This window comes from Triticum dicoccoides, chromosome 6B (assembly GCF_002162155.2).
Source record: "Triticum dicoccoides isolate Atlit2015 ecotype Zavitan chromosome 6B, WEW_v2.0, whole genome shotgun sequence".
Taxonomy (NCBI): Eukaryota; Viridiplantae; Streptophyta; class Magnoliopsida; order Poales; family Poaceae; genus Triticum; species Triticum dicoccoides.
In genome coordinates, this window is record NC_041391.1 from 579,440,635 (window position 1) to 579,512,475 (window position 71,841).

The 71,841-nt window shown below is 43.4% G+C and overlaps 4 protein-coding genes across 4 annotated transcripts; 2 read left to right on the plus strand and 2 right to left on the minus strand.

Moving 5' to 3' along the window:
- The first annotated feature begins 20,103 nt into the window (after nt 1-20,103).
- Nucleotides 20,104-22,441, plus strand: LOC119322524 (annexin D7-like). Its single transcript, XM_037596007.1, has 4 exons — nt 20,104-20,453; nt 20,560-20,778; nt 21,359-21,571; nt 21,949-22,441. Exons 1-4 carry the CDS (start codon nt 20,232-20,234, stop codon nt 22,240-22,242), a joined length of 948 nt encoding a protein of 315 aa, XP_037451904.1. The 5' UTR covers nt 20,104-20,231; the 3' UTR covers nt 22,243-22,441.
- A 748-nt stretch (nt 22,442-23,189) lies between these two features.
- On the minus strand, nt 23,190-25,993 carry LOC119324294. Its single transcript, XM_037598068.1, has 7 exons — nt 25,851-25,993; nt 25,706-25,750; nt 25,493-25,610; nt 24,838-24,897; nt 24,086-24,203; nt 23,787-24,003; nt 23,190-23,606 (listed from the first exon to the last, which is right to left on the minus strand). The coding sequence occupies exons 1-7, from the start codon at nt 25,893-25,895 to the stop codon at nt 23,436-23,438; spliced, it is 774 nt and encodes a 257-aa protein (XP_037453965.1). The 5' UTR covers nt 25,896-25,993; the 3' UTR covers nt 23,190-23,435.
- Nucleotides 25,994-28,144: 2,151 nt separating this feature from the next.
- On the plus strand, nt 28,145-35,234 carry LOC119323915 (phospholipid--sterol O-acyltransferase-like). Its single transcript, XM_037597629.1, has 17 exons — nt 28,145-28,469; nt 29,022-29,157; nt 30,062-30,206; nt 30,980-31,149; nt 31,229-31,305; nt 31,662-31,872; nt 31,969-32,143; nt 32,450-32,549; nt 32,618-32,712; nt 33,260-33,311; nt 33,412-33,483; nt 33,647-33,815; nt 34,107-34,211; nt 34,282-34,366; nt 34,451-34,533; nt 34,616-34,739; nt 34,849-35,234. Exons 1-15 carry the CDS (start codon nt 28,215-28,217, stop codon nt 34,530-34,532), a joined length of 1,929 nt encoding a protein of 642 aa, XP_037453526.1. The 5' UTR covers nt 28,145-28,214; the 3' UTR covers nt 34,533; nt 34,616-34,739; nt 34,849-35,234.
- Nucleotides 35,235-39,808: 4,574 nt separating this feature from the next.
- On the minus strand, nt 39,809-40,777 carry LOC119325805. The gene has a single exon (XM_037599531.1). It carries the CDS (start codon nt 40,527-40,529, stop codon nt 40,038-40,040), a length of 492 nt encoding a protein of 163 aa, XP_037455428.1. The 5' UTR covers nt 40,530-40,777; the 3' UTR covers nt 39,809-40,037.
- Between the last annotated feature and the right edge of the window lie 31,064 nt (nt 40,778-71,841).

The window sequence follows — 71,841 nt, forward strand, 5'->3', positions numbered from 1 at the left end:
CCCAATACAATGGTAAATTGTATAGGTGCACTAGTTCGGCGAAGAGATGGTGATACAAGTGCAATATGGATGGTAGATAAAGGTTTTTGTAATCTGAAAATATAAAAACAGCAACGTAACAAGTGGTAAAAGTGAGCGTAAACGGTATTGCAATGGTAGGAAACAAGGCATAGGGTTCATACTTTCACTAGTGCAAGTTCTCTCAAAAATAATAACATAATTGGATCATATAACTATCCCTCAACATGCAACAAAGAGTCACTCCAAAGCTACTAGTAGCGGAGAACAAACAAAGAGATTATGGTAGGGTACGAAACCACCTCAAAGTTATCCTTTCTGTTCTATCTATTCAAGAGTCCATAGTAAAATAACATGAAACTATTCTTTCCGTTCGATCTATCATAGAGTTCATAATAGAATAACACCTTAAGACACAAATCAACCAAAACCCTAATGTCACCTAGATACTCCATTGTCACCTCAAGTATCCATGGGCATGATTATACGGGATGCATCACACAGTCTCAGATTCATCTATTCAACCAACACAAAGTACTTCAAAGAGTGCCCCAAAGTTTCTATCGGAGAGTCAAGACAAAAACGTGTGCCAACCCCTATGCATAGGTTCATGGGAGGAACCCGCAAGTTGATCACCAAAACATACATCAAGTCGATCACATGATATCCCATTGTCACCACAGATAAGCACGGCAAGACATACATCAAGTGTTCTCAAATCCTTAAAGACTCAATCCGATAAGATAACTTCAAAGGGAAAACTCAATCCATTACAAGAGAGTAGAGGGGGAGAAATATCATAAGATCCTACTATAATAGCAAAGCTCGCGATACATCAATATCGTGCCATAGAGAGAACACGAGAGAGAGAGAGAGAGAGATCAAACACATAGCTACTGGTATATACCCTCAGCCCCGAGGGTGAACTACTCCCTCCTCGTCATGGAGAGCGCCGGGATGATGAAGACCACTGGTGAGGGATCCCCCCTCCGGCAGGGTGCCGGAACGGGCTTCCGAAAGGTTTTTGGTGGCTACAGAGGCTTGCAGCGGTGGAACTCCCGATCTATCTTCGTATATGATGGTTTTAGGGTATATGGGAATATATAGGCGAAAGAAGTCGGTCGGGGGAGCCTCGAGGGGCCCACGAGACAGGGGGGCGCGCCCAGGGGGTGGGCGCGCCCTCCTATCTCCTGGCCTCCTCGAAGCTTCCCTGGCTTGTACTCCAAGTCTCCCGGATCATGTTCGTTCCAAAAACCACGCTCCTGAAGGTTTCATTCCGTTTGGACTCTGTTTGATATTCCTTTTCTTCGAAATACTGAAACAGGCAATAAAACAACAATATGGGCTGGGCCTTCGGTTAGTAGGTCAGTCCCAAAAGTAATATAAAAGTGTATAATAAAGCCCCTAATCATTCAAAACAAGTAATAAAATAGCATGAATGCTTCATAAATTATAGATACGTTGGAGACGTATCAGCATCCCCAAGATTAATTCCTACTCTCCTCGAGTAGGTAAATGATAAAAGAAAGAATTTATGAAGTGTGAATGCTAGCAGGTGCACAAGTTTGATCAATGATAATTTCAATCACCTTTTCTAGCATGATTATATGTCATAACAGTAGTTCATCTCATAAAACTTCTCACGAACAAGTAACAAGCAATTTACATGTTAAAGCATAGACCATAAACTTTCTTGAAAACTAGTAAACTATGTTCTCAGTCATCAAACAATTGCAATTGCAATTCATCTTATTTTCAGGAAGGGTCTATGTCAAAGCTTTGATTTAGCAAACTCCACATACTCAACTATCATATGGTCTTCTACAATTGCTAACACTCACGCAATACTAATGGTTATGGAGTTTCAATCGGACACTGAGAAAGATAGGGGCTTATAGTGTTGCCTCCCAACGTATTCACCTTTGGGTGATGTCAACAATAATAGTTCATGCTAACTTACGTCCAATTGGATATATATATCAGGATCTTTCCAACACGAGGTGCTTGCCAAAGGATAAAATGAAAAAGGGAAAGGTGAAGATCACCTTGACTCTTGCATAAAGTAAAAGACATAAAGTAAAAGATAGGCCCTTCGCAGAGGGAAGCAGAGGTTGGCATGCACTTTTATGGTTGGATGCACAAAATCTTAATGCGAAAGAACGTCACTTTATATTGCCACTTGTATATGGACCTTTATTATGCAGTCCGTCACTTTTATTGCTTCCATAACAAGACCGTATAAAGCTTATTTTCTTCACACTAATAGATCATACATATTTAGAGGGCAATTTTTATTGCTTGCACCGATGACAACTTACTTGAAGGATCTTACTCAATCCATAGGTAGGTATGGTGGACTCTCATGGCAAAAACTGGGTTTAAGGATATTTGGAAGCACAAGTAGTATCTCTACTTGGTGCAAGGAATTTTGGCTACCAAGAGGGGGGAAGGCAAGCTCAACATGTTTGAATGATCCATGACAATATACTTTAACTGAGATGTGAGAAAACATAACCCATTACGTTGTCTTCCTTGTCCAACATCAACTCTTTAGCATGTCATACTTAATGAGTGCTCACAATTATGAAACATGTCCAAGATAGTATATTTATATGTGAAATCTCTCTTCCTTCAATATTCTTTCATGAATTGTTCAAATGACCAATACAATGCTTGCTAACCTTCAATAAATTTACAACCTCTACTTCTTAGATGTGAAGTAATTACTCCCCATGGGATAAGCAAATGAGACATATATAATTTCATATTTATGACATTCAACTCATTCAACCATTTACTCATAGGATATAAGTGAAGCACACGAGTAAATGACAAACTACTCCAACAAGATATAAGTGAAGATCAATGAGTAGCTACATAATTATGTAACAAAAAATGGTAAACATATGTGACAATAAAAAGTGATGGCGCTCCCACCCGCTACCACAGCGCCGTCCCCCTATCCGGCGATCTCTCTCCTCCTCCACTAATCTGTGGATTCTCTCCGATCAACAACTCCGGCTCTTCTCTGGATCAAGGAAATACCCATCTTCTATGGGTTCTTCTGGTGGATCTACCCTTGGCTTGTACTTCTCCAAGGGTAGGGTTTTTTCTAATGAGGTTTTCAAATCTACTGGGCAATCGGTTCATCCTTTGGGACATAGAAGGCCTTTTATCTTAATTTTTTCATTCAGCCGCCATGCCTTCCGTCTCTCGGTGGATTCTGTGGCTGCGGCTTTGGAAGCTGCAATTGGAGGTTCGGCAATTGATCTCCATGTTGACCACATCAAAGGCAAGGTTTACTCTTTCCATGTTTCTTGCAAGCAAGTTGGTTTTATCATCATGGACCTTCGCTCCTTTTCATGTGATCTGTTCAAGTGTTATTTTCATTTGTGGGGGAATGGTGGCCCTAATTGGATTAGAGAGCTCAGGATCTGGAGGAAAGAATGTGACGCTGAATGGATTTAAGTTAGTCCAACTAAGCGTCGATCATCTTTAGGTCTTTTGGCCATGCATAAACCTCCTGTTAGATCGGCTATCAAGTCTGTTTCTTCTGCTAAGATTTTTTTTTCTTTTGCCATGTTTGAGCGCTATTCTGCTTGCAAGGGATATAGATATCCGGCTACGCAAAAGTGTATTGACACTATTAGGGATGCTGGGTATGATATTCCTGTTCATGAGCGTGTAGTCATACATCAATCTCCTCCCATAGACTTGCTTTGGACGGTGGCTCGTCCACCCATTGTTTTTGGTACAGTCACTCCATTGCCGGAGTTAAGCCGGCCGACTTCATTTGCGCCGGTGTCTAATCCGGTTTCTGAGGAATTACCCTCCGTGCATGCTGGGATTACGCCCGCATGTTTCGCTCAGGCGGGATTGCCTCCGATTCAAATCAATTGTCAGGTTTCCGATCCAGTTGCTTTGGAGGCCTGTCAAGTTTCTAGCCCACCTGAGCCGCCTAGCCCAATTGCCTCTAGGCCTTCCACGCCTCCGGATCGAAGCCCGTTGGACTTGGGTCAAAATATCCCCTCCACTCAAGAGGCTGCGAAGCATTTTGAAGCTATGGTCGATGACATGGTGGACCATGTGATCACATGCACTATTTGCTCCCAGAGGGGCCACTTGTCAGCGGCATGTGGAATGCGAGCGGTCTGCTTGGCTTGCTCTCGCCCAGGTCATTCTAGTCGCGACTGTAATGATTTCGCGTGCTCCAATGGATTGGTTTGGAAGCCATTTTTGGTGCACCAAAAAACGATTTTATCGGAATCTGCTGCCTCTCATGGGAGCAGAGCTGGAGTTATTGGGATAGACTGTCCAGTCCCATCGCCACCGCCCCCATTGCATATTCCCTCTCCCCACACCAAAGAAAAACCACGAAAAGCTTCTGCCTCTTCCATGGCGAACTACGAGCTTGATCCTCAGCGCTTTGTGCTTGTTGGCCACCACATCATCGATGGTGGCGATCGTCGGCTTCCTCGCACCTTCTTCATGCCTGCTGCTCGTTCGACCCGTCTTCATGAGGACTACATGGTCGCAGAAGTGATGCCCGCGCCGGAGGGGCCGCTCGGTCCGGTGCGTGAAGAGGTGGTTCAGTTTCTGCAAGATACAGGTATTATGGTCCAATCTGCTCAGCCGTGGTTCCATGGGGTGGGTGTGTTTCAAGTCAGAGATCCGTCAGTTATATACACCTTGATTCAGCCCGCACCTTTTCCGTTGGGCAACGATCGTTTTGTTAGATTTATGAAGCATGATAAGGGGAAAATTTCAAGGGAACACATGGTTTTCGCAAGGGCTGGTTAATGTTCATTGGGATTCCTCTAGATTACCGCACTACAGAGTATATCTCGCAGGCTGTTGGTACTTTCAAAAAGTTTATTTCTTGGGACAGTGAGGATCCATACCTCGTCCGGACTATGGTTGAGGCTAGCTTTCCAGATACGCTGTTAGTTCCAAGAGATGTTGTTTTTGGTGATTATGCAGAATGGGGAGGTGCTCAAGTGTCCTGGACTGCTGCATGCTATGTTCTTGGTGCGGACTTTGCAGATCAGATGCCAAACGACGAAGACCCAATGCCGCTAGATGGAAACCCCCACCCGTTGCCTGGTAATCTGGTTTCGGATAACTTGTCATTTGTTCTACCACTGTACCCAATGTTGGGATGGAATGATGCTCCTGTCGTTCCTCCCCCTCCACCTGTAAATGATGATGCGCCTGGTTGGGGTAATGCCATGTGGGGAGATGATGCAGAGGATGAGCAGGCCTTACAGCCGGCTGCTCCTGAACAGGATCAAGTTTCTATTGTTATTGACCAACCAGAGGGATCAGTTTCTGTGGACCAACCCGAGCAGGGCATTTAGCATGATTTGCCTCTCCCAGATCTTCAGCAGCATCTTGTCTTCGAGGAGAATCAGCTAGCAATTGTGCCTTACCAACCTCCTGTGATTCAACATCATGGGATATTTATTGGCATGGCGTGCATTGTGGCTGGCCCTCCTCTCCCTCCAGAGATGATTTGGAAGAGGTCTTTCCAGAACCTCATGTTTGATTTTCCAGTTAAGAAGGTGCCAAGGTCTATCTTCTTCAAGCCGATGGGCACAATCATTTACTCCAAAAGGACTTGGTCCATTGCTTTTGATGTGTCCAGGCATATGTCTTGCTTGACTGCTTCTTTACCCATGGTTGCTGATGTCAGAAGATCTGTCATGGTGAAGCGTCATGTGGCCAGAGCTTTATTTGAGAACCTACCGGCGGATTCCCCTTCTGCTTCTGAAGAAGTTGCACCTGCTAATTTTGTTGTTTCTGTTTCTGCTGCATCATCACTTGTACCTGTCTCTGCTGCTTCACCACATGTGGTTTTCTCTGTAGAACAAACTACTATGAGAAAGCGGAGAGAAAAGAAGAAGCCTCTTGTTGTCGATACGTCACTGAGACGTTGCACTCGGAGCGCGGCAAAGTTAGATGGCTTCAAAAACGTGGTTTTTGAGCAGCTCTCGCTTCAGCCATCAAAGAAGCGCCCACGTGCCAAGCCGATGGAGGACAAGGCCCAGCCCACTTCTGCGGATGGCTCTGAAGATGCTCAGTCTGCTGCACCACCACACACACCAATTCATGTTCTTCAGGCGGTGGGAGCGGAGCTGGAGATTGATCCTTCCCTTATATCGGTGGACAAGCTTATGGCTAATCCACAGGAGGATTCTTATGCATCTTCAGCTTAATGATTATGTTAACCTCTTTGCCTTGGCCTCAAGAGCATGTTATGTGTGTTTTCTTTATGGTTGAACTATGTCAGTTTAGGGAAATGGCACTTTGTGACTCTGAATTTTGTTATCTTTTGGGTGGTATGGCATTGTGTGTCATGCTATATTTGTCATTCTACTCCTCGATGATTAATGGATCGTGTCACAACGCGTAGTTGGAAAATTTTATGTTGGAATGTTCGCGGTCTGAATTCAGATTCTAGGCAGCGTTCTGTCAGGGAGAAGGTGACTGAAAGTCAGTGTTCTGTGGTTTGTCTTCAAGAAACTAAGCTATCCTCATGCTCGCGTGCAACTATGAAAACCATCTATCCCCATGGTTTTGATCAATTTGTTGAGTCCCCATCTAGAGGTGCCTATGGGGGTCTTTTAACTGCATGGCGATCTGACGTGTTTCATATCACTCTTCTACAAGTTAAACCCTATGGTATTGTTATGCAGTTTACCTCTATTCATAACAACGAACAGTGGTTCTTGGTAAATGTTTATGGTCCCTGTCAGGGAGAGCTGCGGGATGAGTTTGTTTCATGGATCTACAATTTGGACATCGATCCTGACCAAATGTGGATGTTGATGGGGGATTTCAACTTTATCCGTTACACTGAAAATAGAAATCTTCCCGGTGGTGATATTAATGATATGTTTATCTTCAATGAAATTATTGGCCATTTGGGACTGATGGAACTTCCTTTAAAGGGAAGAAAGTTTACTTGGTCTAACATGTAGGACATGCCTCTTTTGGAACAACTAGACTAGGTTTTTACCTCTGCCGGTTGGATTAACATATATCCCATGATGCAAGTGACTCCTTTGGCAAAGACTACGTCTGATCATGTGCCTTGTCTGGTTACCATCAGTACATCAATTCCAAGGGCGCATATTTTCAGGTTTGAAAATTTTTGGGTACATCAGGCTGGTTTTATGGATTGTGTGCAGGAGGTTTGGACTCGTCCTTCTTGTAAAACACATATTGCAGCAATTATTGTTGATAAATTAAAGGCTTTGCGGTTTGCTTTGAAGAAATGGCAGAAAGGTTTATCACATATTAAAGGGTTAATTGAGAAGTGTAACTGGGTAATTCTTTGGTTGGACAATCTTGAGGACATGAGATCTCTTTCTAGACCTGAGAGCAATTTCAGGAAAATCACCAAACTGCACCATGAGCATCTGCTGCACATGCAATATCTATACTGGAGGAAGAGATGTACCATTAGGTATATCAAAGTGGGAGAGGAAAACTCCAAATTCTTTCAGGCCATGGCAACTGAGAGATACAAAAAGAATTCTATTGCTAGCCTGTTGTTGTCAGATGGCTCTATCACATCAAATCATGAGGAGATGGCCAAAGAGTTCTTGATTTCCTTCAAAAACAGAATGGGGACGGTTCGGCCAATAGCTTTGGATGAGAACATTTTGTCTTTAATACCTAGGGTTCAATGCTTGGAGGTCCTCACCAAACCTTTTAAACTTAAGGAAATTAATCAGGTTATTAAAGAAATGCCTACTGATAAGGCTCCTGGGCCTGATGGCTTTAATGGTCTTTTTCTAAAAAAGTGTTGGCATATAATATCTGCTGATTTTATTTAGCTTGTGCATGAGTTTCATGCTGGCACAGTTCAGCTAGAAAACCTCAATGATGCTTTCATCACACTGATACCAAAGATGCAGACACCTGAGAGTGTGGGAGACTTTAGGCCTATTTCACTCACTAGTGTTGGCCTGAAATTCCTTACAAAACTTGCTGCCAATATATTTCAACAGGAGATCATCAATGTATACATAAAAATCAGTATGGCTTCATAAAATCAAGAACAATCCAGGATTATCTTGCTTGGACCTTTGAATATATTCATCAGTGTAACCAGTCTAAGCAGCCCATCCTTCTGCTTAAGTTGGATTTTGAAAAGGCCTTTGATTCTATGCAACATGAGGCCATAATAAGGATTCTTGTCACAAAAGGTTTTGACAAAAGATGGATACATGGATTAAGCAGTTGTTGTCATCAGGCACTTCCTCTGTCTTACTGAATGGAGTTCCTGGGAATCATTTCAAATGCAAATGTGGAGTTAAGCAAGGAGACCCAATCTCTCCCTTGCTCTTTGTTATTGTTGCTGACCTCTTGCAGACTTTGATCAATAATCTTCTTCAGCGGGGTTTAATAAGCAGGCCTCTGCCAACCCATGATCCTGATTTTCTAGTGGTCCAATATGCTGATGACACACTGCTTTTCCTAAAGGCTGACAAGGTTCAATTGGGGGCACTGAAGTCAGTGTTATATACATTCTCAGAGGCAACTGGTCTTCAGATTAACTTTCATAAATCCTCCATGTATCCCATTAATGTGACTGACCAGGTTGCTAATGATCTTGCTGCCTTTTTTGGTTGTAAGTTAGGCAAAATGCCTTTCACATATCTGGGTCTGCCTGTTGGGACTACCAGGCCTAAGATTGTGGATCTTCTTCCCTTAGTGGATTGCATGGAGAGAAGATTGACAGCAAGTTCTTGGTTCTTGCCTCAAGGGAGCAGGTTACAATTAGTAAACTCTGTCATTTCTTCTTTGCCTATCTTCATCCTTTGTAGCCTGTCAATCCCTCAGGGTATTTTGAAGCAGTTGGAAAGGATTCAGAGGCAGTGTTTATGGAGGAAATATGGTCAGGAGAAGGGCCATTCTCTGGCTGCTTGGCCTCCTGTTTGCAGGCCTAAATCGAAGGGGGGGCTTGGAATCTTAAATCTGGGTTTGCAAAATAAAGCTCTTCTTCTGAAACATCTAAATAAATTTTACAATAAGATGGATGTGCCTTGGGTTCAGTTAATCTAGGATTCTTACTATTTCCAAAGAATTCCACATGATACTATTCTTTGTGGCTCCTTTTGGTGGAGAGACGTCTGCAAGTTGATGGATAATTTCAGAGCAGTTACTGCGGTCGATGTTCATAGTGGAGATACTGTGCTATTCTGGTCTGACTATTGGCACATTGGAAACAGTTATGTCCCTCTTCAGGATCGATTTCCTAGGCTCTATTCCTTTTGTCTTCACAAAAACCTATCAGTCAAGGAAGTCTTTCAGGCTAGTAGCTTGCAAGATCTTTTTTCCTTGCCTCTCTCTGAACAAGCCTTTCAAGATTTACAGCAGCTTTCATCCTTAATGGGGTATTTCCATATTGACACTAGCTGCCATGACTCTCGGGGGTGGAGGCATGGAAAGAAGTCCTCTTATACTGCAAAAAAGTTTTATGATTTTTCCTACCAGCCAATGGTAGCTAACCCCGCCTTGAGGTGGATATGGACGAGCTATTGTACAATGTTGATCAAGATGTTTGCTTGGCTTGTTATAATGGACAGGGTTAATACTAAGGACATGATCCAGAGGAGGCACTGGAAGATTAATGAGGGGCCACAATGTGTACTCTGTCCAACTGGGATTTTGGAGGACAGAAACCACCTTTTTTCCAGTGCAATTTCAGTGCTCGTGTGTGGATTTATCTGCAAATTGTATGGAAAGACAGTGATGACATGGTGGAGATTGCCTACCATGCTAGAAGGGAGTTCAACAAACCTTTCTTTGGGGAGGTGGTTTTTACTGCCTAGTGGAATATTTGGAAGGTCAGGAATGACAGAGCTTTCAGGAACATCAAGCCATCTTTCAGAGCCTGGAGAAATGGATTCATTCATGATCTCACTCTGCTCTTTCATAGAATCAAACAGAAGCATAGAGATGCCTTACTTAAGTGGATTGATTTCCTTCCTCCTTGAGGGGAGTGGTTTCCTTGTATTATTGTATTTATTAGGTATCGTACACTTGTATAGCCTTCCTTAGATCTTTCTTCTTTCTTCCTTCTTTTTTCCTCACCTTGAGGAAATTTTGTAATGCTTCTGTTTCTTTTTTCATTAATAAAATGCTGTGGGGTGCAAGCCCTGCAGTCTTCAAGGTCAAAAAAAAATTATGTAACTATGTGAAGACTCTCTCTCATTTAAGAATTTCAGATCTTGGTATTGTATTCAAACAGCAAGAAAAGCAAAATAAAATGACATTGCAAGGATAGCACAACTCATGTGAAGAAGCAAAAACTTAGGTTCAACCGATACTAACCGATAGTTGTTTAAGAAGAAAGGTGGGATGCCTAACGGGGCATCCCCAAGCTTAGATGCTTGAGACTTCTTGGAATATTTTCTTGGGGTTCCTTGGGCATCCCCAAGCTTGAATTTTTGTGTCTCCTTAATTGCTCTCATATCATGGTTTCTCTTTTTATCAAAAGCTTCATCCACACCAAACTCAACAAGAACTCGTTAGATAGGTTAGTGTAAACCAATGCAAAACCTTATCATTTTCTACTGTAACACATCACTAAAATTATTATTCAACATTTCATAGTAAATGTATCTGCATATTTAATACTCCTATCCTCAAATAGAATCATTAAACAAGCAAACATATGCAAACAATGCAAACATAACATCAATCTGCCAAAATAGTATAGTCTGTAAAGAATGCAAGAGTATCAATACTTATCTAACTCCAAAAATTATGAGGAAAATACTAATCTGTAGAAGATTTATCAGAGCTCATTATGCAAAAAGTTTCAACATTATACCATTCTCTGACTTTTCTAGGGAATTTTTTCAACAGCGGTAAACTTTCTGTTTTCAAACAGCAACATGCATACTAGCAAAATAAGCATGGTAAAGGCTATCCTTGACATTTTTATTGAAAATAAAGATGCAAAACATTAATCTAAATAACAGCAATCAAATACTTACAAAAGAAAATGACGCTCCAAGCAAAACACATATCATGTGGTGAATAAAAATATAGCTCCAAGTAAAGTCACCGATGAACGAAGACGAAAGAGGGGATGCCATCCGGGGCATCCCCAAGCTTAGGCTCTTGGTTGTCCTTGAATATTACCTTGGGGTGCCTTGGTAATCCCCAAGCTTACGCTCTTGCCACTCCTTGTTCTATAGTCATTGAATCTTCACCTCAAACTTGAAAATTTCACAACACAAAACTCAACAGAAAACTCGTAAGGTCCGTTAGTATAAGAAAATAAAACCACCACTTAGGTACTATAGTGAACTCATTCTAAATTCATATTGGTGTAATATATACTGTATTCCAACTTCTCTATGGTTCATACCCTCCGATACTACTCATAGATTCATCAAAATAAGCAAACAACACATAGAAAACAAAATCTGTCAAAAACAGAACAGTCTGTAGTAATCAGTATCAAACGTATACTTCTAGAACTACAAACATTCTACCAAATTAGGAAGTCCTAAGAAATGTGTGTATCAATCCAGAGCAAAAGTAATCAGATCAGAAGCACGTTACTGTGAATTATCAAAACTAATTTACTGGGTGAAAAAGTTTCTGATTTTCAGCAGGATCAACACAACTATTAGCGTAAGCTATCCTAAAGGTCTTACTTGGAATTTTATTGAAACAAAAGCTATAAAACATGATTAATACAGTAGCATAATCATGTGAACACACAAAAACAGTAAAGGTAAATATTGGGTTGTCTCCCAACAAGTGCTTTTCTTTATTGCCTTTCTAGCTAGGCATGATGATGACAACGATGCTCACATAAAAGATAAGGATTGAAACATAATGGGAGCATCATGAAGCATATGACTAGCACATTTAAGTCTAACCCACTTCCTATGCATAGGGATTGTGTGAGCGAACAACTTATGGGAACAATAATTAACTAGCATAGGAAGGCAAAACAAGCATAACTTCAAAACTTTAAGCACATAGAGAGGAAACTTGATATTATTGCAATTCCTACAAGCATATGTTCCTCCCTCATAATAATTTTCAGTAGCATCATGAATGAATTCAACAATATAACCAGCACCTAAAGCATTCTTTTCATGATCTACAAGCATAGGAAATTTACTACTCTCCACATAAGCAAATTTATTCTCATCAATAGTAGTGGGAGCAAACTCAACAAAATAATTATCATGTGAGGCATAATCCAATGAAAACTAAAATCATTATGACAAGTTTCATGGTTATCATTATTCCTAATAGCATATAAGTCATCACAATAATCATCATAGATAGCAACTTTGTTCTCATAATCAATTGGAACCTCTTCCGAAATAGTGGAATCATCACTAAATAAAGTTGACACTCTTCCAAATCCACTTTCATGTCATCACAATAAGATTCAACACCCTACAAAATAGTGGGATCACTACTTCCTAAAGTTGACACTCTTCCAAACACACTTTCATCAATATAATCATCATAAATAGGAGGCATGCTTTCATCATAATAAATTTGCTCATCAAAACTTGTGGGACAAAAAATATCATCTTCATCAAACATAGCATCCCCAAGCTTGTGGCTTTGCATATCATTAGCATCATGGATATTCAAGGAATTCATACTAACAACATTGCAATCATGCTCATCATACAAAGATTCAGTACCAAACATTTTATAGACTTCTTGTTCTAGCACTTGAGCACAATTTTCCTTTTCATCATACTCACGAAAGATATTAAAAAGACGAAGCATATGAGACAAACTCGATTCCATTTTTTTGTAATTTTCTTTTATAAACTAGACTAGTGATAAAACAAGAAACAAAAAGATTCGATTGCAAGATCTAAAGATATACCTTCAAGCACTCACCTCCCCGGTAACGGCGCCAGAAAAGAGCTTGATGTCTACTACACAACCTTCTTCTTGTAGACATTGTTGGGCCTCCAAGTTCAGAGGTTTGTAGGACAGTAGCAAATTTCCCTCAAGTGGATGACCTAAGGTTTATCAATCCATGGGAGGCGTAGGATGAAGATGGTCTCCCTCAAGCAACCCTGCAACCAAATAACAAAGAGTCTCTTGTGTCCCCAACACACCCAATACAATGGTAAATTGTATAGGTGCACTAGTTCGGCGAACAGATGGTGATACAAGTGCAATATGGATGGTAGATAAAGGTTTTTGTAATCTGAAAATATAAAAACAGCAAGGTAACCAGTGGTAAAAGTGAGCGTAAACGGTATTGCAATGGTAGGAAACAAGGCATAGGGTTCATACTTTCACTAGTGCAAGTTCTCTCAACAATAATAACATAATTAGATCATATAACTATCCCTCAACATGCAACAAAGAGTCACTCCAAAGCTACTAATAGCGGAGAACAAACAAAGAGATTATGGTAGGGTACGAAACCACCTCAAAGTTATCCTTTCTGTTCTATCTATTCAAGAGTCCGTAGTAAAATAACATGAAGCTATTCTTTCTGTTCGATCTATCATAGAGTTCATAATAGAATAACACCTTAAGACACAAATCAAGCAAAACCCTAATGTCACCTAGATACTCCATTGTCACCTCAAGTATCCATGGGCATGATTATACGATATGCATCACACAATCTCAGATTCATCTATTCAACCAACACAAAGTACTTCAAAGAGTGCCCCAAAGTTTCTACCAGAGAGTCAAGACGAAAACGTGTGCCAACCCCTATGCATAGGTTCATGGGCGGAACCCGCAAGTTGATCACCAAAACATACATCAAGTGGATCACGTGATATCCCATTGTCACCACAGATAAGCACGGCAAGACATACATCAAGTGTTCTCAAATCCTTAAAGACTCAATCCGATAAGATAACTTCAAAGGGAAAACTCAATCCATTACAAGAGAGTAGAGGGGGAGAAACATCATAAGATCCAACTATAATAGCAAAGCTCGCGATACATCAAGATCATGCCATAGAGAGAACACGAGAGAGAGAGATCAAACACATAGCTACTAGTACATACCCTCAGCCCTGAGGGTGAACTACTCCCTCCTCGTCATGGAGAGCGCCGGGATGATGAAGATGGCCACCGGTGAGGGATCCCCCCTCCGGCAGGGTGCTGAAACAGGCTCCCGAGAGGTTTTTGGTGGCTATAGAGGCTTGCAGCAACGGAACTCCCGATCTATCTTCGTATACGATGGTTTTAGGGTATATGGGAATATATAGGCGAAAGAAGTCGGTCGGGGGAGCCTCGAGGGGCCCACGAGACAGGGGGGCGCGCCCAGGGGGTGGGCGCGCCTTCCTATCTCCTGGCCTCCTCGAAGCTTCCCTGACTTGTACTCCAAGTCTCCCGGATCATGTTCGTTCCAAAAATCACGCTCCTAAAGGTTGCATTCCGTTTGGACTCCGTTTGATATTCCTTTTCTTCGAAATACTGAAACAGGCAATAAAACACCAATATGGGCTGGGCCTCCGGTTAGTAGGTCAGTCCCAAAAGTAATATAAAAGTGTATAATAAAGCATGTAATCATTCAAAACAGATAATAAAATAGCATGAATGCTTCATAAATTATAGATACGTTGGAGACGTATCAAGGGACCTTACCGGAGATTACACTCGCCAGGTTCTTTCTTGCCAGAGCAAAGGTGCTGAGCGTACTAAGGTTGAACACGCATTTAATTAGGAAAGATGAATGGTATGTTGATCAGAGCCGGCAGGTACTGCAGAATGGAAGAGGCTCCAAAAAAGCTAAACTTCGTTTTGGAAGAGCATATGGCAGAGCAATTGGAAGTCATTGTGTCAAACCCATACATGACTTGTCAGCGGCTGATCCCTTTGTAGAAATGTCGATGTTTGCAATGTTTGAATTTGGGCATTGTAATCTTTGAATTTGAACCTTGCAATATATATGGTATTTGTTATATAACGTAATTGGATGTTTAATCTGGTATTGCAATCATGTCATGTTACAAGTATATATATGTTGTTCTTCTGTACACAGAGCATAGATGTTCTGCAGACATAGCATATCACAATACACACGGACCGCAATAGGTAACCCGTCAGTGATGAATTCATCAATTGCAAACAGTTCATCCGAGTGAACCATATGCTCTACATCGCACACGCCTTCGTCTGGCAGCCCGTTTCTTTTGTTTACCCTCATCGCAAACAGTTAATTGAACTGAACCGTATGCCCTGAATCGCACACGCAACAAAAATCTGAACCGTGTTTGATGCATCCGTCATTGCAAACATTTTGCACCTTTTTGACGGTTCTTTTACACCACCGTCTGCGACTAATGCATCGCACATAGTTTCATGAGAGGGTCTCTGATCGTAGTGTCGTGTTAGCAGCATCCTGTAGTAGTGTGATGACGCCACGCGGTTTGGGCATTTTAAGCTTCAGATAAGCATAGTGCAGGACCGCATTAAAACGGGCGAAAGTGGTTCGTCCGAGCAACGCGTGATAGGCACTGCAGAAACGGAAGGTATCAAAGATTAGTTCTTCGCTACGGAAGTTGTCTGGAGAGCCGAATAACACTTCCAGTGTTAATGAGACCGTACAACATGCCTCCACGCTGGGTATCACTCCTTTAAAGGTAGTGTTACTAGGCTTGATTCTTGACGGGTCGATGCCCATTTTACGAACAATGTCTTGATAGATCAAGTTAAGACTGCTGTCGCCGTCCATAAGGACTTTAGTGAGATGGTATCCGTCGATGATTGGATCGAGTACTAGGGCGGCTGAACCCCCATGATAGATACTGGTTGGATGATCCCTACGATCTAAGGTCGTCGGACAGGCCGACCATGGGTTGAATTTTGGGGTGACAGGCTCTACGACTTAGTCGTCCCTTAGTGCGCGCTTGCGCTCCCTTTTGGGTATGTGAGTGACATAGATCATGTTCACTGTTTTCACTTTGGAGGGAAACTGCTTCTGACCCCCGGTGTTCGGCTCACGGGGCTCATCGTCGTCCTCACATGGAGGTCCCTTCCCCTTGTGTTTGGTATTTAATTTATCAACATGTTTGAAAACCCAGCAATTTCTATTGGTGTGGTTGGTAGGCTTATCGGGGTTGCCATGAATCTAACAAGGCCTCTTGAGGATTTTGTCCAAATTGGATGGACCGTCCCTGTTGCCTTTAAAAGGTTTCTTCCGTTGACCGGGTTTAGAACCACTGAATCCGGTGTTGACTGACGTGTCTTCTGTGTCGTGTTGTTGTTCTGGCGCTTGTTTTTATTGCGGTGTGGCCTGCCATTATCGTCCCTAGCCTCAGAGGTGCCGGGGTTGCTGGAACTGCTGCTTCTACGAGCTAGCTAGCTATCTTCGCCCGCGCAGAAGCGGGTCATAAGTGTTGTAAGGGCTGCCATGGTTTTCGACATTTCTTGTCTGAGGTGTCGGGCGATCCATTCGTCATGGACGTTGTGTTTAAAGACCGCTAAGCTTGGCATCTGGACAACCCACAATTTGGTTCTTTTTAACGAGGAACCGATTCCAAAGTTTGTGAGCTGACTCTCCGGGCTGCTGGACTATGTGACTTAGGTCATCGGCGTCCGATGGCCGGACATAAGTGCCCTGAAAGTTGGCCCGGAAAGCATCTTCTAAATCTTCCCAGCTCCCAATGGAGTTCTCTAGGAGGCTATTCAACCAGTGTCGTGTTGGTCCCTTCAAGTTCAGGGGAATATATTTAATGGCGTGGAGGTCATCTCTGCGAGCCATGTGAATGTGGAGAAGAAAATCCTCAATCCAGACGGCAGGGTCTGTCATTCAATCGTATTGCTCGATATTGACGGGTTTAAGCCCTTCCAGAAATTGGTGTTGTATTACTTCATCAGTAAAGCACATAGGGTGTGTGGCACCTCTATACCTGGCCACATCGCAATGGAGTTCGGATGACATCTGTGTTCGGTGCTGACCTCGAACTTGATGATGTTCATCGCGCCAGGTTTGGTGGCCGTCATCTCGTGCCGGAGCCCGTCCTCTGGATCCATAGATCGATCTAGTCTGGCCGGCTTTATTGGCCAGGTCCTGACGTAAGTCATAAGTGTAGTCCGGCGCCATTGTCTCCTTGCCTCTACGACGAGGTGGTGCGGGCTGGTGTTCGGCATGATAGGCCATTTTGTCCTGTCCACGTTGTGGTCGGTCTGGTTGATCAGCATAATTGTATTTTCAAAGAATTGGCTCGAGGGCTTCATCGTCAAATTATGGCAGCAGCCTACGCTTGGGGTAACTCTTTACTGGTCGCTCAAGGCCGTACTCTTCGGCGGCTAGGACCTTGGTCCATCTATCGTTGAGCGTGTCCTGTTCAGCTTGAAGTTGTTGTTGTTTCTTTTTCAGGCTCCGCGCAGTGGCGATGAGTTGTCGCTTGAAGCGTTCTTGTTCAAGGGGTTCCTCTGGACGATGAAATCTTCGTCACCGAGGCTCACATCCTCTTCGGAGGCAGGTAAGTAGTTGCTGTCTTCCGAGTCCTCATGATCAGCGTGTTCAGGGTTGTACTAACCCTCCTTCCTCTCGTCATGTTCGGACGTGGACTTGACGGGATGGTCGCGGTCTTCGGCGTTATCCGGAGTGTCATTATCTCCGGTGCTGGTATGACTATCCTTTGCCCGGTGCGATCGTGAGCGGCGCCGCTAATGCCGACGCTTTGGTGGCCCATCGACAGTCTTGTCCTTACCTGGATCTTGGATGCCATCGTTGTCCTTCTTCTCAGGAGTGTCCACCATGTATACATTTTAGATAGAAGTGGTCGCCCAGTGCCCAGTGATACGCAGGTTTTGGCTTTGTTCGGCTCGATATCATCGCCCATGCCGTCGATGTCTTCGGAGGTGTAGTCTAGCATGTCGGTTAAATCCTCGACAGTGGCTATTAAGTGGGTGGTCGGTGGGGTGTGAAATTACCCGATCTTCGACCCTAGCCTATGCTGGGTTTAGTTTGGACGCAAGGCTTCCGTAATGGCAAGGGATTATATTAAGCCCAGTGCTTCGTCCAAAAGCGAAAGCTGGGTAGGGGTCTGCGGATCTGCCGGGCCGGGCACTTGATCGATCCCGATGGACGCAAACGTCGACAGTTCAGAGTTATCGTCCAGAGGCGAGTCCGACTCTCCAATGACTGGGAGAGTCCCGTTTGACTCCGGGTTTACCAACGGTGCGGTCGCATCTTGGTCTCCGATTGAGAGCTCCAAGATAGGAGAGAGTCCGGCGGGGTCAATCATTTTTTTATATTACATTAACATTTTTAATGCGTGGTTAACTTTATTAAAATTTAGTAAATTAATTTTGTAAATATAATAGAATGTTTCAAAACATAAAAAAATATAAATAACGAAAAAGAATGGAAACAAGTGAACGGGAAGGATATGAACTAAGATAAAATTTTAAATTCTTTTCCCGGAGTAGACAACACTTTAATGGGTCGGCCCAGTAGACATTGGAGTCGACGTCTGGAGGCTCAGGCCTGAAGGCAAGGGCAAATGTGCCCGCCCAATCTGCCGAGCTCACTTGAGCGATGTTTTTTGTCTCAAAAAAAAAACTTGAGCGATGTTTTTATTTTTTTGTCCTTTTTATGATGTTGGATGTTTTTTCCATCGTTTTTTTTACTTTTCTGAAAATGCTCCGACTGTGTTTTAATTTTTCGTGTCTACTAAAAGAAATATTAACCTTACATTGAAATATTAGTCTATATTAAGAAAAATTCACCATATGTTAAAAAAATGTCACCATACATTATAAAAGTTCAGCACATATAGAAAAAGAAGTTGACCATACTGAAGAAATGTACAGTGTATATTAATAAAATCAAAAAATAGAAATAGAAATAAAGAAAGGTGCTGGAAATATTAATAAAATCCAGAAATAAAAATTTATTAATATACACCGAAATCTAGGTGCATCAACTAGGATTCGCCGCTGATCTGTGCAGGACCTGGATCGCAGCCATTGCTTGTTACGGAGTAGGATTTTCGGAGGGGGTGGGGTGGGGAGGCCAGTCCCATTTTCTGTAACTAGGCCTAAATTTTGCCAGTATTGAGGTAAACAGCAAAGTTTTGCTGAATGACGGTAAAACTACAAAATTTGATGCATTGGGCCTTCCCTTGACAGGCCTATCTGGGCCATGCACGGAATTTAGGCCAGTCTACCGTTGAGTGTTTATACTGGTAGCCACGAGGCGGAAGAGGAATGTCGTCGGCGCATCATCAACGAGGTCAAACAGCGTGCAAGTTTGTTGAATTGTAGTTGCAAATTTGAAGATCGTGCATCAAATATAGATGCAGATAGGCTAGCTAAGTTTTCCGATTCGCTTGCTCAAGGAAGACATGTTTGGTTGCTCCATCCCATGATCCTCTTTTATACCACGACATGTGAACTATGATCAATAAAACTTAAGTTTCCCCTAAAAAGGAAGATGAAGGATGTCGTCGGCGTCCGGTACCCCAGTCTTCTTCTGTCTATTAAAGAAAGAAAGAAAAACGTGCCGTCCGGGAGGGATAGCTTTAGCTGATTATTAGCTGTAAAGAAAAGCCACTCTGTCTGTCTAATCTAAAAACAAAGGGAAGCCACTGATATCGCGCCATAGTGGCGAGCACATCCCCGCATTTCTCCCGTTCGCATAATCAATCAAGCAAGCTGATGTTGCCATCCGTCTAGTTAACGATCACCGACCAATCAGCGCCGATTAACCAAGTCCAAGTGCCCGTCCCGGCCGGCCAGACCCAGACACCGCCCCTATAATCAATCCACCACGACGTCGCTTTTTTTTTTCTCCTTCTTTTTTCCTCCAAAGCACGACGTGGCCAGTGGCCACCATCGTGGCACGGACACGCACCGAAGTCGACGACATGAAGATTATTGACAGGGGCAGGTGATCGACCGGCCAGCGGGCCCCCAGCCCAACCCCTCCACTGCACTCTGCATCGGGATCGGAGACTGTCGGCCCGTCCATGTGGCGCTGCCCGCCTGCCCGGACGGACGGACGCGGCATCGCGGTCGCCATCCCCGGCTCTGGCCGTGCCACTCCCCTTCCCCGACCCCCCTCCTCTCCTCCGCACGCGTGCATAAAACCGCCTTCGCACCGCGACTCACGGCGCCTGCTCCCCGCGCGCACCACACGTCGTCGCCCACGCACCAACAAATCCATCCACCTCCCCGAATCGCGCCGAGGCGCACACGCACGCACACCGGACCGGACGAAAATGGCGACGCTCTCCGTCCCCGCCGCCGTCCCGGCCGTCGCCGAGGACTGCGAGCAGCTGCGCAAGGCGTTCGCGGGGTGGGGCACCAACGAGCGCCTCATCGTCTCCATCCTGGCGCACCGCGACGCCGCGCAGCGCCGCGCCATCCGCCGCGCCTACGCCGAGGCCTACGGCGAGGAGCTGCTCCGCGCCATCGGCGACGAGATCCACGGCAAGTTCGAGGTATAAACATCTTATACTCCTATATCCCGATCGATCCGCCCGGCTGGGCCTCTCTCTTCCCCTCGCCTGATCCGATGTCTGGCTGGCCGGCCGTCTTCTCCTGCAGAGGGCGGTGGCCCAGTGGACGCTGGACCCGGCGGAGCGGGACGCAGAGCTGGCCGGCGAGGAGGCCAAGAAGTGGCAGCCGGGGGGCCGCGCGCTCGTGGAGATCGCCTGCGCGCGCACCCCCGCGCAGCTCTTCGCCGCCAGGCAGGCCTACCACGACCGCTTCAAGCGCTCGCTCGAGGAGGACGTCGCCGCGCACGTCACCGGCGAATTCCGCAAGGTGGGTCACGCCTCTCCTCTCTTCGATCCATCGTCTGCGCTCGAGAAAAAGTGGATCTTGATCCGTCCAAATTTACAAAATCTCCAGACATCATGACAGAACGACGAAATACCAACGATATCCTTCCCAGCTCCCAGCCCGTTAATATGTGAATCTTCGATTATACTCCTTTTGTTCAACAAATGACTACATACGGAGCAAAATGAATGAATCTACACTCTAAAATATGTCTATATACATTTGTATGTGGTAGTCCATTTGAAATCTCTAAAAAGACAAATATTTAGGAACGGAGGGAGTAATAACTTGATCATGTTATATGCTTTGTTATATATTCACGAAATGATTTTCTTTCATGTTACTCTACATCCCACCTTTTTGGTGCCATGATTAGCACAACACTGCTGGGCACTTTTCACTTTGTTATTCTTCAGTTAAGGTGTCATGGTGTATCTCCTGTTTTTCCGACGGGATACTTAGCCAGATCTAATAACACGATCACAATTCTGAAATACTCCTTGATTGCTGCCAATGAACACCAGCAGTCCCTAATTAAGGTAATGATATTTCTTCATCTCAGCTTTTGGTGCCTCTTGTAAGCGCATACCGCTACGATGGCCCGGAGGTGAACACATCGTTGGCACACTCTGAAGCCAAAATACTCAATGGAAAGATCAACGAGAAGGCCTACAGTGATGATGAGATCATCAGGATTCTCACTACAAGGAGCAAAGCTCAGCTACTTGCAACATTCAACAGCTACAATGATCAGTTCAGTCACCCCATCACTAAGGTAAAATTACAACTATTCACCTCCTTGCTTACTCATGGTCGCCTTTTTTCCATTCAAACCATGAAGACAAAAACACATCTTACAACCAGAACACCTATCTACGTTGCGCGTTTGAGTTGAACTATGTCATGTACTAATGATAAATTTGTATTTTATTTCGAAAAGAATGATGAATTTGGTTAGGCACTGGTAACAGAGAACTGCTTCACATGATTCATTCTGTTCACCAACATTGTCGCTGTTAGAAACTTGTACTGCACATAATTATCGGAATTCAAATGATTATACGTCGATAAAAGAGTAGTTCTTCACACTTGACAGTTTAAGGAGACATTCTTTTGTTGTTCATACCGATGTATTTTGCTGATCACTGACAGGACCTCAAGGAAGACCCCAAGAACGAGTTCCTCTCAACCCTGAGGGCGATCATAAGGTGTTTCACTTGCCCTGACAGATACTTTGAGAAGATCATCCGGTTGGCCCTTGGAGGCGTCGGCACAGACGAGAACACCCTTACGAGGGTCATAACCACTCGCGCCGAGGTGGACCTGAAGGTGATAAAGGAGGCGTACCAGAAGAGGAACAGCGTCCCGCTGGACAAGGCTGTTTCTAAGGAAACAAGCAGAGACTACGAGGACATGATGCTTGCACTTCTGGGGGCAGAGTACTGAGGCGTGTGCCTGATCTACCATATGCTTGATGATGGGGGGGATAAGAGTGCATAAAACTGTCAAGTGTGTTGTTTTTCATGGATGATTATAAGTTGGCCTGCATGGCAGTACTCGTCCGATAAGTTATACCATTTCGTCATTTGAGCTGCAGAAATATCATTGGTGTTTTTTGAAGTTTACTCCAGATTCACAATAATCATTTGCATTGGTGTTATTCTTTGTAGGATTCTCATGTCTATACAGAATGATCATTTGTTTCTACTGGTATGATTTATGAGGTCATTTGAAATGGTACCCCAAACTATAAAATCAGGTATCAGACCCCTGAACCCCTAAAACCCAACTGGCTGATTATAGATAGTAGGGAGGGGCGCACACAGATGGAGAAATGTTGCCAATCTCTCCTATCCTAATCCGCATAATGCTTTATCTCATCCTATTTTGCATTTTCTTCTTCTCAAAGCCAAGTCTTGTACGTGTAGTGCTGAATACCCATTCCAAGAACATGGTTTCCCGGCCACCATTTTCACTTCATTTTCACCTATGTCCTTTTGTCCAATTATTAATGAGCTACCTGAAGACATCGTAAAGGCTAGTAATCCCTTCACATCAGGGCACAGTGAGCGACTATGTAGTATGTACCTTACAAAATACAGTATCTTTACATCGAGTTTTCTTCAACTGCAAATAAGGAGTAACTATGATTTTTATCAACATATTTAGGCCCAGTATTCAGCAAACGAACCCAGTCTCAGTCTAGACAACACTCACCGTGCTGTTGCAAGCAAGATAACAGAGTATGTGCGGTACAGTAGTCTTTTTTTCTGATCAGATGAAAACAGAACGAGATCTCTGACCCAGTGAATACTAGTCAGGGGCTACAGTAGTCCTAACCATCGGATGATTTCTCGCGATTGGATCTACAACGGGCTATCCAGATAGGGGGATAAAGTGCATTCTATGATTCGCAATACAGAAGCAGCCTCAAGTCAGTGCAATAAAAAAAACAAGAGAAAAAGAATGTGTACCGACATTCTTTGCCACATGTAATAGTGTGTGGCATAATGGAGCTCAGGCTCACATGAGCTCTTTATAGAATATCAAAAGTGTGTTTGCAACATTGTCGAAGGGAATTGAGATATTCGAACATCAAGTATCACTGCTCCATGTATGGAAGTGACAATATCGGACCTTCACAATGCCGCATGCCGACGATGATGCCGCTGACTTCTCCTCCGAGCTCGCAGATCTCTTTTCCTGAGGACAGTAGCTGTGCGCTCAGGCGGTTTATCAGTCTCCATGTCGCTGTTTGGAGAACCCAGTATACAGGCCAGTGGGTCCTCCATGAGGTTCCCAAATGATCCCTACAAACATGGAGAGAAGAATGACGTTGCTTTGATTTGCTTCTGTAGTATGGATGCAAAAAAGGCATAAACTTTTGCTTGCAAAAGGCTGCATAGATTTCCCTCCATAAAACAAGGATGCCTCTTTATGTTCTGAGTTCTTAAAAACCGCAAGATCAGTTGTAAGTCGCATTTTTTTACCGTTGTCTGGGCAGACATTGTTTTGTCCTTATCCACTGAGTTGTTTGCTTCAATCTCCTTCACCCTTTCCAGATAGGTGCTGTCAACATACGAGTAACGTTGGCGCCACCGGAAAAGCAATTTATCCTGGTATTGATCAGTGTAGAGATTCTCGGCAAAGAAATGCTTTTTTACAGCTTCAACCGATAACTTCTCATCACTATGCTTAGTAAGTATTCTGCAAGTGAAACGAGCAGTTAGCTAGTACACTTGACACAGATTTTTTTAGCTAATAGCTATTATGATTTAGCAAACCACACATATTAGCGAGCTCCATTTTCAAGCGCTCAAAGGGCTCCTCTCCACGGCCCAATATGTATAGGCTAGATGCATGCAACGATTCATAATACATCATCTTCCCTGCAGTCAAACCAACACCTGGAATATTGCTCCATCAGATTAGCATTTCACTAAAAAAAAGTTTAATGCAAGCACAAGACCAAATACGATCAATTCATCGAATAATTTTGAAGGTCGTGCCCAAGGTTTATTTCCCTAGGCCTGTTTTCTGCCAGGCCAGGAGAAATATGCTAGCAGCTAGCAGGTTCAGTTTAATCTAAATTTTGAAAGACCATCTACTGCTGCAAGTATCTAACAGACTACATGCTTCCTCAACTACGCCAAGTTGTTTTTACAGTAAACATAGTGTACTTAAATGAACAAAACTGAGCGTGGCTAGTTCCACAGTAGCCAACATGTGCCCTTCCAATTAAATTTTGGAATATAAATAATGAAAGCAACCTTGCAGAAGTTCAATAACTAGTACATATCATTAACGTGCTCTAAAAATGTTTCTAATTCCCAGGCGAGCGCTAACTGGATATCAGTTCAATTTTAACAATTCAAAGGAATTTAAAAACAATTATGTACCACTAGTTCTCAGCTAAATTGGCTGAAAAGTTGTATTGGCTTGGAACAGGACATCTTTAATAACTTGGAAATATAAAGCTTGCATATGCATTTGCATGCCACTATTAATATACAAGGGCCAGTACCAGGTTCATAGCCTTACCAGCAGAAACAGCAAGCCTAAATAGTCGAGGCATAGGTTGACCCCCAACAATTTTATGTACTGCAAAACAGAAAATATATAAGCATGTGTGGTACCAACAGTAAACCTCTGCAAGGAAGCTCAACGGTGATAGTAAAGCAACTTTATTTTATACAAGAACCCATAGTAGAGATAAATATTCCAGAAACTAAACAGCAATGGTTTATATGTGAAGGAGTCAAGGTGTCGCAGGCAAACATAAAAAGGCATATCAACAGCCTTCCCGAGTTGTTTGCTGAGAACACTTAATAACAACATAAGAAAAACAGAGTGTACTGGTTATAAAAAAGGGAGAATGGATTATCTTCCCATTCCTCAGGGGACACACGGTTCTTTGGAAGGTCGGAAGAGGTCAATAGGCTATTATCCCTTCGAAGAGAGAACTGTCATGGACATCAAGAAGGGACTGCCCTGGATTGGCTCTTGCATAGACATCAAGAAGGGACTCGGAACAGACAGTGCTCTGATTTGGTTCTAATAACCGCAATTTACATCCTTTTAAAACACACGCAAATTTAAGCACCATTCTGTTAAGTGGATTCATAGCACAATTCTACTCCATTAAGCAGCAATTTGATAGAAAATGGCATCACAGATCCACGAGAGAGAGGGTCACCTTGCCCAGACGCGAACGCTCCGACGAGACAGACCACCGCAGAGGTCGCGGTGTAGCTCAGGTTCGAGAACAGCATGCAGGCCCGGAGCAGCGCGTCCTCCATCTGGGTCACGTTGCCCTGAAGCAGCAGCAGCAGCACACCCAGACCCAGAAGATCAATAGACCATCACCTCGAAGAAAAAAACAGCAGTTGGGGGCGCGCCCCTTGCGAACCTTGGCCCGGATGGAGACCTCCAGCTCCCGCACCGCCTCTCCCTTCTGCAATTAGAGAGAGAAACACCGATCATTCCTACGGTGACCGGCGCCGAGAAGGAGGAAAGGAGAGGTTAGGGCGTTTCTTGGGAAAGATCCGGCGAACCTTGCCCATCAACGCCCCCCACATGCCCTTCAGCGTCGTCGCCATCTCCGCGCCGCGCGGCGCCTCTTCGCTCTAGGGGTCGGGGAAGGGGGACTGGAAGAGGAACCGAGGAAGAAGAAGCATCTTGGGATTTAGGACTGAAAAAATAATCTACGTGGGCCGAAATTATTGGATCGCACTTGTTTTTTTTTAACGAGGGGTGTTCTTCCGCTGGCCCGTAATTCTGATAGGTTTTTTCCTTTTTAGAGAAAAAAAACGCCCCACACAAAAAAAAAGAAAAAAAAAACGTTGTTAGCTGGGAAAAGTATCCTTCCCAAAAAAAACTGGAAAAGTATCCGATGCACCTCCCAAGAAAATTTTTTATGTGTCTTTTTTTTTTTGCAGGGAAACACATCATGTATCTGCAGCACATAAATTTTCAAATCTAAATGTACCAGACAACTCGAGATATAGAAAAGAGAAATCTAACACTGGATGGTGTCTATCTCGTGCCCCTTTTTATTCAAAAGGTTCCAAAGGATTTTTGGAGGCATGATCTTTACAATTTTTCGCTACTAGGGGCATTTGTTTTGTAAGATTGCAAACCATAGAATTCACCTGCACTAAATTTTATTGAAACTGTTCATCCATTCCAACATCTTATGGACTTTTTTTATTTGCATGATTTCAAATCGCATGAATAAAAAACACTATTACAATGCCGTGCATATTGATTTTTTACATGTTTTTTCTCCCTATGTTGGTTGTACCTCGGGGAAAGGGACTCGTTCAATGAAGTTTGAGTGGAACAATTTTTTTCTATGAAATTTAGTGCAAAGGAATCATCATAGAGAATTAGAGATATATTGATTAAATCTTACAAATCAAACAACCCATGCATGAAGATTACAATGGATTCCTCTCCTCCTATTTTTCTACTCTATTAAAATCTTGAAGCGATCAAGTATCATTTGTTCAAGATGTGACACTCTAACCGGTCGTGGAGGTTCATGCTAAAAAATGAATGTCTGATTGTTGGTCAGGAAGTTACGTTTAAACTTGAAAGTTGACACTCTAACCGGTGGTGGAGGTTCATGCTAAAAAATGAATGTCTGATTGTTGATCAGGAAGTTACGTTTAAACTTGAAAGTTGACACTCTAACCGGTGGTGGAGGTTCATTTCTAAAAAATGTATGTCTGATTGTTGATCAGGGAAGTTACGTGTAAACTTGAAAGTTGGCCAAAAAAAATCTCACATCATGCTAAAAATATTGATGAACGCATCTCGATAAAAAAAAAGTACTCCCTCTGATCGGAAAAAAAGTCGCAACTTTTAACTAAGAGTAGTTCAACCTTAGTTCAAACTTGTGACACTTTTTTGGATCAGAGGGAGTATTAAAATACATAAACAAACATAAGGGGTGACCTAGGTTGGTTTGGCCAAAGCCCTACCTACCCTCACTCTAATCATGCCTTTTGGGGATTCATGTCTATTAAAAATTTAATCATTTATGTTGTTGAGTCGACCAATACATTGTCAATAGTAGATCTTCTTTTAGGTGGCTCCGTTTAATTTCTTCCTTATGCACCCTCGATATAAAGTCAACCTACACAAATGATATATCGGTTGACTCTTAGTCCCGCCACATGTGATGATTTGATAGTGCGGAGGGGACAGGAGGAAAAATGTCAACAAAAATAGCTTTTGGTTAACAGTTGAACAAGAGTCAAAGGAGTCAATCTGAATTTCAATTCATTCCTGTAGATGTTATCTCATATATTCTATTATCTCATATTTTTTATTATTATTACCTCTGTTCGGAAATTTGAACTAAAACCACGTCAGTTATTTTCAAACGGGGAGAGTATGGATGACATGAGAGTTATAAGAGTCAAATACTAAATTCTTGTATCTAGATTGTCTAAAGTAAAGCCCTGTTCGGAGTCCCTCCACTCCCGGCGCAGGGTGGAGCTGCAGTTAAACAACACGGAACTGCGGTCCCTCCACTCCGTAGCTCCTCGTATTTTTAGGAGCTGATGGGTTGTCAAACACTGCATAAGTATCATCTAGATACGCGTGGAAGAATAAAAAAACCTTTTAGTGAAGAACTAATGAAAAAGATTATGTTTTCAGATGAAATATGGTCTCAGTTTATTAGGATGCAAATGAAGATATTCAATTCTTTTCAAAAGGAAGGTGGCCTAAGGTTATTATATGATGCAGAAAAAGGCACCTAGCAACCCAACGAGTTTCCAGCCGTCCTCTTCAAAAGGAATGGCCCAGATCGCCCCACGTGCTCCGCGTCGTCCTTCCGAAACGCCTAGAGCTCCACCTATTGCTCCAGTGGACCAATCTGCGTCTAGAGCAGCCAAAATCACCTCGAAATGCCTCCATGGCGGTTCCGATCTGGCGGCCTCGCCTGCGCGGTGGCTATCGCGGTGGCGACGGCGACCGCCGCATCCGTGGTAGTGGCCGCCGGAGCAGCGGACGGCGAGGCGGAGTTCGACTACCGGAAGCTCTCGGGGATAATAATCCCGGGATTCGCGTCGACGCAGCTGCGGGCGTGGTCGGTGCTGGACTGCCCCTACTCCCCGTTCGACTTCAACCCCCTGGACTCCGTCTGGCTCGACTCCACCAAGGTCAAGATCCCTGTGCTGCACCACCCGAAATATCAGATTACTACGCTAGTTTTAGCAATTTCTGTTGTTTGGGGATTATTATTGGGCGTATCTGTTCTCCCAGCTGGTCCATAGACTAGAGCAACCTGTGCTGATTCAGGCACCTGCTTATATATATATATATTTTTTGCTAGTTACACTCGGGAACAGCTTTTGTTGGCCTAAAGTTGTTAGCCCGTAACATCCTTTCCAAAGTTAGCTTTCAGGTTTGTTAGTGGAGTAGTGAAGTAGGTACACGATTTGAACCTTTCCATTGGTTCCTGTCTGGCCTCAGTAGTGCATAGGATGAATTCGGGGTAAACCCGCGAGAAGATTATAGTTACTAGTAGTAAATAGTAATTCGTGGTTAATTTCGCAACACCGTAACCAATTACTAGCAGTACAATGATGTATGTCTAACACGTTAAGAAGAAATAGTGTACTGTACTCTGTAGAGGGCCAGATGGTACTTTGCTCCACATGAATATTTGATCACTTTGCTAGTTCTAATTTGGTTTGTTCAATATGGTGCAGCTTTTCTCTGCTGTAAATTGCTGGCTTAAGTGCATGCTGCTTGACCCTTATAACCAGACGGACCATCCAGAATGTAAGTCAAGGCCAGATAGTGGTCTTTCTGCAATAACAGAGTTGGACCCTGGTTATATAACAGGTAAACTATATACCTTAGTTATTTTTTAGTACTAGTTTCATATTATGTAGCACTTGATCGTCTGTAGTGTGATCTTCAGATATCTTTGACATTCCGTTTCTTTTACAAATTTTGAGCCAAAGCGACAAAAATCATGAATAACTATGGCATCTGATGAGGTTGTAATCACTGGGTTGCCCAGTTGTAGTTACTAATCAGGAATAGATTATGCTTTTAATTCTGTACTTAGCTTTACATTGCATAACAATTTTGATTTGTTTGCCTCATTCTCTCACAATACTTATCTTAGTGCAATGAAGAAAAAACATGATCATCCATGGGTGTAACTTTTCTTGTTCAATCTAATGAGCATCAGACGATACAGCTGACTGTTCTCAATCTTTTGAAAAGAACCCATGTACGTGTGTTCCTTGAATGGCAACCTCCTATATTTACTTTCACTGACACAACGTTCCATGGTATGAGAGAGACCCAAGCCCAACAAAAAAGATGCTCAACTAAAGCCCATGTGGGGCAAGAGTAAACAGTTGCGAATAGTTCCACTTCGCTAGTTGAGACGGAATTATACCAAACATATAAACCCAAGTGTCAAATGTATTTGACCCCTGGTTTAACCCTTTTGCATGAAGTGAGGAAAAAAGCATAACCGGGATAGTGTGACAATGTGGTTTGTTTGAAGTGGGCAGCCCTAAGCGTATTAGGCTGGAATGTTACATATTTTCTCAAGTTAGTAACTTCCCATGTTATTCCTAAAAAAAGAAGAAAGAAAGAGTTGCCCACATTTACAATTTTCATGTTTATTAGTATATTATCAAACCATCCATTAATTTCTTCATGGAAAAGATACAAAGAGCAATGTTCGATTTTTAAATGTACTCATGTGGTATTATTGACAAGGTTTCAGGTCCTCTTTCTTCAATATGGAAAGAATGGGTCAAATGGTGTGTAGAGTTTGGTATTGAAGCTAACGCTATCATCGCTGTTCCGTATGATTGGAGGCTACCCCCATCGATGCTTGAGGAGAGGGATCTGTACTTCCATAAATTAAAGTTTGTAACCTTAACTCATCTTGTCATATAGCAACCAATTCTATCATTCTCAGTTCATTTTTCTAGATTTAGTTTGTAACCTTAACACATGGCTAAATGACAATCATGTGTATTGTTAATGACCTTGGCCCTTTGCACATCCCAGCTCACCAGACAACATTGACAAGAACACTGATATATTATATCCATCATAGGATGCTTAATCGCCATCGCGTCCATAAGTACCGAGCATACTTCCAGCGTCCTATTTACTGCCCCTTTCAGAAATATATGATGTTTAAAAGCTTGCCGACAAACTTCATTTATAAAAATGCTAAGTATTTAGATTGTCAGGTGAAAATGGTAACACTAGATTTATCATGGAAAGAAATTTCATTGATCATAGCATATGATTTGAATTATCTTTACTAACATATCCATATAAGAAGTAAGGTTTAAAGATTGCATGTTGGATACCGTGCCGATGTCCAAAATTTCATAAATTCATGAATATAGGGAATAGCTGTTTGCAATAACTGGCATGAATAATGCAACGCTACCTATCTTTAGAAGCTTTCATTCCTAAGCGATAAGCTTTCTTATGCCAAATTTTGCTTAATCATGTCCCAGTTAAGTTTTAAAATAATGATTAGTTTATGTTAGCAGATATGTTATTTATGTTGCAGTGACAAAAAAGAAGCAATTTATGAGCATATCTGTACAATAGAAGGGTATGCAGTGTTATATGCGGAGGGAGCTTGGTGTTTGATGCTCACAAGTCGTTTCTTGTGCAGATTAACTTTTGAAATTGCATTGAAACTTCGAGGAGGGCCATCGTTGGTTTTTGCTCATTCCATGGGAAACAATGTATTCCGGTACTTTTTGGAATGGTTGAAACTAGAAATTGCCCCAAAACACTACATCCAATGGCTCGACAAACATATACATGCATACTTTGCAGTTGGTATGTCAGCCAGAAATCTTAATTCATTATCATAACTGTTTCTTTTCCTCATGCTTTCTGTTTTCTCCTTTTTTTTCAGGTGCCCCTCTTCTCGGGTCTACCGAATCAGTTAGAGCCACTCTCTCTGGGACGACGTCTGGTCTTCCAGTCACTGAGGTTAGTTTTCTCTATGTATTTTATTCTATTGCCATAACTTGCCCTCATTCAATCTCCGTTGGTTGCTATTATATGTTTTGGGTATGTACTCCATCCATTGGATTTTACAAGGACATGTGCGTCCTAAGATGTAAATTTTCTGTTACCAACAACTCCAAAAACATATAGAATTTAGCGACACAACAATGTTACCATTAGATATGTGTTGAAAATACTTTCATTTGACCATGATATTGACGTCATTAACAATATACCACAAGAGAAATTAATGGTCAAACTTCAATTTTCGTTATATGGCATATTGTTTATATGATTCCCATTCCTTTTACCATCTAAAATTTCTATATTGGTTTCAGGGGACAGCCCGATTGATGTTTAATTCATTTGCTGCTTCTTTATGGCTCTTGCCATTCTCAAAATACTGCAAAGCTGATAATGTATACTGGAAGCATTTTTTTGAGGGAAAGGCCCACATCAACAGACAACAATGCGATGAGATGGAGTATAGTTCAGACAACTCTGGTTGGCCCACAACCCTCGTCAGTATCGAGGTTCCTACAGATCGAGGTTCCTTTTAAAATCACTTCTGTTGTTGCAGATATTTATGCTTTTCCTCACTAAGCAGGTGCACTCCTTTTTGTCTTTACTGTTTCTCCCTGTCAGGTGCGGATGCTTATCCATCCATTATGGACATAACAGAGGACATAACATCCAACATGGAGTGTGGAAAGCCAACACTCTTGTCATTTTCTGCCAGAGAAGTTTCAGATGGTACTTTGTTCAAAACTATGCTGGATTATGACCCACAGAGCAAAGCCCTTATCCATCAGCTGGAGAAGTAAGTTTTAGTTGTGTTCTGCAGTGCTACTCCATCGTAATTCAGTGTCTTCAGAATAAAAATATGATGTTCATGCTTGATATCTAATTTTTTCAGAAGGTTTGCTTGATACTCCCTCCGTCCGAAAAAGCTTGTCCCTCAAATGGATGTATCTAGCACCAAGTTAGTGCTAGATACATCCATTTGAAGGACAAGCTTAGCTTTTTCGGACGGAGGGAGTACAAATTAGTCAACCACCAAATAGAGTCTAGCTTATAACCAAAACTAGTATATAAGACCTTGTATTTTGGTCCCTGTTGATCTCAGGTACTACCAGGGTGACCCAGTTCTCAATCCTCTGACGCCCTGGGATAGACCCCCAATAAAGAATGTATTCTGCATATATGGCATTGATACTAAGACTGAGGTATAGTTGTGGATTCTTCTTTAGTTGTAAAAACTGTTACTCATCGCTCATGGTTTTTCATCAAGCAGGTAGGATACTATTTTGCACCAAGTGGCAAACCATATCCAGATAATTGGATAATAACTGATGTTATTTATGAGTTTGAACGGTCCCTACTGTCAAGGCAGGTATCACTGATCTTCGGTGCTCATCTCAGTCAAGTGCCAGATGTCTATGTTTCTGCATGTCTGCTTCTGTGAATGGGTTTTCCTAGATTAGCGTTTGTTTGAGTGCAACTTGACTTGTTTCATCTGGAGGGCCCAAATGGGTCCTTCTACAGATTTAGCTGTTTCAGACATAAAATTGCACATTTGATGATATCGTTGCTACTTTGAGATATTTGTGAAGAACTGACGACATTTTAGTTTGCTTTATATTATTGACATCTATTCTGTGTTTGTATTTGTCATAAAACATTGGACACACTGGAGATAGAATTTGCATGCAATGGTTCATTTGTGAAGAAACTGGTAGTTTTCAGAGGTCCATAGCACGTTTTCCTGCTTTTAGTAATTAGTACTTCAGTGTCACTTATTCACTGTTAATAGCTTTTCATGCCTTTTATTTTTGAACTCTTGAGTTTCTTAGCTGTTACAAACATTCCAAGGTTTTAATCTTGATCTTCAGAAATATTTCTGGCGCCAATTTGTAATATTATTTTTCCTTACCAGATCAGGTCATTCTTTTTCTGGAAAGCCTAACAATTCCAGTGGAGATGGAACGGTATGTATTATCAAATGCTTTTCCTACCTAAACTCGATCTCTTTGGGTTGAACAAATAAAATTACTCTACATTAGCAACTGAATAGCAGTTTCATGACAGGTATCCTACAACTCCCTGTCATGGTGCAAGCAATGGCTTGGGCCAAAAGTGAACATAACAAGGGCTCCACAGGTATTCTACTTTCTGCCTGCTGGTATTGTTCTAAACGTGCAAACTGAAGGCCATGGCTGTCAATATCCATGTTTTGGCTACTCAAACTGTTGTGACTATTTTCTTGTGGTATATCACAATGTTATTTTTCCTTCCTAGTAAGCCATTCGTGTTCTTTTTGCAGGCAGAACATGATGGATCTGATTTACAAACAAGCATGAATACTGAGCACTATCATGGTGAGGATCTATTTCCAAACATGAAAAGGGCTCCACATGTGAAGTACATAACCTACTACGAGGACGCTGAAAGTATTCCAGGATGGAGAACAGCAGTCTGGGAGCTTGACAAAGGTCCAAAACTGCAATTTCTTTCCCTCATTTATTTTAGATTTGGCTATAGTACTTCTCCTGGTACCTACTACTATGTTTTGCTATGAGGGGCTACTTTGGAAGTTTTGTGCTGTCACATACATGTTTACACTTTGAGTCAGGAGCATCTGCATGTGAGTGTGGTGTTCTAATATTTCCAAAACTTGCATCCAATCCTCTCCCATACACATACAAAAATAAATCCCTCGTTTGAACGAAACAGTAGTGTTGATGTTCTTTGTGAGATGACACAAGTTTTTCTTATTTTAACAGCAAATCACAGGAATATTGTTAGGATGCCAGTGGTTATGCGTGAGTTATGGCTTGAAATGTGGCATGACATGCACCCTTATTCAAAATCAAAATTCGTGACAAAAGGTTTGCTTCTTTTGTCTCTTGCAATGCCAAGTTCAATTTGACTTCTCAGTACTTAACAAAAGTTAAACAGCTTTCCGAGGTCCATTGAGACACGAAGATTGCCACTGGGATTATGCAAAAGCTCGGTGCGCCTTTCCAGAATTCTGTGAATACAGGTCTTTGACCCAGTTTTATTTGCTTGCTAGTTACAACGTTTTCATTTTCGGTAATAATGACATTTTCCTGTCACTGTAACTTAGGTACACGTTTGGTGACGTGCATCTAGGAATGAGCTGCAGGCTGAAATATTCATCAACTAAGCTCCTTCGGCAGTATCTCTGAAGTATGTGGCTTTGGTGACGTAATTATCATTTTACTCTCTTTGTTGAAAACTGCTCCTTACATGTTTTACTTGCCTATTGCAGGCCATTGCTTGCTTGTTTGAGTGAGTAACTCTTGATTACCACGTCCTGTGAATCATACCGGGCGTTCCTCTTTCGCTTGGCGATGGCCAGGACAAGTCAGGGGCTTAGGCCCCATCCAAAACAGGTGAAATCATGCTGTTGTCTTGTGGCTACTTTGGTAGTATTTTTTAATCTTTGGAGTTGACGTATCCTGGTTGACGCGCCTCATTTTCGTAACTAATTTATGTCTGTAGTTATGACATTTTCAGGATTTTGCGGTGTTGCTTGTAACACCAAAATCTTGAGCCACGTGGAAGCCACTCGCAGCAGAATTGACTTGATCGTGCTGTTTGGGCAGCCAATTGCTCACACACTAAGAGTCCAAGAAGGTACTCCGTACTTCCATAGTACTCCCTCTCTGAATATCTAGGGCTTATTTTGATTGGTTAAGACAAGGGTTTGACCAAAAATGGCCCCATCAATATGTTATCTATCCAACGCAAAATTAGTGCCATTAGACATGTAAATTTTTGTTAGCCAATCGCTAAACATTTATTGGCTGTTGAATTGGTAAGAGCCGGGTGCTTCCATGGAGCCATGAGTGGTTTATATTTCTTATGAGTTGATTCCCGTGCGGTTATTTTCTTGGTTTGCATGATTGCGCCTGCTACCACGTGACTATAAAGAGCTGCCTCGCCGTGCCATTTTCTCCCGTGGAGAGTTAATTCTCGTGCCTTTGTTGTCAAGAAAGAAAACCGCTTTCATCGTCGGGGGAAACCAGAGCAGAGACGTGGCAGCAGCGGCTTCAAGATTGTGCTGGATCAACTCTGTGTAGCCTAGCAATGTACTCCAGCAGTGGACTTGGAGAACGGAGCACCGAGGTCAAATCCGCCGTAATAGAATATAGAAGTACTTCCAGTAAAAGGCAATCTAATGGCGGCTGGTAACCTGGTACATTCATTCATCTCATGACGAAAAATCCAGCGCTCCTTTTCCACGGCCTAGCTTGTCAGTCGTCATGATAGAGCAGGACACGAGAGGGCAAGTCTTGGTCTTGCATGACTTTGTGGTCGATCGCTACACGTCGCATGGCTTGGTACGCACGGCTCTTGCATGGTGTCGCTCCCAGGTTCACGTCAGGAGATTACGGGAAGCACGGTGGCACGCTGGGCGCTGGACAGGTGCAGTCTCTTTCGCACACTTTCTTTTCTGCATTTTGTACTCTTTCTCTTTGGACCAAATGTCCAGATGGTTTACTTGATCGGGCTCTCCGGTCCATCTCCCACTATATAGCTGTCAACCGTCACCATTTATTTATTTTTGCGGGTGAACCGTCACCATTTCAAATAATAGTAATAACTGTCAACCGTCGCATAATTATCCCGGTGTCACTGGCTGTTACTTTCTGTATCTTTGTTCCCTAGTTCTTCCAGTATTGTCACTTGTGACGGTAAAAACATATCATCATTGGTGACGGTTAGGGATGCAGAGCAGCGCCTTCTGCCCCCCTGTCAAAATAAAGGAAAATGTTTAGAATCAACCGACTGATTTCTTTGGAAAATCAGTCGGGTTGCTCGCACGCCACGTCGTCTCGTGGTCCCATGAAGCCTCCCCTATCCACTTCCTCCAGATCGAGCCCATCCCTTTTCTCTCTTCACAGACTTCTCTGTACCAGATGCAACACCGGCGACTGATGCAACCAGAACCCCCGTCGCTCCCCTCCCCCACCCAGTAGCCTGGCCTTCCTCTTCTCCATTGGATCAACCACTGTCGGCGCTAAGGAGACGCTGCATCGGAACACATCATCCATGGCTGAGATTGGGGGGAAGATTGGCAACGGTGCTGCAACGAAGTATTCATGGCGCTGCTCGCCGGCGACGGTGATGAAACGCAGCATCCATGGCACTGCTCACCGGCGAAAGGCGCTGCAACGCAGGTGATGCTCGCTGGTGCCTCATGGAGCGTCGCCGTGACACCGGTGTTGCGACGAAGCTTCATCGGAGCCGCCGGCGTTGCGACGAAACATCATTGAGCTGCCGGTGTTTCAATGGAGCATCGCCGGACCGCGGAGGTGCTTCAATGGAGCATCACTGTGAGCAAGAGTCGATACTCCGACGACGAGCGGTGCTACAGGGGCTGCTGCTCCGACGAGTGAGGAGAAAGACGAGCACTGCCAGCCAGAGGTGGAAGATGCAGGGTGCTGCGTTGCGAGCAGGCGATCAAACAACCACGCACACTGCATCGGATAGCTAATCAGGCGGTTGATCTTTTTGCAAGATCAACCGGCTGATTTGTAGCATCGCCCCAAAATAAATCTAGTTAGAGATTATCGCCTTGCTCAGATTTACCCTAGTTCAGTTTGAACTAATCTTCAGTTGTTGCGGGACTTTGCGGGATGCCCGCTTGCATCCTAGTGACGGTAAAATATACCGTCCCTGATGACACTGAGACGTTTTCCTTCTAGAGAAACAGGACACCTTTCTGGTTCCGTTACTCATGAAATCACATAATCATTTTTTTTTTGAAACAGAGGAGTATACGCATCTTCTTTCTTAGAGAAAACTCTACAATCCGTCTGTAGCGGCACAGTATTCCAACCCAGCTGTTGCATGCAGTGTCCAGTTGATATTGGACAGGACCAGACCGCAAAAGATCGGCCGGCGAGAAATTTGTCAGGGCCAATCACCAATTTTCTCTGGAAACACTGCATCCGAAACCATTGTGCTTTATCAAAGTAGATATTTGTTTCATACTTTCCACAACGACCACGTAGCAGCCGCACCGCATGCGCAACATTAGCACTTTCATGCACGGGCTAGCAACATTCTCAAAAGTGGATCCGCTTTTCAGACCAATATAAGGCCCAATTCCATTCCACAATTCAGTGTCAATCACGCAGTAGAAAATAAGTGACTAGACGTCCCAGTTTCACTACAGAAAATAGATACCAAGTCCCGTAAAAGAATACATACAGTTCCGAAACATTTTTTTCCGTTATGGAGGCAGCATATTTGCCTCATTCACTAATTAAAAAAAGAGTAGTACAAGACTTTTTCAGATAAAAGGAATGACAAAAGATTACAACTAAGGTCACTGCTCCCATGTCATAATTCTTCCTAGTAAGTGTTTTGCGGACCAAAGGTTTGCCTCCTCCTTGATGGCTTGCAAGAGAATTGTGAGTGCACATGATTTGTTGCGAAAGACCCGCAAATTTCTTTCGTTACAAATGCCCCAAGCAATGAGCATGGTGATAGAGGACAATGCTCTTCTATTTACCTTCACTTCGGCCCTGTTCGGACTTACTCCGCTCCACAGCTCCACTCCCGGAGCTGGTGGAGTTATAGTTGAAATTTGCGGAGTGCCAGTTTACTTGCTCCGCAGCTCTCCGGAGCTGGTGGGATTCCGAACGAGCCCTTCGTTTTGACATGTTGGCTCACCAATCCTTATAGATCACTCCGTTGCCCACCTTTACATGTCGACGCTCTCCAGGTTTAACCAATCCTTGACCATTCTCCAATGTCTCAAAGTGTACCGCCCGCTTATGATCTTACTTGCACAATGGGCAAATGCCACAATTTAGCCATCCCCGCTTGGTGGTCGGCAGTCCAATGCCTATGTTGAATAGCTAACCACACAAAGGATTATTTCAGGGAGCAATATATCAACGAGTGCAATTTGGGGGTCCAACGACTTTGTCATGAGGTCACTAGCTCTTGAGGTGGTCAAACTAGCCGTGATGTCTTAGATTGAATCTACTTTAGGCTAAACTAAAGCTTCGATTCCTTCGTCATCTTTGCCCTCGAAGTCCCCCCTCCTCATCCTATTCTTGAAGTATTTCTAAGTGGCCTTGGTTGTTTCGACTGCCCTCCACCTTGGTCTCCTAGTTTTGGACAACTCGAACTCCTCCTCGTTTGGTAGTCGGACAACTTCCTTCTTGGGAGTCCATGGGACACCCGTTTGAAGTAGTTACCCATGAGGATACTACCTCGCCATGGAGCTTGGATCTGGGCCCGCCTGGATGGCATGTCTAGGGCTACAAGCTACACGATCTGGGGTAGAAGTCCACTTTCTGTCGACACAACGCTTCCATGAATGTATATACGAAAACACCCCTAAAATTAAAAGTAGAAGAATTAACATTGTCAACCTCTTTAGCATCAAACTCCCACATGATAGCAATCCCCCTTTTCACTTAACCGACAGGAGGAGATGCTGATAGTGTTGAACAATTAAACAAAAATGCTCGTTGGTTCCACGCGACAACACGAGTATAAAACATATGAGGTATCCTTCCTTCTATTTCCTATGTACAAGGCGACTAGGTTTAACCTTCTTCTCCGGCATGGCCCTTGTTCCCACCATCTAGGCATGTAGAAACGAAGGGAGACTCGGTTTCTCGGTCCAATGTTTTGTATAGATTTTTATTCATGTGTTGGGCGGCGACAACATCGCAATAGTGGAATAAGTCCCTCCGATCTCCTCCCTGCCCTGACAGTGTTCGCTTCAAAATCGGCGATAGGCTTGTGAGGGTGTGGTCCCATGCATCTGGGCATCTAGATCTATTGGGCAATGTGAGGGTGCCGGCGGCGGTGGACAGAGTATCAAACCTGATGTTGAATCTTGACAAGTGTTAAGGTGGTACGGGAGTGCCTCTTCGTTAAGCCTCAGATGTTTTTTTTTTCCTTCATGTTGGTTGTTCTGCAACAAATCTTTGCGTTCACTAGGCGCGCCCCGGTCGACGTTCTTCAAGTGTGTGTTATGTCTTGCTCTTGCGGTAGGTTTTTATTGCGGCTCCTATATCCCATAATGGTGTGTGTAGTTTCTAGGATTATGATTCGGTCTTTGCAACCGCTCCTTTTTGACTACAATTTCTCTGTCGGTGAGGTAGACGGGATTCTTCATGTGGGTTGGCTAAAGTCTTGTTTAATTGGGCTTGTACTTCTGTTTTTACAGTTTTTTCACTTTGACAAAAAAGTCAAAAGAAAACTCATAAATAGGTGTTTTTTGCTTCGGCTTTTGGCTTATACCATCATATAAGAATATTATTCATAAGCCAATAGCCGAAACATAAAACCCTATTTAGGAGCTTATGCGGCTTTTTTTATCAAAATGGAAAAGCCGTAAAAGTAAAAGTAAAAGGCCAAACAAACAGGGCCTAGAAGATAGGGTTGAAAGACATTGGATACCATGATGTATTCTCTTTTCTTGGTTTGAGTCTTTCAATGTATTCCTTGATGTTTGTCGCAAAAAGGCGGAATGTATTTCTTCTGATGAAAAAGCTAAGCCCTTTACTTTAGCCATGTACTATAAACTTGTGTGCTGTACAAATGACGTCCTTTTGTTTTTGAAAAGGACTTGCCAAACGCAAACATAAACATGAGCAGAAGGAAATTACCAAGTCACCCTTGATTATAACAATCTAGCGACCAGGACTGTTGTATTATCATTCGAAGGACAAGTCAGGCCACGTGTCGAACTCCGGCGACCCGAGGTCGGGCAGCGCGTCAAACACACCCGGCGGTGCGCACTGCGGCGGGTGCGCCACGGCCGGGACGCTGCCGGCAGTGGTTGCCGCGTCCGAACGGTGGCCCTGCAGCGCACCGCCGCAGCCATGCGCGGCGGCGGTCAGCGAGTGGCCGGCGGCGTGGGCCCGGCGAGGCAGCGGCCGGAAGATGGCGGCCGGCGGGAAGCCGGTGAGCTCCTGCACCATGGCGCGGAAGTTGGACACGTCGGTCGCCACCACGGTGGTGGACGACCGGCGCGACGCCGACGCCGGGTGCTTCCTCCTGGCGCGCCGCGGGGACGGCTGCGCGTCCGAGGGGACCTGGCCGCCGGCCGTCCGCGTTGCCGCCGTGTTGCATGGCTGGTACTTGGCGCTGGACTCCATGATACGCGCCGCCGTAGCCGAGCGGTCTCGGTCGTTGCAGGAGTACATCGCCGGGAGGCGTCTAGTCTAGGAATTATAGCAAGCGGGCTAGCGGCGTGTGTCCGCGAACTTGCCGAGGGGGGTCAGTTTGACGTGTGCATTTATAGCAAACCAGGCAGGAATTGACCTGAAGAATCTACAGTAGCACCACTTCATTTTCTAGCACCAGCAGTTTGGCTGAGCAGTGCCGCTGCAGCTGACCTTTTTTTTCTTTTATTTTTTTGCGAGGGCTGCTGAATTGATTAGCTTTATTTTAGCTCAGACTTGCAGAGTCGTGGTTGTTCTGACCACCTATGCAATCAGCGGCGGCATCGTTAGCCTACGTTATCGTTTCGGCGGCATTTTTTTTTTGAAATTAACTTAACCCTATCGTCTATCTAGATGCGCATTTCAGAGGCGTTCTTATCTACATCAAGGTGATACAAATAGGCTCGCAAAAAAAAAAGTGATACAGATAGAGTTTTTTTTTTCCATCCTTTGCCTCCGATGGTACCGAGCTGATTCAGAAACAGTTGGAGGGGCGTTGCGAAATGGGGCGTGCGATGCGACCGGCCGGCCGGTCTATATTGGTCGGACGATTCTGCCTGGTTGGTGCTCCGTCCGGTGCCTTTCCGGTCGAGTAGGACGGACTCTGCCGTACGCCATGTTGCACACGTTCGTTCGCCTTAATTTCCCTCTCTGCATGCGCGCGGCAGATTAATGTTTTCGGTTCAGCTGTTCATTGGACTGTTCTCTGTGGAATTTCTGCGGATCAACGGAGGCTTGATCTAACATGCATGTCTCACAGAATTCCACGGCTAGATAACACTTTTTCCTCCGGTTACAGGTACTACCTAACAGTTGAATTTTCCCCGCAAAAAAAAGAAAAAAAACTAACAGTTGAATTCACTGGAGAGTCAGGAGAAGACGGTCGTCGCACGGTCGAAACGGCACTAGCTTGCACACTTTTATCTACGTAGTTAATTAATTACTACTGCTCCTGAAATGAACTCACGGCCGGTCGCAGCATGTCACGGTCACCCAGGCGCGAGGAGAACCTCACGCACAAGCTAAAACCGGCCAAATTTGTTAAATCAGCCACAGCGCTATGGCTCTGTATACATCGACACATGTACTTTGAGCCGTATCGGATCTATCATCTACGTACTGATCTACACACAGTCCCCATCCATTCCTGACGCCATGCTATAAAGCAGATGCATGCACTGAACCTGGAATTCAGATGACTAACGCACGTACGACACGCCATACAAATGTACTCTATAATGCAACGGGTGATGTCAATACTCACTAAACAAATGTTGTTCAACGAGAATCCGCAAGCATGGGATAAACATGGACTGCGGGCGCGCAAACAAAAAAAATATTCTGAAGAAAAAGAATTGACTTGCATACTTGAGAATATAGCTACTACCTCCGTTCCAAATAGATGGCATATAAATTCAGGCAAAAAGTTGATGTTATCCGTATATATACACAAATATCAAGATAAATAATATCAATATCAACATATCCACCATTAGGTATGTTTTCATAATTTCTCACAAAAACTATATATTTTCATAATTTATTTTCCAAATATTATAGTTGTTGATATTTTCTTTTATATATTTGGTCGGAATCAGGAAAAAAACCGACTCTTTGATTGGCTTTATACGGCATGTATTTGGGGCGGAGGGAGTAGTTGGTATTGCACGCATGCAATTTGGGAGGTGGTACTAGTTTTTGTCCAATGTCCCCGAAGGGACGGCGCCACGGCGGTGGTAGTTTTTAGTGCTGTGCCGATACGCTGGAAGCGCACAAACAAAGTCGTGCTCGTGCCACTGCCACAAAGTCGTTTACTACGAAAAAAGAAGCGTATACGTGCCTGCCGGCGCGGCCTCGCGTTATCACCAAGCTAAGTGCTCGCTGAAATGGGGGGAAATGGGGATAGGGCACTACATTGACTCCGAAACGTGTACCTCGGACTTTGAGCTCTGGTTCATGCTTCGCTTTGGTCCAACTCGCGATCGCCGGCAAATCTGGCACGCGTACGTCGACGTAGGCGGCGGCTTGCGCGGTAGATGTGCCGCCGGCGGCGGCAAAGGGCACACGTTGCGATGATTCGCTCTTGTTCTTTTTTGCCGGCATGCTGGGGTGTGGGGAATTACCCACGTGATCGGTGCCTAGGCCAAGTGGACACACCGTTGTTTTGCTGGCGTTTGGTCGTGCGGGAGGGCTGCGGAGCTGCTTCACCGTCGAGGGAGCGGTTCGTACGGAGATAGGACTAGTGTTTAAATTTGTAATCCTTTCCTATCTCTTCTTCTGTCTATCTCCTCCTGTACCGATCTTCTTTGTAATCTCTCGATCGAACTACAGATCGAACAACTTGTAAGCCACGACATGATCTATATAAATACAGTGCGGCCTGAGAAAAGGGTTTAACGCTTTCCAAACAATATTCACTAGTAGAAAAATGGTCTAATGTTCAGCTCATTAGTCCTGGTTTGTAATTAAACCGGCATTAATGTGATCATTAGTTCCGGTTCCAACAGCTAGGCGGGTGGCGCTCATTAGTCTCGGTTCGTGGCGAACCTTTAATACCGGTTCGTGCCACGAACCGGGACTAAAGAGGTGGTGGTAGGCTTGTATCAGGCTGCGGCCCCACCAACACCTTTAGTCCCGGTTCGTGGCACGAACCGGGACTAGAAATGCACCTTTAGTCCCGGTTCGTATAACCAACTGGGACTAAAGACTATCCTATATAAACCCTTGATACGTCTCTGTCGTATCTACTTTCCAAACAATTTTGCCCTTGTTTTTGGACTCTAACTTGCATGATTTGAATGGAACTAACCCGGACTGACGCTGTTTTCAGCAGAACTGCCATGGTGTTTTTTTTGTGCAGAAATAAAAGTTCTCGGAATGACCTGAAAATCCACGGAGCAACTTTTCAGAATTAATAAAAAATACTGGCGAAAGAATCAGCGTCAGGGGGCCCACACCCTGTCTACGAGGGTGGGGGGCGTGCCCCCTCCCCTAGGGCGCGCTCCCTGCCTCGTGGCCCCCTGAATGTCCACCGACCTCAACTCCAACTCCATATATTTGCTTTCGCGGAGAAAAAACCAGAGAGAAAAATTCACCGCGTTTTACGATACGGAGCCGCCGCCAAGCCCTAATCTCTCTCGGGAGGGTTGATCTGGAGTTCGTTCGGGGCTCCGGAGAAGGGAATTCGCCGCCGTCGTCATCATCAACCATCCTCCATCACCAATTTCATGATGCTCACCGCCGTGCGTGAGTAATTCCATCGTAGGCTTGCTGGACGGTGATGGGTTGGATGAGATTTACCATGTAATCAAGTTAGTTTTGTTAGGGTTTGATCCCTAGTATCCACTATGTTCTGAGATTGATGTTGCTATGACTTTGCTATGCTTAATGCTTGTCACTAGGGCCCGAGTGCCATGATTTCAGATCTGAACCTATTATGTTTTCATGAATATATGTGAGTTCTTGATCCTATCTTGCAAGTCTATAGTCACCTATTATGTGTTATGATCCGACAACCCCGAAGTGACAATAATCGGGATACTTCTCGGTGATGACCGTAGTTTGAGGAGTTCATGTATTCACTATGTGTTAATGCTTTGGCCCGGTACTCTATTAAAAGGAGGCCTTAATATCCCTTAGTTTCCATTAGGACTCCGCTGCCACGGGAGAGTAGGACAAAAGATGTCATGCAAGTTCTTTTCCATAAGCGCGTATGACTATATTCAGAATACATGCCTACATTACATTGATGAACTGGAGCTAGTTCTGTGTCATCCTATGTTATAACTATTGCATGAGGAATCGCATCCGACATAATTATCCATCACTGATCCAATACCTACGAGATTTTCACACATTGCTCTTTGCTTATTTACTTTACTGTTGCTACTGTTACAATTACTACAAATCTGCTACTATTACTTTTGCCACTGTTACCATTACTATCATACTACTTTGCTACTAAATACTTTGCTGCAGATACTAAGTTATCCCGGTGTGGTTGAATTGACAACTCAACTGCTAATACTTAAGAATATTCTTTGGCTCCCCTTGTGTCGAATCAATAAATTTGGATTGAATACTCTACCCTTGAAAACTGTTGTGATCCCCTATACTTGTGGGTTATCAAGACTATTTTCTGGCGCCGTTACCGGGAAGCATAGCTCTATTATTTGAGTCACTTGGGATTTATATCTGCTGGTCACTAAGAAGAACTTGAAAGACGAAATAACTAAGATTTATCCCTCAACTACGAGGGGAGGTAAGGAACTGCCATCTAGCTCTGCACTAGATTCTCCTTCTGTTATGAGTAAGGTTGCGACCTAAAGCTACTTCTGCTATTAATTCTGATATGTCCCATGTTATTGATGATGCCACTTCTACTATGCATGATACTTATGATGAAACTACTTCTATGCTTGATACTACTGTGCCATTAGGTGAATTTCTTGATGAACAACTTGCTAGGGCTAGAGAGAATGAAATTATTGAAAATGAAATTATTGAAGATAGTGATGATGAAGGTTCTCCCCCTAAGTATGAATTACCTGTTGTTCCCGAGGGTTATGTTATGGATGAATAAACTGCTAGAGATTTTCTTGCTTGCAATGATAGATCTGATCTTAAGAAGTTATTAGCTAAACTGAAATAGAAATCTCTGAATGCTAGAATGAAATATGACCCTGCTTTTGCTACTTCACCTATCTTTGTTACTAATAAGGATTATGAGTTCTCTGTCGATCCTGAGATAATTACTTTATTTGAATCTGATCCTTTTTATGGCTATGAATCTGAAACTGTTGTGGCACATCTTACTAAGTTAAATGATATAGCCACCCTGTTCACTAATGATGAGAAATCTCGCTACTATTATATCCTTAAGATATTTCCATTCTCATTAAAGGGTGATGCTAAAACTTGGTTTAATTCTCTTGATCCTGGTTGTGTGCGCAGTCCCCAGGATATGATTTATTACTTCTCTGCTAAATATTTCCCTGCTCATAAGAAACAAGCTACTTTGTGCAAATCAAAGAAGAGAGTCTCCCACAAGCTTGGGGGAGGCTTCTCCGATTACTTAATGCTTTGCCTGATCATCCTCTTAAAAAAATGAAATACTTGATATCTTTTATAATGGACTAACTGATGCTTCCAAGGACCACTTGGATAGTTGTGCTGGTTGTTTTTTCAGGGAAAGAACAGTCGATCAAGCTGAATTGCTATTGAATAATATGTTGACTAATGAAAATAATTGGACACTTCCTGAACCAACTCCTGAGCCAATTTCTGAGCCAACTCCTAAACCAACTCCGAAGAAAAGGGGGTTCTATTTCTCAGTCCTGAAGATATGCAAGAGGCAAAGAAATCTATGAAAGAAAAAGGTATTAAAGCTGAAGATGTTAAGAATTTACCCCCTGTTGAAGAAATACATGGTCTTAATATACCACCTATTGAAGAAACACATGGTCTTGATAACCCGTCACAAGTAGTAAAGGTAAATTCTCTCTATAGGTACGATAAAGTTGAGATCGCGTCTACTAAGTTTGCTAGCCAATGCTTGGATGAATTTGATGACTTTATGGCTAGACAAGAAAATTTCAATGCTTATGTTGGTAGAGAATTAAAGAGTAACTCTTACATGATTGGAAGCTTGAGTGATTATATGGCTAGAGTTAAAGGTGAACTTAAACTCATTAGTAAATATGCTTCTATGGTTACCACTCAAGCAGAACAAGTACTTAAAGCTCAAAGTGATTTGCTCGATGAATTAAATAATAAGCATGATTTTGCTGTTAGAGTGGCTATTAGAACGAGTAAAATGACTCAGGAACCTTTTTATCCCGAAGGCTACCCTAAGAGAATTGAGCAAGATTCTCAGAGAAATAATATAGATGCACCTAGTCTTTCTAAAAAGAAGAAAAATAAAAATGATAGGACTTTGCATGCTTCTAGTGAACCTGTTGTAGACACATCTGAGAATCCCAATGACATTTCTATTTCTGATGCTGAAACAAAATCTGGTGATGAACATGAACCTAGTGATAATGTTAATGATAATGTTCACGTTGATGCTCAACCTAGCAATAATAATGATGTAGAGATTGAACCTACTATTGATCTTGATAACCCACAATCAAAGAATCAACATTATGATAAGAGAGACTTTGTTGCTAGGAAGCACGGTAAAGAAAGAGAACCATGGGTTCAGAAACCCATGCCTTTTCCTCCTAAGCCATCTAAGAAAAAGTATGATGATGATTTTGAGCGCTTTGCTGAAATGATTAGACCTATCTTCTTACGTATGCGCTTAACTGATATGCTTAAAGTAAGTCCTTATGCTAAATACATGAAAGATATCATTAAAAATAAAAGAAAGATACCGGAAGCTGAAATTTCCACCATGCTTGCTAATTACACTTTTAAAGGTGGAATACCTAAGAAACTTGGAAATCCAGGAGTACCAACTATACCATGCCCCATTAAAAGAAACTATGTTAAAACTGCTTTATGTGATCTTGGAGCCGTTGTTAGTGTTATGCCTCTCTCTTTATATAGTAGACTTGAATTGAATAAATTGACACCTACTGAAATATCTTTGCAAATGGATGATAAATCAACTGCTATACATGTCGGTATTTGTGAGGATGTGCCTGTTGTGGTTGCAAACGTCATTATCTTAATGGACTTTGTTATTCTTGATATTCCCGAGGATGATAGTATATCGATCATCCTTGGTAGACCCTTTTTGAATACTGCAGGGGCTGTTATTGATTGCAACAAAGGCAATGTCACTTTTCATGTTAATGGTAATGAGCATACGGTACACTTTCCGAGGAAACAACCTCAAGTTCATAGCATAAATTCTATTGGAAAAATTCCAACTATCATTATTCGAGGTTTTGAATTTCCTCTTCCTATTGTCAAGAAGAAATATGATATTATTATTATTGGGAATGTGCATATACCCGTTGAGGTAACCTAGTGTTATTCGAAGTTTCTCCGGTTCCATGTTATTTGGAATGAGTTTGTTAACAAGACTTGATCAACCTTGTTAGTGGATTCCTTTTGATGAGCATGAGATGGATGAAGTTAGAAGGCACAACCTTCTGTACCCTCTTTTTGCTTCCTGTTATTTAGAGTAAATAAAGTAAAAATAGTATTTTCTGTCTGTTTTCTGAATTATCCATGCAATAAAAAAATACCCGAAAATAAAAGTTCTCCAAATGCCCTGCAAATTTAGTATGATTTTTTCTGGAATATTTGAGAATAGCTGGCACTGAGAACACAGCAGGGGGATCTGGCACCTGGCCACGAGGGTCCAGGGCGCGCCCACCCCTACAGGGCGCGCCCCCTGCCTCGTGGGCCCACGGTGGTGTTGGGGAACGTAGTAATTTCAAAATTTTCCTACGCACACGCAAGATCATGGTGATGCATAGCAACGAGAGGGGAGAGTATGTACATGTACCCTCGTAGATCATAAGCAGAAGCGTTAGCACAACGCGGTTGATGTAGTCGTACGTCTTCATGAGCCGACTGATCAAGTACCGAACGCACGACACCTCCGAGTTTAGCACACGTTCAGCTCGATGACGTCCCTCGAACTCCGATCCAGCCGAGCTTGGAGGGAGAGTTCCGTCAGCATGATGGCATGGTGACGATGATGATGTTCTACCGACCCAGGGCTTCGCCTAAGCACCGCTACGATATTATCAAGGTGGAATATGGTGGAGGGGGGCACCGCACATGGCTAATAGATCTCAAGGATCAATTGTTCTATCTAGAGGTGCCCCTGCCCCCGTATATAAAGGATCAAGGGGGAGGGGGCGGCTGGCTAAGGGAGGGCACGCCAGGGAGGAGTCCTACTCCCATCGGGAGTAGGACTCCCCCCTTCCATGTTGGAGTAGGAGGGGAGAGGGAAGGAGAGAGAGGGAGAAAGGAAAGGGGGGGGGGGGCGCTGCCCCTCCCTGTCCAATTCGGACTGTGTGGGGGGAGGGGGGGAGGGGCGCGCGGCTGCCCCTTGGACGCCTCTCCTCTTCCACCACTTGGGCCCATAAGGCCCAATAACCTCCGGGGGTTTCCGATAACCCCCCGGTACTCCGATATATATCCGATAACCCTTCGGAACCATTGCGGTGTCCGAATATAATCGTCCAATATATCAAACTTTATGTATCGACCATTTCGAGACTCCTCGTCATGTCCCCGATCTCATCCGGGACTCCGAACTACCTTTGGTACATCAAATCACATAAACTCATAATACCGATCGTCACCGAACTTTAAGCATGCGGACCCTACGGGTTCGAGAACTATGTAGACATGACCGAGACACATCTCCGGTCAATAACCAATAGCGGAACCTGGATGCTCATATTGGCTCCCACATATTCTATGAAGATCTTTATCGGTCAAACCGCATAACAACATATGTTGTTCCCTTTGTCATCGGTATGTTACTTGCCCGAGATTCGATCGTCGGTATCTCAATACCTAGTTCAATCTCGTTACCGGCAAGTCTCTTTACTCGTTATGTAATGCATCATCTCGCAACTAACTCATTAGTCACATTGCTTGCAAGGCTTATAGTGATGTGCATTACCGAGAGGGCCCAGAGATACCTCTCCGACAATCGGAGTGACAAATCCTAAACTCGAAATATGCCAACTCAACAAGTACATTTGGAGACACTTGTAGAGCAACTTTATAATCACCTAGTTACGTTGTGACGTTTGGTGACACACAAAGTGTTCCTCCGGTAAACGGGAGTTGCATAATCTCATAGTCATAGGAACATGTATAAGTCATGAAGAAAGCAATATCAACATACTAAACGATCAAGTGCTAAGCTAAGGGAATGGGTCAAGTCAATCACATCATTCTTCTAACGATATGATCCCATTAATCAAATGACAACTCATGTCTATTGCTAGGAAACTTAACCATCTTTGATTCAACTAGCTAGTTAAGTAGAGGCATACTAGTGACATTATGTTTGTCTATGTATTCACACATGTACTAAGTTTCCGGTTAATACAATTCTAGCATGAATAATAAAGATTTATAATGAAATCAGGAAATAAATAATAACTTTATTATTGCCTCTAGGGCATATTTCCTTCAGTCTCCCACTTGCACTAGAGTCAATAATCTAGTTCACATCACCATGTGATTTAACACCAATATTCACATCTGTATGTGATTAATACCCATAGTTCACATCGTCATGTGATCAACACCCAAAGGGTTTACTAGAGTCAATAATCTAGTTCACATCGCTATGTGATTAACACCCAAAGAGTACTAAGGTATGATCATGTTTTGATCGTGAGAGAAGTTTAGTCAACGGGTCTGTCACATTCAGAGCCGTATGTATTTTGCAAATATTATATGTCTACAATGCTCTGCATGGAGCTACTCTAGCTAATTTCTCCCACTTTCAATATGTATCCAGATTGAGACTTAGAGTCATCTAGATTAGTGTAAAAGCTTGTATCGATGTAACTCTTTACGACGAACTCTTTTATCACCTCCATAATCGAAAAACATCTCCTTAGTACTCACTAAGGATATTCTTGACTGCTGTCCAGTGATCTACTCTTAGATCAAAATTGTACTCTCTTGCCAAACTCAGAGCAAGGTATACAATAGGTCTGGTAGACAGCATAACATACTTTATAGAACCTATGGCTGAGGCATAGGGAATGACTTTTCATTCTCTTTCTATTTTCTGCTATGGTCGGGTTTTGAGTCTTACTCAACTTCACACCTTGCAACACAGGCAAGAACTCCTTCTTTGACTGTTCCATTTGAATTACTTCAAAATCTTATCAAGGTATGTACTCATTGAAAAATCTTATCAAGGGTCTTGATCTATCTCTATAGATCTTGATGCTCAATGTGTAAGCAGCTTCAGCGAGGTCTTTCTTTGAAAAACTCCTTTCAAATACTCCTTTATGCTTTCCAGAAAATTCTACATTATTTCTGATGAACAATATGTCATTCACATATTCTTATCAAAAAGGCTGTAGTGCTCCCACTCACTTTCATGTAAATACAAGCTTCACCGCAAGTCTGTATAAAACTATATGCTTTGATCAACTCATCAAAGCGTAAATTCCAACTCCGAGATGCTTGCACCAGTCCATAGATGGATCGCTGGAGCTTGCACATTTTTGTTAGCACCTTTAGGATCGACAAAATCTTCTGGTTGCATCATATACAACTCTTCTTTAAGAAATCCATTAAGGAATGTAGTTTTGACATCCATTTCCCAGATTTCATAAAATGTGGCAATTTGCTAACATGATTCAGACAGACTTAAGCATCGCTGCGAGTGAGAAAATCTCATCGTAGTCAACACCTTGAACTTTGTCAAAAACCCTTTTCGACAAGTCGAGCTTTGTAGATAGTAACACTACTATCAGCGTCTGTTTTCCTCTTGAAGATCCATTTATTTTCTATGGCTTGTCGATCATCGGGCAAGTCAACCAAAGTCCACACTTTGTTCTCATACATGGATCCAATCTCAGATTTCATGGCCTCAAGCCATTTCACGGAATCTGGGCTCATCATCGCTTCCTCATAGTTTGTATGTTCATCATGGTCTAGTAACATGACTTCTATAATAGGATTACCTACTACACTGGTGCGGACCGTACTCTGGAAGACCTACGAGTTTCTGTAATAACTTGATCTGAAGTTTCATGATCATCATCATTAACTTCCTCACTAATTGGTGCAGGAATCACTGGAACTGATTTCTGTGATGAACTACTTTCCAATTCGGGAGAAGGTACAATTACCTCATCAAGTTCCACTTTCCTCCCACTCATTCTTTCGAGAGAAACTCCTTCTCTAGAAAGGATCCATCTTAGCAACAAATATTTTGCCTTCAGATCTGTGATAGAAGGTGTACCCAACAGTTTCCTTTGGGTATTCTATGAAGACGCACTTCTTCGATTTGGGTTCGAGCTTATCAGGTTGAAATTTTTTCACATAAGCATCGCGGCCCCAAACTTTAAGAAACGACAACTTTGGTTTCTTGCCAAACCACAATTCATAAGGCGTCGTCTCAACGGATTTTGATGGTGCCCTATTTAAAGTGAATGCAGCTGTCTCTAATGTATAACCCAAAACGATAGTGATAAATCGGTAAGATACATCATAGATCGCACCATATCCAATAAAGTGCAGTTACGACGTTTCGGACACACCATTACGCTGTGGTGTTCCATGTGGCGTGAGCTGTGAAACTATTCCACATTGTTTTTAAATGAAGGCCAAACTTGGAACTCAAATATTCTCCTCTATGATCAGATTGTAGAAACTTTATTTTCTTGTTACGATGATTCTTCACTTCACTCTGAAATTCTTTGAACTTTTCAAATGTTTCAGATTTGCGCTTCATTAAGTGGATATACTCACATATGCTTAAATCATCTGTGAAGGTCAGAAAAATAACGATACCCGCCACGAGCATCAACACTCATTGGACCGCATACATCGGTATGTATTATTTCCAACAAGTCAGTAGCTCGTTCCATTGTCCCAGAGAACGGAGTTTTAGTCATCTTACCCAAAAGGCACGGTTCGCAAGTATCAAATGATTCATAACCAAGCGATTCCGAAAATTCATCTTTATGGAGTTTCTTCATGCGCTTTACACCGACATGACCCAAACGGCAGTGGCACAAATAAGTTGCACTATCATTATTAACTTTGCATCTTTTGGCATCAATATTATGAATATGTGTATCACTACGATCGAGATCCAACAAACTATTTTCATTGGGTGTATGACCATTGAAGGTTTTATTCATGTAAATAGAACAACAATTATTCTCTGACTTTTAATGAATAACCGTATTGCAATAAACATGATCAAATCATATTCACGCTCAACGCAAATGCCAAATAACATTTATTTAGGTTTAACACTAATCCCGAAAGTATAGGGAGTGTGCGACGATGATCATATCAATCTTGGAACTATTTCCAACACTCATCGTCACTTCCCCCTCAACAAGTCTCTGTTTTATTCTGTAACTCCTGTTTCAAGCTACTAATCTTAGCAACCGAACAAGTATCAAATACTCAGGGGCTACTATAAACACTAGTAAGGTACACATCAATAACCTGTATATCAAATATACCCTTGTTCACTCTGCCATCCTTCTTATCTACGAAATATTCAGGATATTTCCGCTTCCAGTGACCATTTCCTTTGCAGTAGAAGCACTTAGTTTCAGGCTTTGTTCCATCTTTGGGCTTCTTTACAGGAGTGACAACTTTCTTGCCATTCTACTTGAAGTTCCCTTTCTTTTCCTTTGCCCTTTTCTTGAAACTAGTGGTCTTATTAATCATCAACACTTGATGCTCTTTTCTACATTTCTACCTTCGTCGATTTCAGCATCACGAAGAGCTCGGGAATTGTTTTCATCATCCTTGCATATTATAGTTCATCACGAAGTTCTAGTAACTTGGTGATGGTGACTAGAGAACTTTGTCAGTCACTATCTTATCTGGAAGATTAACTCCCACTTGATTCAAGCGATTGTAGTACTCAGACATTCTGAGCACATGCTCACTAGTTGAGCAATTCTCCTCCATCTTTTAGCTATAGAACTTTTTGGAGACTTCATATCTCTCAACTCGGGTATTTGCTTGAAATATTAACTTCAACTCCTGGAACATCTCATATGGTCCATGACGTTCAAAACGTCTTTGAAGTCCCGATTCTAAGCCGTTAAGCATGGTGCACTAAAATATCAAGTAGTCATCATATTGAGCTAGACAAACGTTCATAACGTCTGCATCTGCTCCTGCAATAGGTCTATCACCTAGCGGTGCATCAAGGACATAATTCTTCTGTGTAGCAATGAGGATAAACGTCAGATCACGGACCAAGTCCGCATCATTGCTACTATCATCTTTCAACTTAGTTTTCTCTAGGAACTTATAAAAACACAGGGAAGCAACAACACGAGCTATTGATCTACAACATAATTTGCAAAATACTATCAGGACTAAGTTCATGATAAATTAAAGTTCAATCATATAACTTAAGAACTCCCACTTAGATAGACATCCCTCTAATCATCTAAGTGATCACGTGATCCAAATCAACTAAACCATGTCCGATCATCATGTGAGATGGAGTAGTTTTCAATGGTGAACATTGATGACCCACAAGTGTAGGGGATCTACCGTAATCCTTTCGATGAGTAAGAGTGTCGAACCCAATGAGGAGCAGAAGGAAACGATAAGCGGTTTTCAGTAAGGTTTTCTCTGCAAGCACTGAAATTGTAGGTAATAGATAGTTTTGTGATAAGATAAATTGTAATGAGTAACAAGCAATGAAAGCAAATAAAGTGCAGCAAGGTGGCCCAATCCTTTTTGTAGAAAATGATAAGCCTGGACAATTTCTTATAATGAGAAAAGAGCTCCCGAGGACACATGGGAATTATCGTCAAGCTAGTTTCATCATGCTCATATGATTCGCGTTCGGTACTTTGATAATTTGATATGTGGGTGGACCGGTGCTTGGGTACTGCCCTTACTTGGACAAGCATCCCACTTATGATTAACCTCTATTGCAAGCATCCACAACTACAACAGAAGTATTAAGGTAAACCTAACCACAACATTAAACATATGGATCCAAATCAGCCCCTTATGAAGCAACGCATAAACTAGGGTTTAAACTTCTGTCACTCTAGCAACCCATCATCTACTTATTACTTACCAATGCCTTCCTCTAGGCCCAAATAATGGCGAAGTGTCATGTATTCGACGTTCACATAACACCACTAGAGGAAAGACAACATACATCTCATCAAAATATCGAACGAATACCAAATTCACATGACTACTAATAGCAAGACTTCACCCATGTCTTCAGGAACAAACGTAACTACTCACAAAGCATATTCATGTTCATAATCAGAGGAGTAATAATATGCATTAAGGATCTGAACATATGATCTTCCACTAAGTAAACCAATAAGCATCAACTACAAGGAGTAATCAACACTACTAGCAACCCACATGTACCAATTTGTGGTTTGGATACAAGAGATGAACTAGGGTTTTGAGAGGAGATGGTGCTGGTGAAGATGTTGATGGAGATTGACCCTCTCCCGATGGGAGGATCATTGGTGATGACGATGGTGATGATTTCCCCCTCCCGGAGGGAAGTGTCCCCGGCTGAACAGCTCTGCCGGAGCTCTAGATTGGTTCTGCCAAGGTTCCGCCTCGTGGCGGCGGAGTTTCATCCCGTAAGCTTGCCCACGATTTTTTCCAGGGTAAAAGCCTTCATATAGCAGAAGATGGACACCGGAGGGCCACCAGGGAGCCCAGGAGACACGGGGCGTGCCCAGTAGGGGTGGGCGCGCCCCCACCCTCTTGGCCAGGGTGTGGGCCCCCTGAGGTGTTTCTTCCGCTCAATAATTCTTATTAATTCTAAAAATAAGTTTTGTGGAGTTTCAGGTCTTTTGGAGCAGTGCAGAATAGGTTTACAAGTTTGCTCCTTTTCCAGCCAGAATTCCAGCTGCCGGCATTCCCCCTCTTCATGGTAAACCTTATAAAATAAGAGAGAATAGCCATAAGTATTAATATATAATGTGTAATAACAGCCCATAATGCAATAAATATTGATATAAAAGCATGATGCAAAATGAACGTATCAACTCCCCCAAGCTTAGACCTTGCTTGTCCTCAAGCGGAAGCCAAAATCGAAAAATATGTCCACATGTTTAGAGGTAGAGGTGTCGATAAGAGTAAAATATGGACATGAGGGCATCATGATCATTCTTATAACAGCAACATAAATAGATTTTGTCATATGACTTCTTATGCTCAAGTAACAATCAATTCACAATGTCAAGTATGGTTCAGAAACTTCATTGAAAGCTAACAAACTATAATCTCAGTCACTGAAGCAATTGCAATTTATCATAACATCAGAAAGAGTCAAGAATAGAGCTTTTCAGCAAGTCCACATACTCAACTATCATGTAGTCTTCTACAATTGGTAACACTCACGCAATACTTGTGGTTATGGAGTTTCAGCCGGACACTGAGAAAGATAGGGGCTTATTGTATTGCCTCCCAACATATTCACCTTTAGGTGATGTCAACAATAATAGTCCATGCTAACTTACACCCAATTGGATATATATATCATGATCGTTCAAACAAGAGGAGCTTGCCAAAGGATAAAATGAAAAAGGGAAAGGTGAAGATCACCTTGACTCAAGCATAAAGTAAAAACATAAAGTAAAAGATAGGCCCTTCACAGAGGGAAGCAGAGGTTGTCATGCGCTTTTAGGGTTGGATACATAAAATCTTAGTACGAAAGAACGTCACTTTATATTGCCACTTGTATATGGACCTTTATTATGCAGTCCGTCGCTTTTATTGCTTCCATAACAAGATCGTATAAAGCTTATTTTCTCCACACTAATAAGTCATGCATATTTAGAAAGCAATTTTTATTGCCTGCACCGATGACAACTTACTTGAAGGATCTTACTCAATCCATAGGTAGATATGGTGGACTCTCATGGCAAAACTGGGTTTAAGGATATCTGGAAGCACAAGTAGTATCTCTACTTGGTGCTAGGAATTTTTGGCTAGCATGAGAGGGAAAGGCAAGCTCAACATGTTTGGAAGATCAATGACAATATACTTTAACTGAGATGTGAGAAAACATAAACCATTATGTTGTCTTCATTGTCCAACGTCAACTCTTTAGCATGTCATACTTTAATGAGTGCTCACCATCATAAAAGATGTCGAAGATAGTATATTTGTATGTGAAATCTCTCTTTCCTTATTACTTCCTATTAATTGCAACGATGACCAAAACTACGTTTATCAACTCTCAACAACTTTTATGCCTCATACTTTCTATGTGTGAAGTCATTACTATCCATAAGATCAATATGAACTCTTTTATTCTTTCTACTTTCTCAAGATCATAGCAAGATAGCAAAGCCCTTGACTCAACACTAATCTTTATTATAGATAGCTCACAGACTCGATTACATAAAGAGATCTCAAAGCAAAACTCAAAACTACTTGATATCAAAACTTCAATCTACTGGATCAAGATACTACTAAAAGGATCGAACTAAATAAAATGGTAAAGACAAGAGTGTGATGGTGATACGATACCGGGGCACCTCCCCCAAGCTTGGCAGTTGCCAAGGGGAGTGCCCATACCCATGTAATTATGTCCTTGGAGGTGGTGAAGTGGGAGTTGTTGATGATGTAGGCTGGTCATCCATCTTCCAAGGCATAGGCTCACCATCATAGAAGGATGATCGAGTCTCCGGGATCCTTAAATCTGCAGCCAAACTCATCCTCTTGAATCTATATTCATACTCACAGTTCTGGTTTTGCAGGTCATAGATCCGAGCTTGGAGGTGCTCGATTTTCTCTTGAAGCTTGAAGATGGTTTCCCCAATGACTTTGGCATCTAGCTTGTGGTTGTTGGTGAACTCCGTGATCATCATCTGGTTGGCGTTGAGTCCACGCTCCACCATCCCTTGGCACTTGAAGACTTGCTGCTCCACGGCTTCGAGCTTTGTCTCCACACTTTCGGTACGCCTTGGTCCCTCCACATCGCGGATGTGCAGCACCCCCTCATGCATCTCAATGGTTTGAGGGTGTTGCAGCACCTCCGCGAGATAGGGGTTGGTAACCCTCTCAAAAAACTTGTCCTTGAGAGCGCTTGGAGATGCCATGATGCTCTAGATCTGTAACAGAAAACAGCTCGAAACGAAAACAGAGGATTTTTGTGTGATACGGTAGTAAAAACTCTCGGGGGATTATATAATGAATTTTTACCAACCAAAATACGTAACGTGCAAGAAAAGAGAGTCCCGGAGGCACACGAGGTGGCCACGAGACAGGGGGCGTGCCCAGGAAGGGTGGGCGCTCCCTCCACCCTCGTGGAGGCCTCGTGTCCTTCACGGACTACTTCTTTCTTTCTAAAATTCTTAAATATTCCAAAACTGATATAAATTGCCATTAGAATTGTTTTGGAGTCAGTTTACTTACCGTACCACATACCTATTCCTTTTCAGAGTCTGGAACATTCTGGAAAGTGTCTCTTATGTATTCCTCCGGGGTTACGGTCTCAACAATATTAGTTTCAACATTGATAGGATTACCTGAGATATAATGTTTAATTCTTTGACCGTTCACCACCCTCGGACTTGTGCCTTCGAAGTTGTTGATTTTTATGGCACCAGAACGATAGACCTCCTCGATAACGTAAGGACCTTCCCATTTAGAGAGAATTTTTCCTGCAAAAAATCTTAAATGAGAGTTGAATAATAACACATAATCACCAATGTTAAACTCACGCTTTTGTATCCTTTTGTGATGCCAGCGTTTGACTTTTTCTTTGAATAGCTTGGCATTCTCATAGGCTTGGGTTCCCCATTCATCAAGTGAGCTAATATCAAACAACCTCTTCTCACCGGCAGGTTTGAAGTCATAGTTGAGCTCTTTGATAGCCCAATATGCTTTATGTTCAAGTTCTAGAGGTAAATGACAAACTTTTCCATAAACCATCTTATATGGAGACATACCCATAGGATTTTTGTATGCAGTTCTATAGGCCCATAATGCATCATCAAGTTTTTTGGACCAATTCTTTCTAGATCTATTAACAGTCTTTTGCAAAATTAATTTGAGCTCTCTATTGCTCAACTCTACTTGACCACTAGACTGCGAATGATAAGGAGATGCGATTCTATGATTAACATCATACTTAGCAAGCATCTTACGGAAAGCACCATGAATAAAATGTGAACCACCATCAGTCATAAGATATCTAGGGACTCCAAACCTTGGAAAAATAACTTCTTTAAGCACTTTAATAGAAGTGTTATGATCAGCACTACTAGTTGGAATAGCTTCTACCCACTTAGTAACGTAATCAACAGCAACTAAAATATGTGTGTAACCATTAGAGGCAGGAAAAGGTCCCATATAATCAAAGCCCCAAACATAAAATGGTTCAATAACAAGAGAATAATTCATAGGCATTTCTTGACGTCTACTAATGTTACCAATTCTTTGACATTCATCACAAGACAAGACAAACTTACGAGCATCTTTGAAGAGAGTAGGCCAATAAAAACCGGATTGCAATACCTTATGTGCAGTTCTGTCTCCAGCATGGTGTCCTCCATATGATTCAGAGTGACACTTGCGTAGGATCTGTTCCTGTTCATGCTCAGGTACACAACGTCTAATAACACCATCTACTCCTTCTTTATAAAGGTGTGGGTCATCCCAGAAGTAATGTCTTAAATCATAAAAGAACTTTTTCTTTTGCTGGTATGTGAAACTAGGTGGTATAAATTTAGCAACAATGTAATTAGCATAATCAGCATACCAAGGAGCAGTACGAGAAGCATTAATGACCGCTAATTGTTCATCAGGAAAGCTATCATCAATAGGTAGTGGGTCATCAAGAACATTCTCTAACCTAGACAAGTTATCTGCAACAGGGTTCTCAGCTCCCTTTCTATCAATAATATGCAAATAAAATTCTTGGAGCAAGAGAACCCATCTAATGAGTCTAGGCTTAGCATCTTTCTTTTCCATAAGATATTTAATAGCAGCATGATCAGTGTGAATAGTAACTTTGGAATCAACAATATAAGGTCTAAACTTATCACATGCAAACACAACTGCTAAGACTTCTTTTTCAGTAGTAGCATAATTTCTCTAGGCAGTATCAAGAGTCTTACTAGCATACTAGATAACATTCAATTTCTTATCAAATCTTTGCCCTAGAACAACACCTACAACATAATCACTAGCATCACACATAATTTCAAAAGGTAAATTCCAATCAGGTGGCTGAACAATAGGTGCAGTGATCAAAGCTTTCTTAAGTATTTCAAATGCTTCGACACAATCATCATCAAAGACAAAAGGAATATCTTTTTGCAATAAATTAGTTAGAGGCCTAGAGATTTTGGAAAAGTCCTTAATGAACCTCCTATAAAAACTGGCATGACCAAGGAAACTTCTTATACCTTTTATGTCCTTGGGACATGGCATCTTTTCAATAGCATCAACTTTAGGTTTATCAACTTCAATACCTCTCTCGAAGATTTTGTGCCCCAAGACAATGCCTTCATTAACCATAAAGTGGCACTTTTCCCAATTCAAGACAAGACTAGTGTCTTCGCATCTCTGCAAAACTCGATCAAGGCTGCTCAAGCAATCGTCAAAAGAGGATCTATAAGCAGAGAAATCATCCATGAATACCTCACAAATCTTTTCACAAAAGTCAGAGAATATAGCCATCATACATCTTTGAAAGGTAGCAGGTGCATTACATAAACCAAAAGGCATACGTCTATAAGCAAAAGTACCGAAAGGGAAAGTAAAAGTAGTTTTTGATTGATCCTTCACTGACACAGGTATTTGAGAGAAACCAGAATAACCATCTAGAAAGCAGAAATGTGTGTGTTTGGATAGTCTTTCTAGCATTTGATCAATAAAAGGAAAAGGGTAATGATCTTTATTAGTAGCTTTATTTAATTTATGGAAATCAATTACCATCCTATAACCTGTAATAATTCTTTGCGGGATCAATTCATCTTTATCATTAGGAACGATAGTAATACCTCCCTTTTTAGGAACACAACAGACATAGCTTACCCAATCACTATCAGCAACGGGATAAATTATACCTGCCTCAAGGAGCTTTAGTATCTCCTTTCTTACCACTTCTTTCATCTTGGGATTCAATCGTCGTTGAGGATCTCTAACTGGTTTGGCACCTTCCTCCAAATTAATTTTGTGTTGGCATAACGTGGGACTAATGCCCTTAAGATCATCCAGAGTATATCCAATAGCAGCACGGTGCTTCTTCAGAGTTTTCAATAATCTTTCCTCTTCCTGCTCTGAAAGGTTAGCACTAATAATAAGATGATATATTTTCTTTTCATCAAGATAAGCATATTTAAGATTATCAGGTAATGGTTTGAGCTCAAACACGGGATCACCCTTGGGTGGAGGAGGATCCCCTAGAATTTCAACGGGAAGGTTATGTTTCAGAATAGGTTCCTATTTAAGGAACACTTCATCTATTTCCCATCTTTCTTTCATAAACATATCATTTTCATGGTCTAGCAAATATTGTTCTAGCGGATCAGTAGGAGGCACGACAATAGAAGCAAGACAATAATCTCATCCTTACTAGATGATTCTCTATCACGAGGTTGTCTATGAAACTTAGCAAAATTAAACTCATGAGACATACCCTCCAAGCCAATTGTAATAGTATCCTTTTCACAATCAATCTTAGAATTAACTTTATTCAAGAAGGGTCTACCAAAAATAATGGGACAATAGTCATCTTGTGGGGAACCAAGAACAAGAAAATCAGCAGGATATTTAACCTTCCCACACAAGACTTCAACATCTCTAACAATCCCAACTGGCTTAATGGTGTCCCTATTGGCAAGCTTAATAGTAACATCAATATCTTCTATTTCAGCGGGTGCAATGTCATGCATAATTTCTTTATATAAATCATAGGGTATTGCACTAGCACTAGCACCCATATCACATAAGCCATGATAACAATGATCTCCTATTTTAACAGAAATAACAGGCATGCCTACAACAGGTCTATGTATCTTAGAATCTGGTCTAGCAATATTAGCAGCCTGTTCACAGAAGTAAATAACATGCCCATCTAAATCATCATCCAAGAGATCTTTAACCATAGCAATACTAGGTTCAACTTTGATTTGCTTAGGAGGTGTATAAGTCCTAGTATTACTCTTATGAACAACAGTCTAAGTTTTAGCATGATCGTTTATCCTAACAAGAAAAGGAGATTTCTCAACATAAGTAGTAGGAACAATAGGATCACTATAAGTGACAGTCTTTTCTTCAACTGTAATAGGTGCAACTACTTTTACTTCAATGGGAGGATTATATTTAAACCACTTCTCCTTAGGGAGATCAACGTGAGTAGCAAAAGATTCACATAAAGAAGCTACTATCTCAGAGTCAAGTCCATATTTAGCGCTAAATCCATGAAAAGCATCGGTATCCATAAAAGATCTAACACAATCAAATTTAGGTGTCATACCTGACTCCTTACCATCATCGCAAACCCAATCTTAGGAGTTGCTTTTAATTCTTTCCAATAAGTCCCATTTGAATTCAATAGTCTTCAACATATAAGAACCAACACAGGAAGTATCGAGCATGTTGCGATCATTGAGAGAAAGACGAGCATAAATTTTTTGAATAATCATTTCTTTGGAGAGTTCATGATTGGGGCATGAATATAACATTGACTTAAGCCTCCCCCAAGCTTGAGCGATGCTTTCTCCTTCGTGAGGCCAGAAATTATATATGTAATTACGATCACGATGAACAAGATGCATAGAATAGAACTTCTGGTGAAATTCCGACTTCAATCGTTTATAATTCGAAGATCCCGTATCATCACATAGCGTATACCATGTCAATGCATCTCCCTTAAAAGATAAAGGGAAGACCTTCCTTTTGACAACATCATCAGGAATACCTGCATGCTTAAATAATCCACAAACTTCATCCACAAAGATAAGGTGTAAATCAGGATGCAATGTTCCACCTCCTGCAAATGGATTAGCTAGCAGTTTCGCTATCATACCCGAATGAATCTCAAAGTAAACATTTTCAGTAGGTTTAGTAGGTTGAGGAGCAACTCTTTGCTCTACTGGTCGGGGCGAAGATGCCCCGAACAAGCCGCTCAAAGGATTAGTTTCCATAGTGACAAGTAACAGAAAATTTCAGCACACTATATAAATATTTCCTTACCAAGTTCCACTCGCCAAAAGTGCTACACTCCCCGGCAACAGCGCCAGAAAAGAGTCTTGATGACCCACAAGTGTAGGGGATCTATCGTAGTCCTTTCGATAAGTAAGAGTGTCGAACCCAACGAGGAGCAGAAGGAAATGATAAGCGGTTTTCAGTAAGGTTTTCTCTGCAAGCACTGAAATTGTAGGTAATAGATAGTTTTGTGATAAGATAAAATGTAACGAGTAACAAGCAATGAAAGTAAATAAAGTGCAGCAAGGTGGCCCAATCCTTTTTGTAGCAAAGGATAAGCCTGGACAATTTCTTATAATGAGAAAAGAGCTCCCGAGGACACATGGGAATTATCGTCAAGCTAGTTTTCATCACGCTCATATGATTCGCATTCGGTACTTTGATAATTTGATATGTGGGTGGACCGGTGCTTGGGTACTGACCTTACTTGGACAAGCATCCCACTTATGATTAACCCCTATTGCAAGCATCCACAACTACAAAAGAAGTATTAAGGTAAACCTAACCACAATATTAAACATATGGATCCAAATCAGCCCCTTACGAAGCAATGCATAAACTAGGGTTTAAGCTTCTGTCACTCTAATAACCCATCGTCTACTTATTACTTCCCAATGCCTTCCTCTAGGCCCAAATAAAGGTGAAGTGTCATGTAGTCGACGTTCACATAACACCACTAGAGGAAAGACAACATACATCTCATCGTAATATCGAACGAATACCAAATTCACTTGACTACTAATAGCAAGACTTCACCCAGATCTTCAGGAACAAACATAACTACTCACAAAGCATATTCATGTTGATAATTAGAGGAGTAATAATATGCATTAAGGATCTGAACATATGATCTTCCACCAAGTAAACCAATAAGCATCAACTACGAGTAATCAACACTACTAGCAACCCACATGTACCAATTTGTGGTTTGGATACAAGAGATGAACTAGGGTTTTGAGAGGAGATGGTGCTGGTGAAGATGTTGATGGAGATTGAACCTCTCCCGATGGGAGGATCGTTGGTGATGATTTCCCCCTCCCAGAGGGAAGTGTCCTCGGTAGAACAGCTCTGCCGGAGCTCTAGATTGGTTCCGCCAAGGTTCCGCCTCGTGGCAGCGGAGTTTCGTCTCGTAAGCTTGCCCATGATTTTTTCCAGGGTAAAAGCCTTCATATAGCAGAAGATGGATACCGGAGGGCCACCAGGGGGCCCAAGAGACAGGGGCGCGCCCAGTAGGGGTGGGCGTGCCCCCCACCCTCCTGGCCAGGGTGTGGGCCCCCTGAGGTGTTTCTTCCGCTCAATAATTCTTATTAATTCCAAAAATAAGTTTCGTGGAGTTTCAGATCTTTTGGAGCAGTGCAGAATAGGTTTCCAATGTTTGCTCCTTTTCCAGCCAGAATTCCAGTTGCCGGCATTCCCCCTCTTCATGGTAAACCTTATAAAATAAGAGAGAATAGCCATAAGTATTGATATGTAATGTGTAATAACAACCATAATGCAATAAATATTGATATAAAAGCATGATGCAAAATGGACGTATCAAACATCACTATGTTGCTCATATCTACTATATGATTCACGCTCGACCTTTCGGTCTCAGTGTTCTGAGGCCATATTTGTATATGCTAGGCTCGTCAAGTTTAAACTGAGTATTCTGCGTGTGCAACTGTTTTGCGCCAGTTGTATTTGAACGTGGAGCCTATCACACCCGATCATCACGTGGTGTCTCTGCACGAAGAACTTTCGCAATGATGCATACTCAGGGAGAACACTTATACCTTGAAATTTAGTGAGAGATCATCTTATAATGCTACCGTCAATCAAAGCAAAATAAGATGCATAAAGGATAAACATCACATGCAATCAATATAAGTGATATGATATGGCCATCATCATCTTGTGCTTGTGATCACCATCTCCAAAGCACCATCATAATCACCATCATCACCGGCGCGACACCTTGATCTCCATCGTAGCATCGTTATCGTTTCGCCACCTATTTCTTCTACGACTATCACTACCGCTTAGTGATAAAGTAAAGCAATTACAGGGTGATTGCATTGCATACAATAAAGCGACAACCATATGGCTCCTGCCAGTTGCCGATAACTTGGTTAAAAACATGATCATCTCATACAATAAAATATAGCATCACGTCTTGATCATATCACATCACAACATGCCCTGCAAAACAAGTTAGACGTCCTCTACTTTGTTGTTGCAAGTTTTACGTGGCTGCTACAGGCTGAGCAAGAACCGTTCTTACCTACGCATCAAAACCACAACGATAGTCCGTCAAGTTAGTGTTTTTTTAACCTTCTCAAGGACCGGGCGTAGCCACACTCAGTTCAACTAAAGTTGGAGAAACTGACACCCGCCAGCCACCTATGTGCAAAGCACGTCGGTAGAACCAGTCTCGCGTAAGCGTACGCGTAATGTCGGTCCGGGCCTCTTCATCCAACAATACCGCCGAACCAAAGTATGACATGCTAGTAAGCAGTATGACTTGTATCACCCAAAACTCACTTGTGTTCTACTCGTGCATATAACATATACGCATAAAACCAGGCTTTGATACCACTGTTGGGGAACGTAGTAATTTCAAAATTTTCCTATGCACACACAAGACCATGGTGATGCATAGCAACGAGAGGGGAGCGTATGTCCACGTACCCTCGTAGACCGTAAGCGGAAGCGTTAGCACAACATGGTTGATGTAGTCGTACGTCTTCACGATCCGACCGATCAAGTACCAAACGCACGACACCTCCGAGTTCAGCACACGTTTAGCTCGATGACGTCCCTCGAACTCCGATCCAGCCAAGCTTCGAGGGAGAGTTCCGTCAGCACGACGACATGGTGACGATGATGATGTTCTACCACGCAGGGCTTCGCCAAAGCACCACTACGATATTATCAAGGTGGAATATGGTGGAGGGGGGCACCACACATGGCTAATAGATCTCAAGGATCAATTGTTCTATCTAGAAGTGCCCCCTGCCCCCGTATATAAAGGATCAAGGGGGAGGGAGCGGCTGGCCAAGGGAGGGCACGCTAGGGAGGAGTCCTACTCCCACCGAGAGTAGGACTCCCCCCCTTCCATGTTGGAGTAGGAGGGGAGAGGGAAGGAGAGAGAGGGAGAAAGGAAAGGGGGGGCGCTGCCCCCTCCTTGTCCAATTTGGACTGGAGGGGGGGGAGGGGCGCGCGGCTACCCCTTGACCGCCTCTCCTCTTCCACCACTTGGGCCCATAAGGCCCAATAACCTCCGGGGGGTTCCGGTAACCCCCCGGTACTCCGGTATATATCCGATAACCCCCTGGAACCATTCCAGTGTCCGAATATAGTCGTCCAATATATCAAACTTCATGTCTCGACCATTTCGAGACTCCTCGTCATGTCCCTAATCTCATCCGGGACTCCAAACTACCTTCGGTACATCAAATCACATAAACTCATAATACCAATCGTCACTGAACTTTAAGCGTGCGGACCCTACGGGTTCGAGAACTATGTAGACATGACCGAGACACATCTCCGGTCAATAACCAATAGCGGAACCTGGATGCTCATATTGGCTCCCACATATTCTAGAAAGATCTTTATCGGTCAAACCGCATAACAATGTACGTTGTTCCCTTTGTCATCGGTATGTTACTTGCCCGAGATTCGATCGTCGGTATCTCAATACCTAGTTCAATCTTGTTACCGGCAAGTCTCTTTACTCGTTATGTAATGCATCATCCCGCAACTAACTCATTAGTCACATTGCTTGCAAGGCTTATGGTGATGTGCATTACCGAGAGGGCCCAGAGATACCTCTCTGACAATCAGAGTGACAAATCCTAATCTCGAAATATGCCAACTCAACAAGTACCTTTGGAGACACCTGTAGAGCACATTTATAATCACCCAGTTACGTTGTGACGTTTGGTAGCACACAAAGTGTTCCTCCGGTAAATGGGAGTTGCATAATCTCATAGTCATAGGAACATGTATAAGTCATGAAGAAAGCAATAGCAACATACTAAATGATCAAGTGCTAAGCTAACGGAATGGGTCAAGTCAATCACATCATTCTCCTAATGATGTGATCCCGTTAATCAAATGACAACTCTTTTGTCCATGGTTAGAAAACGTAACCACCTTTGATAAACGAGCTAGTCAAGTAAAGGCATACTAGTGACACTATGTTTGTCTAACCGGTGCGCAATGTCGTTTGGAAGCCGGTGCGCAATGTCGTTCGACAAGTATCCGTCCTTCCTCAACTTTTTGATGTGCCCCTCCGTGACGGAGGAGGCCATCCATCCGTCACGGAGGGGCAAATCAAAAAGCTAAGGAAAGCCGGATACTTGTCCAACGACATCACGCACCGGCTCCCAGATGAGGGGCAGCTCATCCCCACCCCTAGGCCCCATGAGAGGGTCGTGTTTCTCCCCCGTTTCCTCCGCGGACTGGGCTTCCCTCTTCACCCATTTGTCCGGGGGCTCATGTTCTACTACGGCCTGGATTTCCACGATCTGGCCCCGAACTTCATCCTCAACATCTTGGCGTTTATCGTCGTGTGTGAGGTCTTCCTCCGCATCCAGCCCCACTTCGGCTTATGGCTGAAGACCTTCAATGTCAAGCCGAAGGTTGTGGGCGGCCGTCAATTGGAGTGCGGAGGTGCCATGTTGGGCAAGATGCCCAACGTCACCTGGCTCGAGGGCTCCTTTGTGGAAACCATCAAAGGGTGGCAATCGGGGTGGTTCTACATCACTGAGCCGCGTGACCCTGAATGGGCAGTGGCCCCCGAATTCCAATCTGGCATTCCCACACGGCTCACCTCCTAGAAAGAGACGGGCCTATCGTGGGGTAATCCGGAAGAGGTGACCGGATCCTCCCGTGTCAACGACGGGCTTTCAACTTGTGGGAGTTCGACCCGACTCAGCACCAAACTTTGTCCAGGCTCTTCGACACAATGCACGAAGATGCCTGGAAGGTGCTATTCAAGAGCTCCGAGGTTCCCGCACCCATTACCGAGGATCGCGGATTCTGCGCAAAGCGCCAAGCCAGCGCGGCAAGCTCGTTTTACCCTTTACAGGATACTTGTTTTCCATAGTTTAACTCTATGCGGGATCTAAGCTTCCGCTCCTTTGACAGGAGTGGAAGAAGATGTCCGGACAGTTTAACTATCCGGCTCCTTTGCCCGAAGGCCCAGCAGACGCCCGCCTGGCAAAGCTGCTGGTTCCGGCACCTCACGTGGTGCCGGAGAAGAAGGCCAAGAAGAAGGCCATGGGAACTCGAAAGAGTTCCCGGCGCCAGGTGGTGTCGGACTCATCGCCTGACGACCCTGAAGCACACTCCCCCTTCGAAGACGAGGAGGAGGAAGAAGAAGCCTCTCCCCCTCCAACAGGGGGAGGAAAGAAAAGGAAGGCCTCCCCAGCTGGGGAGGCTGGAGGGTCCAAGAAGGGGAAGACCCTTCTTCCGGACTACGCCTCCGATGCCGAAGACGGCGGAGAGGAGTGGCCATCTAGGTCCAAGCCCCTGGCAAAATCGTAAGTATCCGGATACCAGAATAACTCATGGCGTTCCTTTAGTGCACAGTATCGTCTAACGTCGAACATAATCATGCAGTCCACCCAAGGCCTAGCTCAACGCTTCATCAAGCGGATCCCTGGATTCGTCGGATGTGAATAGCCTTTCACTCCCGACCGCTACCTCCCCTCGCCCCACGGACGATGCCGAGGTGGAGTCCCAAAAGGGGACGGGCCCGGAGGAGGTAGCCCCGGAGGCGCCGCAAGGCGACCTTCCAGATTCCAGGCACAAGGGGGACAAAACCCCAAAGGGCTCTAAGTCCGGCCCTGGGCCGGACGCCGCACCGGAACCTTTAGTGGTTCCGGAGTCTGGCAGGCGGCCCCTTCGTATGAAGGGCAAGCCTACGACGCGGGTGACCTCCGTCCAACCGGAGGCACCGAATAATTTGCTGGAGGTGCTCAACGGCGCCTCCATCGACGAGGAGCACCGCACTGTTATGAGTGCGATGATCCAGAAGGTTCAGTCCGCCAAAAGAGGGCTGACAGAAGCCTGTGCCAGCCTTCTAACAGGCTTTGAGGTATGTATTTAAAACATGTAAAAATGTTACCGCATAGACAGTAGCCCCTGATGCTCAGTTTGGTGTTTGGAAAGAAAAGCCGAACTGAGGATCTAAAAAGATATACGCAGGAGTCTAACATAAATATGTCAATATGGGAGTGCAGGCTGTGCTGCTGAACTCTGCTGCACTGACTGCGGAGGTGGATGCATTGAAGCAGAGCCTCGAGCGGTCCGAGAACGAGCTCGGTCGTGCCAAGAAGCAGCTCGAGGACAAGGAAGGTAGGTAGTACCTTATATAAGTATATAAAAATACCTGGTTGCAAATAATGACAGGACCAACGTGAATGTTACAGGGTCCACAATCAAGGTGGCGACCCTTAAGGAAGCGCTACCCAAGGCCAAAGACAATGCGTCCGTGGAGCGCACCAAGCGAGAGAAACAAGAGGCGCGAGTGGTGGAGGTGCGGCAAGAGCTCAATGCTCTTGTGAAAAAACACGAGAGTTTAGAGCTTGACTCAAAGACTCGAGAGTCCGAGCTTGCCTCGACACTTGAAAGCGCCAAATCTGCCAAGGCCGAAGCCCAAAAGGCCCTCCAGGAAATTGAGGCGATGAAGAAGATAGCGGCGGGTAAGGCATTCTTTATGCAAAGCAAGCATGTGAAATTGAATTACTTGTTACTTACCCGAATCCGAAGCTCTCCAGGAGCATTCACAGATCTACCCTGCAGTGTGTCCGCTGCCGCCGCATTCTACCGAGCCGAAGAAGGGAGCTCAACGGAGAAAGTGTTCTGGTCCCAGTATGCTGAGGCTAGACACCCGGTGCCCTTGAGTGACCAGCTGAAGCAGCTGGTCGAGCTCCATAAGGTAGCTGAACAGGCCATGAAGGGCCTTATAGGCCGGCTGTGGCCTGGGGAGGTCCTGCCTGAGAGCTACTTTGGGCTGGTGAGGCGGCTGGTGGATGCCTGTCCATGGCTTGAAGTTATCAAGCGCTCCGTATGGATCGAAGGCGCCCATAGGGCCCTTGCCCATGCCAAAGTGCACTAGGGCAAGCTGGATGCTGAGAAGCTGGTGAAGGATGGGCCACCGGAGGGGAAGGAGCATCGCAAGCCCGAGATGTATTATGAGGGCGTCCTGAAGGGTGCCCGCCTTGTGGCGAACGAATGTTCCAAGGATTTAATTTTTGAGTAAACTCGCTCGTGTTTATCCTGTGCGTTGAAAACTTGTTCATATGCGCTAAGCAACGCTGTTTGAATTTAAAAATATTACCTTCTGTGCTGCCGTTTATTAAATCTGAGAGATGCAAGTCGTCGGCTTCTGCCCCCATGCCATGAGTGCTGAGGTGTTCGAGATAAACCTGAGCGCTCTTGTTCCCATTCTTGGGTCCTTCGAGGGAGGCGCTCATCACAACGACCAAGGCAATCGAACTTATAATGCTTTATCACTCTCACTTAGCCATAGAATTCTATAATTTTAAATTTCGACGAAGCCCCTAGTATTCGGAAGACCGAGTTCGGGGCACTATCCACGCCTAGGCCGGACAAAGCCAGCTCCTCGCTCTAAGCGGCATAAGTCTTTAGGGACTCGAAAAACCTCTCGAACAGCGACCGGCTCTCGCCCTATCATGACGGTCAGTTTTAGCTTTCTCTACTGAGGTGTTAACCCAGCTCAACTGGGGCACAATCGCAGTAGTTCTCCCAGCGCTACCTTAGCCGATATAGCGGAACGTAAGGTACCAAAACATGGGAGCCGGGCAAACCCAACTATTGACCCAAGACATGATTCGGAGCCGATGCATATAATGCTATAAGTTCGGGGTGCCGCACTTGTGAGAGTGTTCGGTCTTCTCACACCGTATTCCGGGGTACTTAAGCCCCTGGTGTATTGGCCGTACCAAAGTGTACGGTTGCATAATGTCATAACTGAACATGTTTACATAAAAATGAATGCAATAATAGACAAGAGCTATGTATTGTTTCTTAAAGGGCTGCTATGAAAGCAGAATGATACAAATAGTGCGATAAGCAAGAGATGGGATTATTTGACATGTCCCCCTCCACGGGGAAGCTGCGGGACTTTATGTAAGACAGGTATTTAGCTCGTTAAAGAGACCACCTGGACATTCGACGTAGCTTGCTGCCTCCCTGGCTGTTGCATCGTGTGTTCGGCGATTGTACTGCCGGAAAGGCCTTCCGTAGAATGGAGTCCTAAAAGTAAGAAAAAAGAAATGACAAAATCGGGAGCCCCTAGTGCGGTTGAGCCACATTCTGGGCGTGCCGTGGTTGTGCCCCTCCCCGTATGCCCATGGTATTTCCAGAGCATAATTATGTACGCGTGGTACTGGTTTCGCAATCTCGCGAGAGCTGGGGTTGGGGCCGCACTGCTATGCTTGCTCGGAATGTGCCAGACGGTCTTGTTGTAGGTTACTCCGGGCGCGCTTGACGGTGTCCGGACGTTTACCAGCCGGACTGGAGAATTGCCTTGAGAGGCTACTTTGTACTTCCGCCGCGAGGGCCGCCGTGTGCTCCTCTGTTCGGAGAGAGCGTTTGGTGTTTCCATTGACTGTGATAACTCCTCGAGGGCCTAGCATCTTGAGCTTGAGGTATGTGTAGTGCGGCACCGCATTGAACTTTGCAAATGCGATTCGCCCGAGCAGGGCGTGATAGCCACTGCGAAACGTGACTATGTCGAAGATTAACTCCTCGCTTCGGAAATTATCCGGGGATCCAAAGACCACTTCAAGTGTAACTGAGCCTGTACAGCTGGCCTCTACACCTGGTATGACGCCTTTAAAGGTCGTCTTTGTGGGTTTAATCCTTGAGGGATCTATGCCCATTTTTCGCACTGTATCCTGATAAAGCAGGTTCAGGCTGCTGCCGCCGTCCATGAGGACTCTAGTGAGGTGAAATCCGTCAATGATTGGGTCTAGAACCAATGCGGCGAATCCACCATGACGGATGCTAGTGGGGTGGTCCCTTCAATCAAAGGTGATTGGGCAGGAGGACCATGGGTTGAACTTTGGGGCAACTGGCTCCAACGCATATACGTCCCTAAGCGCACGCCTCCATTCCCTTTTGGGGATGTGGGTTGCGTATATCATGTTCACCGTCCGCACTTGTGGGGGAAAGCCCTTCTGTCCTCTGTTGTTCGGCGGCCGGGGCTCTTCCTCGTCATCGTTATGCAGCCCCTTGTCTCTGTTTTCGGCGCTTAACTTGCCTGCCTGCTTGAACACCCAACAATCCCTGTTGGTGTAATTGGCTGGTTGTTCGGGGGTTCCATGTATCTGGAACGAGCGATCGTGTATCCGGTCTAAACTAGACGGGCCCGGAGTATTTCTTTTGAATGGCTTTTTTCACTGATCGCGTT

What these genes read in the sequence shown, in the direction of transcription:
- LOC119325805 (XM_037599531.1), bottom strand. Translation starts at nt 40,529, where the DNA reads ATGTACTCCTGCAACGACCGAGACCGCTCGGCTACGGCGGCGCGTATC.
- LOC119324294 (XM_037598068.1), bottom strand. Translation starts at nt 25,895, where the DNA reads ATGGCGACGACGCTGAAGGGCATGTGGGGGGCGTTGATGGGCAAG. An exon ending in AAAATGGAGCTCGCTAATAT is followed by an intron (nt 24,004 to 24,085) that starts GTGTGGTTTGCT and finishes TTTCACTTGCAG; the next exon opens with AATACTTACTAAGCATAGTG. An exon ending in CAATGTCTGCCCAGACAACG is followed by an intron (nt 23,607 to 23,786) that starts GTAAAAAAATGC and finishes CCATGTTTGTAG; the next exon opens with GGATCATTTGGGAACCTCAT.
- LOC119322524 (XM_037596007.1), top strand. Translation starts at nt 20,232, where the DNA reads ATGGCGACGCTCTCCGTCCCCGCCGCCGTCCCGGCCGTCGCCGAGGAC. An exon ending in AGATCCACGGCAAGTTCGAG is followed by an intron (nt 20,454 to 20,559) that starts GTATAAACATCT and finishes CTTCTCCTGCAG; the next exon opens with AGGGCGGTGGCCCAGTGGAC. An exon ending in TCAGTCACCCCATCACTAAG is followed by an intron (nt 21,572 to 21,948) that starts GTAAAATTACAA and finishes GATCACTGACAG; the next exon opens with GACCTCAAGGAAGACCCCAA.
- LOC119323915 (XM_037597629.1), top strand. Translation starts at nt 28,215, where the DNA reads ATGCCTCCATGGCGGTTCCGATCTGGCGGCCTCGCCTGCGCGGTGGCT. An exon ending in GGACCCTGGTTATATAACAG is followed by an intron (nt 29,158 to 30,061) that starts GTAAACTATATA and finishes ACAAGGTTTCAG; the next exon opens with GTCCTCTTTCTTCAATATGG. An exon ending in AGTCTGGGAGCTTGACAAAG is followed by an intron (nt 33,816 to 34,106) that starts GTCCAAAACTGC and finishes TTATTTTAACAG; the next exon opens with CAAATCACAGGAATATTGTT.